Below are 71,501 nucleotides of genomic sequence, written 5' to 3'. Positions count from 1 at the left end.
GCCCTGCCAGTTTTCTGCTTAAAAGCTTCCATTTGGAATAAAAGCCATATTCCTGGGAGGCTCTGCCTAACCTCTCAGCAGCTCCTGGGCCCTGGGTTCCAGCCCCCCAGCACCCTCTCTTAGGGTCAGAGTCCAGCTCTTCCCCACCTGGGACTCCCCGCCTTGGTTCCTGGCCTGCACCTTCCACCTGACCGCCTCTGGGAAATGACCCTGCACCACTGCCTTCTGCTCTGCATGTGAATAGACACACAAGGTGTATCCCCTTGTTGGGAATACACTGATTCCCTAGTTGGGTGTCAGTCTTTCCTCCCTCCCGCCCCTCCCCCTCCTCAGGGCCGAGCCTGTCTCCATCACCTCTCCATCTCCAGCTCCTGACACAACACCATAGCTGTGAGCGCCCAATAAAAGCCTGTGGGCTGATAGATCAGAGGCAGAAGGGCCCCAGCTTCAGTGCCAGGCAGCCCGGTCACCCTGGAGCCCAGCAGGGCAGTCGGCTGCCTCCAGAGCGTGCCCTGGGGGGAACAGCCCAGGTCAGGTAGGGCCAGGTAGGCCAGTGACTCCGCCCAGCAGTCAATTCCCAGCCTCCGTGGCCTCCGGAGCCAGACTTCCGCACAGGAGGCGATCGTTTCAAACCCTGATGAGCACAGTTTTGCTTGTTAACACTGCAGGGCTGCAGAGGCGGAGACTGTGATGCAAGACGAGAGGACAAGTTGCCTTTGTCAGACATCTGCTGCTGGAAAGTCCACAGCCGGGGGAACACGGCGCGGGGCAGATGGCCCCGCTCTCCCAGTAATGTCCTCTCTGCGGGACCCCAAGGATGCTTCCTGGAATTAAGCAATCTCCCTCAACCTCTGAAGTCTAAAGACATTCATCGCTGTCACACAAGAGTGTGTTGTCAGAGGCATGGATCCAGGGTCATGTTGATTTCCCTTTGGAAGCCTTTTGACCCTCCGTATCCATCTTCCTTCTGTCCCTCCTGACATCAGAGTCAGCTCCCTTATTTCCGAGGCTCTGAGGGCCACCCCCAGCCTCTTGCCATCCTGAGCATCTATGCACTCTCATCTTTATGACCCCAGAACACGGCCCTTCTTACCAACCCAGCTTCCTCTTTAACCCCCAATGCACTTCCTGTTTAAACTGTCTTCCGCCCCATGCGGGCTCTCCTCCTGCCTGTCTCCCCCCCTCCTCCTCTTCCCCAAGCCCCGCAGCCCCTTTCCTTTAAAACACAGCTGGAGGCAGTCTTCCTGAGACTGGTGAGATGAACTGTGGTTGTGTGTCTCCCATTTTACTTGAGGACAGGGCCTCTGGATTTCTCTGCAGCAACCCAGATAATGCTTGTCATATTTTAAGGGCTCAGCAGATGCCAATTAACGTTAAGATGTTGAGGCCAGAAATGGTCTCTAGAAGAAGAAGCAAAAAAGGCAAACTTGGGTCTGTAGAGAGAAATGAGCTTGCGTTTAAACATCGACCAGAAGCATGAAAGTAAAATCACCCAGCTTTCAGAGATTAAAGCAGAAAGCCTTGGTGACTGTTGACTGCAGAGCAGGGGCAGGAAGGAGGGCTGGTTTCAGGACAGAAGCAGTTCAGGTTGGCTACTCCAATCTCTAGAATGTGCCAGAATGAGTAACCCTAGGGGATCCAGAATCTTCCATTTTCACATTGCCCATCTATCCTTATTCCTCTTCTTTTCCCAAATTATACCCAAGTATTAACACTGACTAACCAGTGAACTCACAAGGCCAGGCCCTTTGCTGGAAGTTTCCTCTATTATCCCAGAAAAACCAATAATTCTCTCCTCTAGGTCCTTACAGCATTCTAACCACATTTTCCCACCTTGGATTACTTTTTGTTGGTGAATAATATATCGTGTATTATAGAGATCACTCAACATTCAGAAAACTAAAATTATGGCATCTGGTCCCATTGTTGTCATTCAGTTGCTAATCCATATCTGACTGTGACCTCGTGGACTGCAGCACGCCAGGCTTCCCTGTCCTTCACTATCTCCCGGAGTTTGCTCAAACTTGTGTCCATCAAGTCTGTGATGCCATCCACCCATTTCATCCTCTGTCGTTCCCTCTCTTCCTGCCTTCAATCCTTCCCAGCTTCAGGGTCTTTTCATCTTTGCATCAGGTGGCCAAAGTATCATAGCTTCAATTCAAGGCAAATAGCTGGGGGAAAAGTGGAAAAGGTGACAAATTTTATTTTGTTGAGTTCCAAAATCACTGTGGATGATGACTACAGCCACAAAATTAAAAGACATTGCTCCTTGTAAGGAAAGCTATGACGGACCTAGACAGCATATTAAAAAGCATCACTTTTCCAACAAAGGTCTGAAAAGTAACAGCTATGGTTTTTCCAGTAGTCATCTACAGATGTGAGAGTTGGACCATAAAGAAGGCTGAGTGCTGAAGAATTGATGCCTTCAAATTGTGCTGGAGAAGACTCTTAAGAGTCCCTTGGACCGCAGGGAGATCAAACCAGTCGATCCTAAAGGAAATCAACTTTTGAATATTCATTGAAAGGACTGATGCTGAAGCTGAAGCTCCGGTACTTTGGCCACCCGATGCAAGGAGTCAATTTGTTGGAAAAACCCTGATGAACAACAACAACAAATGTACAATTTAATGAATGAAGACAAACTCATCTATCAAGATACTGAACATATCATTCTAGAAACTTCTCTCTTGCCTTTTCCCTGAAAATTCTCCACTTCTGCTAAAGGTAGCTCCTGTTTTGATGTCTGTTACCATAAATAGCTTAGTATGATCTGGATCTTCATATAAATGGAATCATAGAGTATATACGCTTCCATTTCTAGCTTCTTTCACCCAGTAAAATCTCTTCCAAGTTTCATGGTATATTACCTATATTGCCTATAATTTAGGCAATATATATTTTTTCCCTCTCTCTAAAGATTTTCTCATTGTGATTTTTTTAGAAGTTTGATTAAATTACATCTTAGTGCAGTTTTCTTTGTCTCTTTCACCCTTGGGATTAGTCCTGCTTCTTGGCTCATAAAGTATATCTTACAGGTTCTAATATCAGTTTACAGTCTTCATCAAATTTGGAAACTTTTCAGCCATTGTTTCTTCAAAAATGTTTTCTGCATGCCCCCTTTTGGGGGATTTCATTTATATGTACATAATATCTCCTAACATTGTCCCATAGGTCCCTGAAGGTCTTTAAATTTTAAGACTTTTTTCTTCTGTTTCAATTTGTCCAGTTTTTACTGCTATGTATTTAAGCCTGACAGTCATTTCTTTTACAGTGCTTAATCTTCTCTTAAATCCTTCCGGAGAAATTTTCATTTCAGATATTCTGTCTTTAGGTTTTAGAATTTTTATTTGATTATTTTTAAACTAATTTTTATTTCTTTGCTAAGGTTCTTCATATTGTTTTCAGCTTTTCCTTTAAACCCTTTAATATATTCATTATAGCACTTCTAAATTCTTGGCTAATTTTAGCATCTGTATCTTTGAGTGTGCATCTATTGAGTTTTTTGGTCCTTATTGATTTTCCTGTTTCTTTGCAGGTCTATTTTTTTTTTTTTTAATGATTTGCTGGATGCAACACTGGTTAAACCTTTTGTTAGAACAGGTCTGTAGACATCCTTACTGTAGGGCTAGAATACATGCGTGCATGGTAAGTCGCCTTAGTCATGTCTCTTTGCAACCCTATGGACTGTAGCTCGCCAGGCTCCTGTGTCCATGGGATTCTCCAGGCAAGAATACTGGAGTGCATCACCATTCCCTTCTCCAGGGAATCTTCCTGACCCAGAGATCGAACCTGTCTGTCTTATGTCTTGCATCGGCATGCAGGTTCTTTACCACTAGCATCGCCTGGGAAGCCCAGGGCCCTGGGAAGCCTAGGAAGACTGGCCTTCTTTCCTTTATTTTAAAATTGTATTGCATTGTTTTGTAATTATCTGTATGGATCCCTTCCCCCAAGGCTGAGTCTAAGTCATTTTTGCATCTTTAACACCTATCAATCACCATAAATGGTCAGAGTGTCAGAGTGAATGCTTTTTGAATGAATGAACAAATACTGGTGACTCAGACGGTGAAGAATCTGCCTGCAGTAGGAGACTCGGTTCGATTCCTGGGTCAGGAAGAGCCTCTGGAGAAGGAAATGGCAACCCACTCCAGTATTCTTGCCCGGGAAATCCCATGGACAGAGGAGCCTGGCAGGCTATAGGGTCCATGGGGTCGCAGAAAATCAGACATAGCTTAGCAACAAATACACACAGATATATGGCAATTCAAATTTTATGTTATATGCTGTTCAGAACTGCAGTTAGTTTAGTAAAGTTAAGTGGTTCTATTATTTGAATAGCAATTGAAAGTGAAAGTGAAGTTGTTCAGTCAGGTCCGACTCTTTGCAACCCCATGGACTGCAGCCTACCAGGCTCCTCCATCCTTGGAATTTTCCAGGCAAGAGTACTGGAGTGTGTTGCCATTTCCTTCTCCAGGGGATCTTCCCAACCCAGAGATGGAATCTCGGTCTCCCGAATTGCAGGCAGACGCTTTACTGTCTGAGCCACCAGGGAAGCCCTTATATATAAGGGCAGTTAACTTTATACTTAAAAAATCAGGAACACACATGCATGACTCAAAATGAAAAAGGTTCAACAAGTATAAAAATGAAGAATCTAAGTCTCCTTGCTTCCTTATTCCCCAGACAACCAGTTCGCCTTTTTTGAGACAAACTTAGTTACCAGTTCCTCGTCTGTCCTTCCAGAGTAAACATATATGCATATGGATTTTCTGTTACTTAAGTCGCATGATATGGATATTTTTCCACACGGGTACTTCTAGACTTGCTTTGTTCATTTAGCCACTGGAGCAAGATGCGGTGCCCCAGAATGTGTTTAACTCTGCTTCTGTTGTAGACCACACAGGTTATTCCCAGTCATTTTCTAATGCATTGTGGAATATATGTGTTTATATGTCATTTCAGGGTATATGAGAGTATGTATGAATATAGAATTCTTGGTCACCATATAGGTTTTTTTTTTATTGGCGTATAGTTGATTTACAATGTTGTGTTAGTTTCTGCTGAACAACCAAGTGACTCAGCTCCATGCAGACATAGACCCCCTCCCTCCTGAACCTTCCTCCCACTTCCCCACCCCACCCATCTAGCTTATCACAGAGCACTATGCAGAGGTTATCTCTCTTGTGCACTATACAGGTTGTTTTTTAAAAACAGATGAGCAGTATGTCTCTCTCTCTCTCTCTCTGTGAGTCTTTGGAGATAAGTTTTCACATATGTGAGTATGAGTGCAGTGGCCAGTCCACCTGTAATGACAAATTGCTTTATTACTTCTTATATGATTAAAAAAGTTGGAATCAATCCCTTAAGTAAATGGACATCTAGAAATTGGAGTAACTACCACTGGAAGGCCAAACAATAAAACAATTCAACACCTTCCATGACCCGCTTCAAGTGATGCGTGGAACTCCCACCTAGACCTCATTCAAACAATCATAGCGCTTTATGCTTTGAAAAAAGTGTACTTCCCCCTCAACTTCTTTGTGAAACTTGAAGACTTTCGACAGCTTCCTAGCAGAAAGAAATGAGTTAGTTTTTTTTCACCATGAAGTTAATATCTGTAATCCACAGGAGCTTTTCACTCATGGAATGATTTAGTATTCACCTCAGTTCAGCTCAGTTCAGTCACTCAGTCATGTCCGACTCTCCGCAACCCCATGAACTGCAGCACGCCAGGCCTCCCTGTCCATCACCAACTCCCGGAGTTCACTCAGACTCACGTCCATCGAGTCCGTGATGCCATCCAGCCATCTCATCCTCGGTCATCCCCTTCTCCTCCTGCCCCCAATCCCTCCCAGCATCAGAGTCTATTCCAATGAGTCAACTCTTCGCATGAGGTGGCCAAAGTACTGGAGTTTCAGCTTCAGCATCATTCCCTCCAAAGAAATCCCAGGACTGATTTCCTTCAGAATGGACTGGTTGGATCTTCTTGCAGTCCAAGGGACTCTCAAGAGTCTTCTCCAACACCACAGTTCAAAAGCATCAATTCTTTGGCGCTCAGCTTTCTTCACAGTCCAACTCTCACATCCATACATGACCACTGGAAAAACCATAGTCTTGACTAGACGGACGTTTGTTGGCAAGATAATGTCTTTGCTTTTGAACATGCTATCTAGGTTGATCATAGCTTTGCTTCCAAGGAGTAAGCGTCTTTTAATTTCATGGCTGCAGTCACCATCTGCAGTGATTTTGGAGCCTAGAAAAATAAAGTCTGACACTATTTCCACTGTTTCCCCATCTATTTCCCATGAAGTGATGGGACCAGATGCCATGATCTTTGTTTTCTGAATGTTGAGCTTTAAGCCAACTTTTTCACTCTCCTCTCTCACTTTCATCAAGAGGCTCTTTAGTTCTTCTTCACTTTCTGCCATAAGGGTGGTGTCATCTGCATATCTGAGGTTATTGATATTTCTCCCGGCAATCTTGATTACAGCTTGTGCTTCTTCCAGCCCAATGTTTCTCATGATGTACTCTGCATATAAGTTAAATAAGCGGGGTGACAACATACAGCCTTGACGTACTCCTTTTCCTATTTGGAACCAGTCTGTTGTTCCATGTCCAGTTCTAACTGTTGCTTCCTGATCTGCATATAGGTTTCTCAAGAGGCAGGTCAGGTGGTCTGGTATTCCCATCTCTTTCAGAATTTTCCACAGTTTATTGTGATCCACACAGTCAAAGGCTTTGGCATAGTCAATAAAGCAGAAATCGATGATTTTCTGGAACTCTCTTGCTTAGTTTTTGCCTTACTTTTGGTTTGCTTCAGGAACCAAGGAAAATGTTGGTAATGTAATATAATACAGAATTGAGATACCAAGTAAAGTTTCTCAAAAAACAGGAGATAGAGGAACATTTCTTAACAGCTATTAAAGCAGGATAGAAATTTGGTTTTAAATATTTAGATATATGAAACATCGCAATGTTAAGAAAGACTTTTATCTATTAAAAAATAACTCTTTGAAAAACCAATGCCATATGATATCACTTACTTGTGGAATCTAAAATATAACACAAGTGAACTTATCTAAGAAATAGAAACAGACAGACATGCAGATTAGACCTGCGATTGCCAAGGGAGAAGGGGGAGAAGGTGAAGTGGGAGTTTGGGGTGAGCAGATGCCAAGTATTACATACATACATATATATATATATATATGTATAGAGAGAGAGAGAGAGAGAGAGACTGGATAAACAAGGTCCTACTGTAAGATGGACGGGTCATGGTGGAGAGTTCTGACAGAATGTGGTCCGTTGGAGAAGGGAATGGCAAACCACTTCAGTATTCTTGTCTTGAGAACCCCATGAACAGTATGAAAAGGCAAAAAGATAGGACACTGAAAGATGAACTCTGCACGTCAGTAGGTGCCCAATATGCTACTGGAGATCAGTGGAGAAATAACTCCAGAAAGAATGAAGAGATAGAGCCAAAGCAAAAACAACATCCAGTTGTGGATGAGACTGGTGATGGAAGCAAGATTCAATGCTATAAAGAGCAATATTGCAAAGGAACCTGGAATGTTAGGTCCATGAATCAAGGCAAATTGGAAGTGGTCAAACAAGAGATGGCAAGAGTGAACATCGACATTCTAGGAATCAGTGAACTAAGATGGACTGGAATGGGTGAATTTAACTCAGAGGACCATTATATCTACTCCTGTGGGCAGGAATCCCTTAGAAGAAATGGAGTAGCCATCATAGTCAACAAAAGAGTTTGAAATGCAGTACTTGGATGCAATCTCAAAAATGACAGAATGATCTCTGTTCGTTTCCAAGGCAAACCATTCAATAACAGTAATCCAAGTCTATGCCCCGACCAGTAATGCTGAAGAATCTGAAGTTTAACAGTTCTATGAAGACCTACAAGACCTGCTAGAACTAACACCCAAAAAAGATGTCCTTTTCATTATAGGGGACTGGAATGCAAAAGTAGGAAGTCAAGAAACACCTGGAGTAACAGGCAAATTTGGCCTTGGAGTACAGAATGAAGCAGGGCAAAGGCTAATAGAGTTTTTCCAAGAGAACACACTGGTCATAGCAAACATCCTCTTCCAACAACACAGACGAAGACTCTAAACATGGACATCACCAGATGGTCAACACTAAAATCAGATTGATTATATCCTTTGCAGCCAAAGATGGAGAAGCTCTATACAGTCAGCAAAAACAAGACCGGGAGCTGACTGTGGCTCAGATCATGAGCTCCTTATTGCCAAATTCAGACTTAAATTGAAGAAAGTGGGGAAAACCACTAGACCATTCAGGTATGACCTAAATCAAATCCCTTATGACTATACAGTGGAAGTGAGAAATAGATTTATGGAATTAGATCTGATAGACAGAGTATGTGATGAACTATGGATGGAGGTTCATGACATTGTACAGGAGACAGGAAACAAGACCATCCCCAAGAAAAAGAAATGCAAAAAAGCAAAATGGCTGTCTGGGGAGGCCTTACAAATAACTGTGAAAAGAAGAGAAGTGAAAAGCAAAGGAGAAAAGGAAAGATATACCCATTTGAATGCAGAATTCCAAAGAATAGCAAGGAGAGATAAGAAAGCCTTCCTCAGCGATCAATGCAAAGAAACAGAGGAAAACAATAGAATGGGAAAGACTAGAGATCTCTTCAAGATAATTAGAGATACCAAGGGACCTTTTCATGCAAAGATGGGCTCGATAAAGGACAGAAATGGTATGGACCTAATAGAAGCAGAAGATATTAAGAAGAGGTGGCAAGAATACACAGAAGAACTGTACAAAAAAGATCTTCATGACTCAGATAATCACAAAGGTGTGATCACTCCTACTCATCTAGAGCTGGACAGCCTGGAATGTAAAGTCAAGTGGGCCTTAGGAAGCATCACTACAAACAAAACTAGTGGAGGTGATGGAATTCCAGTTGAGTTATTTCAAATTCTAAAAGATGATGCTGTGAAAGTGCTGCACTCAATACGTTAGCAAATTTGGAAAACTCAGCAGTGGCCACAGGACTGGAAAAGGTCAGTTTTCATTTCAATCCCAAAGAAAGGTAATGCCAAAGAATGCTCAAACTATCTCACAATTACACTCATCTCACACGCTAGTAAAGTAATGCTCAAAATTCTCCAAGCCAGGCTTCAGTAATACATGAACTGTGAACTTCCAGATGTTCAAGCTGGTTTTAGGAAACGCAGAGGAACCAGAGATCAAATTGCCAACATCTGCTGGATCATGGAAAAAGCAAGAGAGTTCCAGAAAAACATCAATTTCTGCTTTCTTGACTATGCCAAAGCCTTTGACTGTGTGGGTCACAGTAAACTGCGGAAAATTCTGAAAGAGATGGGAATACCAGACCACCTGACCTCCCTCTTGAGAAACCTATATGCAGATTAGGAAGCAACAGTTAGAACTGGACATGGAACAACAGACTGGTTCCAAATAGGAAAAGGAGTACATCAAGGCTGTATATTGTCACCCTGCTTATTTAACTTATATGCAGAGTACATGATGAGAAACACTGGGCTGGAGGAAGCACAAGCTGGAATCAAGATTGCCGGGAGAAACATCAGTAACCTCAGATATGCAGATGACACCACCCTTATGGCAGAAAGTGAAGAAGAACTAAAGAGCCTCTTGAAGAAAGTGAAAGAAGAGAGTGAAAAAATTGACTAAAGCTCAACATTTAGAAAACTAAGATCATGGCATCTGGTTCCATCACTTCCTGGCAAATAGATAGGGAAATAGTGGCTGACTTTATTTTTCCGGGCTCCAAAATCACTGCAGATGGAGATCGCAGCCATGAAGGAAAGTTATGACCAACCTAGACAGCATATTAAAAAGCAGAGACATTACTTTGCCAACAAAGTATGGTTTTTCCAGTAGTCATGTATGGATGTGAGAGTTGGACCATAAAGAAAGCTGAGCGCCGAAGAATTGATGCTTTTGAACTCTGGTGTTGGAGAAGATTCTTGAGAGTCCCTTGGACTGCAAGGAGATCCAACCAGTCCATCCTAAAGGATGTTCATTGGAAGGACTGATGTTGAAGCTGATTGGAAGGACTGATGTTGAAGCTGAAACTCCAATACTTTGGCCACCTCATGCAAAGAGCTGACTCATTTGAAAAGATCCTGATGCTGGGAGGGATTGGGGGCAGGAGGAGAAGCGGATGACAGAGGATGAGATGGCTGTATGTCATCACCGACTCAATGGACATGGGTTTGGGTGGACTCCAGGAGTTGGTGATGGACAGGGAGGCCTGGCACGCTGCAGTCCACGGGGTCACAAACAACCAGATACAACTGAGTGACTGAACTGAACTGAACTGAAATTCACAATGAACCTAAAGCAATTCCTGTAACAAGACCCCCCTCCCCCCAACTCTAGGATGTAGGTGTGCAACAACATTAGAGCTAATAAAATGCAAAGAGACTTCTGGGACAGAGGCATTTATTTTACTTCTGTTTTTGCAATAGCTTAAAGCTGAGAGGATGAAAGTTCTGGACAGGGAGGAAAGTTCATGAACTCGAGCAGAGCCAAAAGAAACCTAGCCAGGAAAGAGAACAAGACAGGTGCCCTGGTCTCTGGCCCTGCTGCGGATCTGCCTGGACTTCCATCACCCACGGTGTGTGTGAGCTTATGTCAACTTGATTGACGTATTTTGTGAAAGCTCTGTTCTTTCTTTCTTCCTGGATGCATTTAGTGAGAACAAAAATGCAAGAAAGTCATCCAGCCAAAAGCTGAAGCTTGGGGAAGATGAGGCAAAGTGACCCCAGATAAGGTAAGAAAAATATCAAGGGAATGATTTGCAACATACTAGAGCGCAGCAATGGTTGGACAGAACTGCCCAGGTTAAAAATAAGCAAGATTTTTTTTAAAAAGTGCCAAGGCAACTATGCAGATATACAGCAAAAGGAAACAAAGACGGAACGAACTGCCTGTAGCTGGGAAAGCACACAGTTCACTGAGTTGTTCTTTCTGCATGTATTATGCTAATATAGGGCTTCCCTGGTGGCTCAGATGGTAAAGAATTCTTTCTGTAGCTCGAACAGTAAGGAATCTGCCTGCAGTGCAGGAGACCCAGGTTCGATCCCTGGGTCTGGAAGATCCCCTGGAGGAGGGCATGGCTCGCCACTCCAGTCTTCTTGCCTGGAGAATCCATGGACATAGGAGCCTGGTGGGCCACAGTCCATGGGGTCACAATGAGTTGGACACGACTGACTAACTAACAGTACTGGTACACTATGTAAGGATTTATAATAAGAGTTTATTAAAGTAAGAAATGAATGATGAGGTGGCAAAAGAAGAAAACCCAAATGGAAAGAAAGCTTTAGAGCGAGGGAGACAAACTGAAACTCCAAACTGCACGATTTGGGATTAAATACATAAACTGGAATAAGACTTGACTGAAAGATGAGCTAGCCTCAGAGAAGAAAGGAACAGCGAGGCAGGGGAAGAAGACAAAGACCAAAGCTATTAGGAGAGATGGTGGATGTGGAGGTCAAAGATAACCCAATGCGTGAGTGACTGGTGTGCCTCAAGGTAGGATTTCAATGAATACAGAAATAGGATACAAAAAAATACCCCACAAAACTGTATCTGCAATGAACCAAATGAGATATTGAAAAGACAATCCCAGAATAAGAAGCAAAAAGAGATACAGAGCAATCTATACAAAATACATTCAGGCCAAGCAACTGCATTTCATGAATAAAGACTTTTGCAACTATGCTATGAGAATAAGTCATAATCAGAGAGAAGAAACAAAGCTGACCCCAGACTCTTGTGTGGTATCATTCAATGTTAAAAGATAACAGAGTAATACGTACAAAATTTTGAAGGGAAGAAAATGGGGCAACAATGCTGACATTCAAGAATAAACGCTGACTGCCTGTTCTGACCCTGATGGAAGAATAGGGAGCAGATTGGCCCTCGGCAGTAAAGCAGAAAATTACACGTAGAAGGATGGTTTCTAGACACTGGACATCTGGCCACATACGGGCTTTCGTTCCTGAGAGAAAAGAAAGGAATGAGGTGCGACTGACCCGTGCATCAGGAAGTTTCCAAGGAGGAATCCGCAGGGCATGGTGCAGGAGAGGAAGCTGTGGAGAACCAATAGTCACCTGGAGGTGCAGAAATCAGAGTCTGGGGAAGCAAAACTGGCGAAAATTGGTGTAAGACCCTGGAGAGAGAAAGAAGCAAAAGCAAGCTCTCAAGATCTGCAGAGGGCATCCCTCGAATCTTTGGTTGAGGGTTGGCCCATACAGGTGGGAGGAAGGTATCTGAGGTCACAGATAAAAGCCTCTGGAAAGCAGCGTGACCAACAGTGCTTGGAGTTGACACAGAGCTGGGAAGATAGACTTAATAATGGAGAATCCAGAAAGAGACCCACACAAATGTGGTCATCTGATTTCTAATAAGGATGCCAAGACAATCCACCAGGGAAAGGATACTTTTTTCAAGAAATCAATTGCATACCCACATGTATAAGAATGAACCTCAGTCCTTACTTCATACTATTTTGAAAAAAACCTCAAAATAAGAAAATAATCTTAAGTGTATGAACTAAATTCATGAATATCCTAGAACAAAACAGGGGGGAAATACCTTTGCGATCTTGGGTTAGGCAAAGCCCGCATTGCAGGCGGATTCTTTACCAGCTGAGCCACAGGGGAAGCCCAGACATTTAAAGCACAATCCATAAAATGAAAACAGTCAGTACTTACAGTGTGTGTTTGTCTGTGTGCTCAGTCACCCAGTCGTGTTCAACGTTTTGCAACCCCATGGTCTGTAGCCCAGCAGGCTCCTCTGTCCTACTGGTACTTAGACTTCACCCAGATTAGAAAATGTTTCTCTTTGAAGGATACTATAAAGAAAATAAAAATGCAAGCCAGAGATTGCGAGAAAATGTTTGCAAAACATAAACCTAATAAAGAACTTTTACGTAAAATATACATATAAAAAACTCTTACAACTGAACAAAAAGGAGTCAAACCAATTTAAGAAAAGAGCAAAAGATTCAAACAGATAATTTTCCAAAGGAAGGATATAGGTTAAAAATAAGCTCATAAAAAGATGTCCTACACCGTTAATATTTGTGAAACCATCAAAACCATAGTGAGATACCACTAAGCACTCGTTGCAACGGCATTTTTTAAAAACACTGGTGATAGCAAATGTTGGTGAGGACACGGAGCAACTGGAGACGCCATGCATTGCTTGTGGGAATGCGTATGGGGACAGACACTTAGGAAAACACTCAGTTTCTTTAGCAGTTAAGCTCATTTATTGGATGTCTGGATCGGGAAGATCCTCTGGAGAAGGCAATGGCACCCCACTCCAGTACTCTTGCCTGGAAAATCCCATGGACAGAGGAGCCTGGTAGGCTATAGTCCATGGGGTCACAAAGAGTCGGACACGACTGGGCGACTTCACTTTCGCTGTATGTCCCAGCAATTTATCTCCTGTACATTTAAATAAAAGAAAGGAAAGCGTATATTCACAGAAAGACTAGTACTTTAACGTTCAGAACAACTTTATTCAAAATAGCCAATAACTTTCAGTTGAGTTCAGTTCAGTAGCTCAGTCATGTCCATCTCTTTGCGACCCCGTGGACTGCGGCACACCAGGCCTCCCTGTCCATCACCAACTCCCAGAGTTTACTCAAACTCATGTCCATTGAGTTGGTGATGCCATCCAACCATCTCATCCTCTGTCATCCCCTTTTCCTCTTGCCTTCAATCTTTCCCAGCATTAGGGTCTTTCCAAATGAGTCAGTTCTTTGCATCAGGTGGCCAAAGTATTAGAGTTTTCAGCCAATAACTTGAATCTACCCAAATATCCATCAATTGCTGAACAGATAAACAAATTTAGAGGTAGTCGGGTGAATCTCAAACTGGGAAAGGAAGACTACATACTGTAAGGAACCATTTCTATGAAATTCTAGAAAAGGCAAAACTGTAGGGACAGAAAAATCATAGAATTCCAACATAATGCAATATTCCCTATAAAAATTGCCACAATTTATGAACTTAATAGCCAGCATTTTCTAGTCCTGCAGGAAAGAGCACTCTCTTCCATTGCTGGCGGGCTTATCAGTGAGAGGCCAATTTGGCTTTGGTATTGAAATGTCTGTTTGAACCAACAACTCTTAATCTGTTCTCAAGCAAGTTTATATGAACAAAAAAAAACTAATAATACACAAAATAGCCAGAAGAGAACATTGTTAAATGAGTGATGGCCTGGTTATTCTAGTGGGAAAAACAGAGTATCAACTCGTTCCACAAACAAGTTAGGTGCTATCCAAGAAAAGCACAGGATGAAGATGTACATGTACAATATGACTTTAACTTTAGAGCCAGAGAAAGTGTTAGTCACTCAGTTGTGGCCGACTCCTTGTGACCTCGTGGACTGTAGCCTGCCAGGCTCTTCTGTCCATGGGGATTCTTCAGGTAAGAATACTGGAGTGGATTGCCATTCCCTTCTCTAGGGGATCGTCCGACCCAGGGATTGAACCTGGGTCTCCTGCACCGCAGACAGATTCTTTAGTCCCTGGGCCACCAGGGAAGTCCAATATAAAGAGTATAATAAAAAGAAGTATAACTAATATGCTGTGAACAACTATTTATTAACTCAAGAAATGATCTTCTTGACAAATGGAGGACTTCCTTTAAGGCCAGAAACGATCGTTTACAAACTATTCATCACCCAACAGAGAGAACGGGGTTGCAAAGACAAAGCAGGATTGTTCAAATCAGTTCCATCAGAGAACTAACGAGGGAAATGAAACCTCTCGAGTTACCATTTAAATAACGGATGAGTGTGATCCAGTTTGAAAGAGGAAATTTGAAAGGTGCACTTCTTTTTCAAAGTCTAAAACTAAGGTGTCAGCTCTCCTCTTTCCAATCCCTAGGACTTGGAGCAAGAGCTTCATCTCTTTAGGATTTCCTTTGGAACCCTTGTTAGGGTCACATCGTTAACCCTTGGCTGGTGGGACTCTGTGTTGTTGGCTGCTAGAATCAGTAACATTTGAGGGGTACAGGGCATATTATTTAGGAATTCCAGTTCTGTCCCGATGTGGTAGGCTGATTTTGTTTTCAAGGCACTTGAAAAAAAAAGAGTTATAAGTTAGTTGTGTGATTGGCGATGTCTCAGGAAGACCGTGTTTATCCCTTGTTCCTCCCGGTTGGCTATAACCATAGCAACCTGTCACTCCAGACCAAAGTTCAGCTACCATAAATCTTTATGACCCTAGTCACAGTCCAATGTTCATCAGTGGAACCCTTCCTCTTGAAGAATGAGGTTTTATATTTCACAAGACAGTGTGAGACTTCATTTCTAAACACTGGACTCCAAAAGAGAAGGCCCAAAAATAGTACAAAAAGATCTCTGCTTTTTTACCCGAGGACCCTTATCATCCTGAGAAAATGCCCACGGCAAAGAAAACACTGACCTTCTTACTCAGCTTCGTCACCAGCTTGGGGGCTTTCATTGTCCTTTGCTTTGTTCTGGCGACCCAAGAATGGATCCGCAGTACGATCGCCATCAGTGACTCTTCTTCGAATGGTAGTGTGATCATCACCTATGGACTCCTTCGCGGGAAGAGTGTTCAAGAATTGAATCATGGACTTGCAGAACCGGACAAAAATTTTGAAGGTAATTATAGCTCATTTTGGAGAAGGAAATGGCAACCCACTCCAGTGTTCTTGCCTGGAGAATCCCAGGGACGGCGGAGCCTGGTGGGCTGCCATCTATGGGGTCGCACGGAGTCGGACACGACTGAAGCGACTTAGCAGCAGCAGCAGCATAGCTTATTTGAATGCACACAATGAGGCTGAATTAACTGGGTAAGATTGATGTCATCCTGTATTCTGGTCAAATAGCCCTTCAGAAATAATTTTCTGGTAAATTTTAATTGGGCTGTAGATACGATCTCATATTTTTAATCTTGAAAATTCACCAAATTTTTTCAGCTTCCTCAGGTCTGGTTGGGTCTATTAGCAAAACAGTCGAAATCCTTCTAGTACAGCTGTGTTTAAACAGTGTGTGTGTGTGTGTGTGTGTGTGTGTGTGTGTGTGTTAGTCGCTCAGTCATCTCCGACTCTTTGAGACTCCATGGGTCTTAGCCCACCAGGCTCCTCTGTCTTTGGGATTTCCCAGACAAGAATACTGGAGTGGGTTGCTGTTCCCTTCTCCAGGAGAATCTTCCGGACCCAAGGATTGAACCTGAGTCTCCTGCATCACAGGCAGATTCTTTACCATCTGAGCCACTAGGGAAGCCTTAAACAGTACCGGAGTTTATTGACAAGAAAAAATGAAGTAGAAAATATGGGCAATTTCTTACCCCTGTATCTCAGGCTCATTAGTTTCACTGATTTGAATTTGCATTCTTACTTCCAAACAATCTCATTGCTGTTGGAATTGATATTAAATTTCCATCACTTATATTAATTGAATATTTTATAGAAATTCCTATTTTTTTCTGATTTCGTACACACTACTGCTCTACTCTCAATGCGCAGAAAACAAAAATTCATTGAGAATAAGCACAATTTAGCTACTTACTTGGCATTCAAAGTTTAAATACATACCACTGCTTTCTAAATTTAGAAACATAATTTATAAACTATTTAGCACCTTAAATAGATTTTGTTCTGAATGGTGTTTCATGAAACTTACTATACAGGCTTTATCAGGTATTATGCAGTCATCACCTTTTTCTTTGTAAACATATGTCATTTTTTTTTTAAACTAGTGTTTCCTGAGGCCATAAGATGGTAGCTTTATCACACAGAAAAAGCTCTCAGCTATCTTACAGAAGTCTAATTCTGTTCAAGTGCTGACTTGCCTTTTTTTAGTGTTTATTTTTATTCCTTTGTTTATTTTCAGCACCAGATCAGAGCTGTGGGCCTGAGCTGTGGGCCTCCCACTTGGTTGTGGGACCTTTTATTTACAGCATGTGACTCTTTAGTTGCTGCATGTGAGATCCAGTTTCCTGACCAGGGACCGAACTTGGGCCCCTGCATTGGGAGCTTGGAGTCTTAGCCCATAGACCACCAGGGAAGCTCTGAACTAACATCATTTTCTCTTACACAAACGCAGTATTTAGTCCTCATGCCATGTATAAAGTTGGGAGTTTGAGCCTTTGACCTTAACTCCAAGTTCTAGCTCTAATTTGTGAATTTATTAATGAAATGACTTCCTGAATTCCAGAGTAGCATAATTATATTTCCAAATTATGAATCTGCCTTTTAGACCTTAGCAAAAGCAAAGTCTCTGCCAGTATTTTAGCAGTATTACGCATCTTCTCTGGTACTGACCTCAGCTCCTCGGGAAAAGGAGAATTCACTTTTCGTGTCAACGAGAGACGAAGGCTTTCAGAGATTCAGTCCCACTTTCAGTTCTGTGAATACAATTTGTGAAACCAAAACTCCCTCCGGCTCCTGAATTTCCAGATACATGTTCAATTTTTAAAATACGAGTTTACAGTCTCGGAATTTTTACATTTTCATACAGTGTCTGTTTACAACCAATTGGTTCCCATTTGAGGTAAAGGGCTTCAGCGAGCTCCCTGACTGCCTGCCCCCTGTGGAGCTCAGAGGAGATCTGGGTGGGCCAGCCTGTCTCTAGAGCCCTGAGGGGGTGACGTGAGCACCTTGACTGTCGGAGGGTGGGGACAGCCGTGGGCAAGGATAACCCTGAAGGCGGCGGGGCCCGGTGGACACTGCAGGGCAGTGTGTGCCCACAAAGGAGGCGGAGTATTTGCATTTGCTTTGCCTGGCTCTCTTTTTTTATTCTTGGTCTCCAGAGACCCACATTCCAGCTTCAGGTCCCTGCCAGCAGCCACACAGGTGTTTAGACGGCACTCTACTTCCCAGACGCTGAGGTGCTGCTCAAGTTCAGGGGTTAACAATCGGCCAGGGACCGCTCAGAACCCAGGGGGCCTTCAGTGCTGGCAGCTTTAGCAGTTGTTGAAGCGGGAACACTTGCCAACTGTCCTTGCAGAGATGGGAAAAGCCGTGTAGCCACAAGGTAGATGGTGCCTTGGCTGGTGTAGGTGTGTGGACGCAGTCCCCAGGGAGCAGGATTACAAGCCTGCAGTGAGATGGTTTCCTCAGGACCACACAGGCTCTTTTCCAATCAGAAACCAGCCATTGGCAGCCCAGTAAAATCATTGATATGTATGCCACTTTTATGCCCTGCAGTGACGGATTGCCTTTTCAAATAAGAAGTTAACCAGGTCAGTTTCTTAGCCAGGAAGAAGTCTGACTGAAACCTCCAAAGCGTGATAAATATTGCTAAAACCCTGTTCTGTTCCAGCCTAGGATTTATCACATGGTGCCAATCTGGGGCTGTCGATTTCTGAAATGAAAGAGCAGCGTGAAGCGACAGTGGCTGAGCTCAACGTGCAAAAATAATTCAGCCAACAGTGTGTCACCCGGGGAAAATGATCAGTCCAACCTGGGGAGGAACCTCTCCATGGCATAACTAGACTGTTTGGGCAGCTCAGGTTCACCGGGAGCTCCACCAGCCTCGTCCCGAGGATCCCAGCTTGTCCAGCACCCAGATGAAAAGGGCCATGTGTCCACGAGTGAGCACATTGCCTGGCTACGCCAAAAGTTCTAGTTATTTAATTTCAGTTAAAAAAAAAGTCCTCCCTGGGCAGCTGTTACATAAGTGAGCGGCTTGGATCCTGAGTGGAAATGCACAGAGCCCCTGCCTGGGAGGATTCACCGCTCAGTCTTTCTAGAGAAAGACACCCTTATTGGTTAAATCCAGGAGCCTGCCCTACTTGTAGGTTAAAGGTGTGTGCAGGTCACTATGAGATCACAGGGGTGTTTCACCACAAATGTGCCTCTCCTCCTCCAAGTCTCTTTCCCATCCCTTTCTGTTCTCAGGGAAATTAGAGCTGTACTATTGGCTCACATTTAAAATGATGAAGAAAGTGAATGTGGCAGAGAAAAATCAAGTAACTGCAAGAACAAAGAAAGGAGGTTTATATCTGCAGAATGTACAAAAAGCCCCTTCTTACCATTCCTACCCGCCCAGTCTACCCCACATACATCCCACACTTTCCCTCAGGTAGGAGTGACTTCTTATTTGCCACTAGAGACGTGGCCCCGCTGGGAGGTAGAGCATAAAGGGGCAGAAGACGCTTTCCCCTACTCTTCTCACAGAGATGTGTGTGCATGCCTGCTCCGTCGCTCAGTTGTGTGTGACTCTTTGTGACCCCATGGACTGTAGCCCACCAGGCTCCTCTGTCCATGGACTTTCCCAGGCAAGATAACTGGAGCTCTCCACTTCAGCCCACTGGAGTGGGTTGCCATTTCCTCCTCCAAGGGATCTTCCCGGCCCAGGGATCAAACCTTCATCTCTTGCCTTGGCAGGTGGATTCTAAACCACTGTGTCGAGCCACCTTGGAAGCCACCTGCCCCCTCTCCCCCGACTGAGATAACCCTGGTCAATTTCCCAGGCCAGCAGCTGGGACGTGCCAGAAGAGCTCTCAGGCCACACTCTGGTGTCTGTGGAGTCAACAAGCCCTTCCAGGGGTACACTGGGTCCCAGAGATTCAGGAGTTCCCTTGAGTCAGGCCCCCTGGTGTCCAGATGGTTGAGTGGGGCATGGAGGCTGCTCCTCCCCACATAAAAGCCAGCGGCTCTGCCTCAATTTCCCGGGACTTCCTGAAAAGCAGACTAGAAGGGCCAGGTGGCCAGTGGGGCTTGAATATAAATCTTTAGGCCCAGGAAACCCGGATGTTCAGATGATCCCTCATTTCCACACTGCCCACCTCCCAGTGCATTCTGGCCTCTTTGCCGGAGCTGCCAGAATCTAGACAATTGGTTCCAATTGTGAGACAGCTTTCTCAATTCTGACGCTTGGGCCCCTCAAAACAAGAAAAAAAGAACTGAATGTATTTGCTAATTTTGTAGGCAGAGAGCAGCTGTCAGATGCTGTGGAGGTTGATTGTGATATCATTCTTGCTCAACTTTCACTGAGTTTCTAGCTTTCACTGTCTGAGTTCTAAGCGGGGTTGGGGGGAAGGTTGGGTGGCTGGAAGGGGCAGGAGATACAACTGTCATACCTGTGGGGCAACTCAGAGGCTGAAATACAATTTTGAAATGTGGCAGTTAAACTTAACCTAAATTGTCACATTAATTCATAGAAAAGCATGAGTCAAATTGACTCCGCTTTGAGAACTGATGTCTGGGTGTCTGCTCAGTCGCTCGGTCATGTCTGACTCTTTGTGGCCCCATGGACTGTAGCCTGCCAGGCCTCTCTGTCCGAGGGATTCTCCAGGCAAGAATAGTGGAGTGAGATTCCTGCTCCAGAGGATCCTCCCGACCCAGGGATCGAACCCAGAACACCTGCCTCTCCTGCCCCGGCAAGTGGATTCTTTACCGCTGAGCTTCCCCAGATTGTTCCTTTCTAATTTACTCTAAAATGTGGAAAAGTAGCCATTCGCAAATGACCCTCCATTTAATACGGTTTCCCTAGGGGACTTCAGGCACTTGGACACGTGACATTTGTCCCATGCTGAAATTTTTATTTTCTAGTTGTGCTAGGTTGCTCAGTGGAATCCGGCTCATTGCAACCCCTTAGACTGTTGCCCGCCAGGTGGCTGTGTCCATGGAGTCTTCCAGGCGAGGATCCTGGAGTGGGTTGCCAGTTCCTCCTCCAGGGGACCTAGGGATTGAATCTGCAGTTTTTGTGTCTCCTGCGTTCACAGACGGGTTCTTTACCACGAGTGCCATCTGGGGAGCTCTATTTTCTAGTTAAGCATCCAAATTATGTCTCATTGGCTAAGGACAGAGTTCCCTTAGTCCCCAGGAAACTTCCGATCTGGTGCTGGAGCTTCCTCCTTGGTGCTCAGGCAGAGCCAGGGGGTCGTGGAACGTAGGAGAAGCAGTTCTTCCTGGCGGCGACTAAGTTTGGAAGGATCCACAGCGTTTGACCGTGTGCCTTGAAACAGGTGTGTCCTGCTTCTTGTTTTTTACTCTGGCGTCATCTTCTACAAGTCACTAAATAGTAGTGTGCTGCCTCACAGCCTGGCAAAGCTCCTCACTCGTCTCTGGAGTGAGACAGACCAAGAAGCCAGAGCCTCAGGCTTGAGGGCCAGACCTTGGAACAGTCTCAGTGCAGATGGTCCCTCCCCCGAGGAGGACAGGGCTCCTCGCCTGGGCAACAGCAGGTGACAGAGAGGACCATGTCCTCAGCTGAGCCAAGGCCTATCAGACTTCTTACCAAGTCCATCACCAAGAGGACATATCCAGAGTGGGTAAACGAGCGAGCTGTGCGGAGCACTTAGCCCCGCCCATGGGTCACTAACAGAAATCCCTGCCCATGGGTCACCAACAGAAATCTCTGCCCATGGGTCACTAACAGAAATCCCTGCCCATGGGTCACTAACAGAAATGGTGATAGGGCCAGACAGTACCAGAGAAGAGCGGACCGGCTGTGTGTGTGCTGGACTCTGCCCCCAGGGCCCGGCTCCCTGGGCAGTGAGCTCATGGCCTGCATGTTGCTGAGCTGGTATTTCCCTTTCCCGTCCTCCCTAGTCTCCTGTGGGGTTGGCAGGGCTGTGGCTGCTGACTGGAGACCACACCTGTGTCTCCCTCCTGGCTGTTTCCTTTCCTACCTCTGTCCTCTTCTGCAGGCTTTGGCTGCCACGCTCGCCTGCCTTCTGCTCAGCCCTGCACGCCTGGCATTGTGTCCCCGCTCTGTCCAGCCAGGGATGGTTCCAGCCCAGGCCGGGCCACATGACCTGGCCTTCAGGATGAACTCTCTCAAGCACGAGGGCCTTTACAACCGTATCCCCACTGCCGGGATGTCTGAAGGCTGACTTGCTGGCTCAAATCTCTCATATCTACCCTCTGTCCGTTGATGACAAATTTAGCTCCTTCACAGAATACTGCTGGTTTAAAATAAAAATGTCTGAGAGACTAACATGTAGGTGTTAGAGATAGACAGAGGATAGCACAGGGAGCTGAGCCCATCTGGCCATCACGAATGGGAAGGACGGTCAGACTAGAGTCAGGGCCAGGATGGCAGGAGCTGTGGAATCACATCTTATGAATAACTCACTGGGTTTACATCCTCTTTTCAAATATTGGGAGAAGTTCCAGGCAGGAGAGGATGGAGTGGATTCTGCATTGGTCCCAAAGGAGCATTAGGACCCAGGGTTAATATCATAGAAATGCAGGTTGAAGAACCTTTGAATGGCTAAGGTACCACAGGGATGGAAAGGGCCACCTTGCAGATGGAGGGCTCCTTGTTCCCAGGACGCGGTCTGGCATGACACTCTGCAGCGCCCGCCTGCATGACATCCAGGGTCCCCTCTGGGTTCCCGGGCCCTGTTCCTTAAAACTCACCACCCACAGCAGAACAAGAAAGCTTCTGTGGCTATTTTGGTTTCTGTTCTTTTAAGCTGCTCTGGGTGAAGATGTGAGAAACTCCGGCTGTCTCCTAGGGGCCCTGAGAAACAGGAATGAAAAGAAGGAAGCTCTGACTCTTTCTCTCCCGCCCCCACCCTAGTTCCTCAGTTCAGTTCAGTTACTCAATTGTGTCTGACTCTTTGGGAAACCATGGGCTGCAGGCCTCCCTGTCCATCACCAACTCCCGGAGTTTGCTCAAACTCATGTCCATTGAGTCGGTGATGCCATCCAACCATCTCATCCTCTGTTGTCCCCTTTTCCTCCCGCCTTCAATCTTTCCCAGCATCAGGGGCTTTTCCAATGAGTCAGTTCTTCACATCAGGTGGCCAAAGTATTGGAGTTTCAGCTTCAGCATCAGTCCTTACAATGTATATTCAAGGTTGATCTCCTTTAGGATGGACTGGTTGGATCTCCTTACAGTCCAAGGGACTCTCAAGAGTCTTCTCCAACACCACAGTTCAAAACCATCAATTCTTCAGCTCTCAGCTTTCTTTATAGTCCAACTCTCGCATCCATACATGACCACTAGAAAAACCATAGCTTTGACTAGACAGACCTTTGTTGGCAAAGTAATGTCTCTGCTTTTTAATATGCTGTCTAAGTTGTCATAGCTTTTCTTCCAAGGAGCAAGCATCTTTTAATTTCATGGCTGCAGTCACCATCTGCAGTGATTCTGGAGCCCCAGAAAATAAAGTCTCTCACTGTTTCCATTGTTTCCCTATTTGTCATGAAGTGATGGGACTGGATGTCATGATCTTAGTTTTTTGAACATTGAGTTTTAAGCCAGCTTTTTCACTCTCTTCTTTCACTTTCATCAAGAGACTCTTTAGTTCTTCTTCACTTTCTGCTGTAAGGGTGGTGTCATCTGCATATCTGAGGTTATTGATACTTCTCCTGGCAACCTTGACTCCAGCTTATGCTTCATCTTGCTTGACATTTCTCATGATATACTCAGCATATAAGTTAAATAAGCAGGGTGACAGTATACAGCCTTGACATACTCCTTTCCCAGTTTGGAACCAGTCTGTTGTTCCATGTCTGGTTCTAACTGTTGTTTCTTACCTGCATTCAGATTTCTCAGGAGGCAGGTAAGGTGATCTGTTATTCCCTTTTCTTTCAGAATTTTCCATAGTTTGCTGTGATCCACACAGTCAAAGGCTTTAGCATAGTCAATGATGCATAAGTAGATGTTTGTCTGGAACTCTCTTGTTTTTTCGATGATCCAACGGATGTTGGCAATTGATTTCCAGTTCCTCTGCCTTTTCTAAATCCAGCATGAACATCTGGAAGTTCTCGGTTCACTTACTAGGATTCTGAGCATTACTTTGCTGGCATGTGAGATGATGATAGTTCTTCTGTATTCTTGCCACCTCTTCTTAATATCTTCTGCTTCTGTTAGGTCCCTACCATTTCTGTCCTTTATTGAGCCCATCTTTCCAAGAAATGTTCCCTTGGTATCTCTAATTTTCTTGAAGAGATCTCTAGTCTTTCCCATTCTAGTGTTTTCCTCTATTTCTTTGCATTGATCTCTGAGGAAGGCTTTCCATCTGAACTCTGCATTCAGATGGATATATCTTTCCTTTTCTCCTTTACCTTTTGCTTCTCTTTTTTTCTCAGCTATTCGTAAGGCCTCACAGACAACCCTTTTGCCTTTTCCATTTCTTTTTCTTGGGGCTGGTTGATCACTGAGGAAGGCTTTCTTATCTCTCCTACCATGGTTCCCACACCTTGCCATTCCAGTGATTTGTTAGTGTATTACTGAGGACTCTGAAATCTTACTCCCAGCTTAGTTTTACCTTCTTTCACTGAACGTCCTGGTAAACACTTTACTGAATGTAGTGGCAGTCTCCTAAGGGGCTCAATGCGCAGACAGCTCTTGGAGATATTCTATAAACACGTGGCTGGGCTCCCAGATGAGTGGGGCCAATGCACCTCTGGTGTCTGACCATCTTGTATCGTAAACAGCGGAGGGAGCGGGGAAAGCAGACACCAGGGGAGGCTGGCTGGTGGTCAGAGAGAGGAGGGTGACAAAAGCAGGAACTGATGGCAGAGGGCACAGGGCATCCGTGTTTCATTTCACACGTGTGGAGATCCATGTCTGGCGCTCCCCTGCACTCCAGAAATATGGAACTGTTATGGAAAGGCTGAGGGTGTCTAGCCCCAGTGCCTAAGCAGGTGGAATGGGAAGGGGCCCCGGGAGGGTGGACCAGCCCTTGGGCCCAAAGCTGGTCTTTGCGTCGGGGGCACCATGTACTTACCAGACCTTGTTTCAGTTTTAGGGACACTGACCAATTCTTCCCCGAAGACTCTGCACTCGGTGGTCATCGTGTTCCTGGCCCTTGGTTTGTTCAGTTCGCTGCTGAGCGCCGGGTTCACCTTCTACAACAGCGTCAGCAACCCCTACCAGACGTTCCTGGGGCCGACGGGCGTGTATACCTGGAGCGGGCTCAGCGGTCAGTACCGGCCAGCCCCGGCCTCTGTCCCCCTGGTTCCCTCTCACACGAGGATGCACACGCTCACTGTCAGACCCTAGGCGTTAAGAATGTGCTGAGTCGAGTGTGGGGGGGCTGAGGCTTATTTTCGCAAGCCTTCAACTTTTATTCAGCATCTTCAGATGTGCTTCGGGTGCCCTGGGAAGGGGCGGACTGTGGGTAAGGAGGGCGTGTTAGGTGTTAAAATGTATGATATACCCAGTCTTTGCCTTCAAGTATCTAGGGTAAGGCGTTAAACAGAGACACGCACGTCAGTAAAGCATTCCCTGGGCTCCTGCTGCGTGCTTGACTGCCAAGTAAGCTCCATGTGAGGTGGAGAGGCACACACGTGCACACACACACACGTGCACATTTACTTAGTCCCCTTCTTGCCCCCAGAGAACAGCAGTCGACTTGGCCTAACACCTAAACACGAAGGTGGCACAGAGCCACCGAGAACTGCCCTGCGGAGCATCTGGGCCGACGCCCTCGCTGTGGGCGAGCTGTAAACCCCGGGTGTCGGCTGGGTGGTGCTGCGAGGTTGTGTTGTCTGTGTGGGGGGAAAGGTGTTGGGGTGGGGAATGGGAAGTGGGGTCCAGTTGGGGTCATAGTGTTTTGAACTCTCTGAAGGTCTCACGGGTTCTGGGGCCACTGTGTTTGCCCAAGGGCTTGGTCCAGTGGGAGCCTTGTTGCCCCTGCCTGACAGTGGGGTTTCTCCTGCTCTGTCCCTCTCTCCACCATGAGAACCTGATCTTGAGAGGGGATCAAAAATGGCCCATCCTGCTAATGGGATGCCGGCCTGGATGAGGCACAAGCTGAAATCAAGATTGCCAGGAAAAATATCAACAACCTCAGATATGCAGATGACACCACCCTTATGGCAGAAAGCAAAGAGGAACTAAAGAGCCTCTTGATGAAAGTGAAAGAGGAGAGTGAAAAAATTGGCTTAAACCTCAACATTCACAAAACTAAGATCATGGCATCCGGTCCCATCACTTCATGGCAAATAGATGGGGAAACAGTGAAAACAGTGAGGGACTTTATTTTCTGGGGCTCCAAAATCACTGCAGATAATGACTGCAGCCATGAAATTAAAAGACGCTGGTTCTTTGGAAGAAAAGTTATGTCCAACCTAGACAGCATATTAAAAAGCAGAGACATTACTTTGCCAACAAAGGTCTGTCTAGTCAAAGCTATGGTTTTTCCAGTGGTCATGTACGGATGTGAGAGTTGGACTATAAAGAAAGCTGAGTGCCGAAGAATTGATGGTTTTGAACTGTGGTGTTGGAGAAGACTCTTGAGAGTCCCTTGGACTGTAAGGAGATCCAACCAGTTAATCCTAAAGGAAATCAGTCCTGAATATTCATTGAAAGGACTGATGCTGAAGCTGAAACTCCAATACTTTGGCCACCTGATGTGAAGAACTGACTCATTGGAAAAGCCCCTGATGCTGGGAAAGATTGAAGGCAGGAAGAGAAGGGGATGACAGAGGATGAGATGGTTGCATGGCATCACCGACTCAATGGACATGAGTTTGATTAAGCTCCAGGAGTTGGTGATGGACAGGGAGGCCTGGCGTGCTGCAGTCTATGGGGTCGCAGAGAGCTGGACACACCTGAGTGACTGAACTGAACTGAACTAATGGGCTGGCCCTGGCAGTGGTTGTGTGTGTATTCCACGTGGTATATTTAAACACAGACCAGGAACTTTCAGGGAGAAGATAGGTGCTCTGGATATTGGGGTATCAAGAAGCCTCGGATGGTGGGCTCTGGGCAGCTTCCTGTCCTTCTGTGAGGCCATTGTCACACTGGCCAGTGTAGGTGGCTGGAGGCGCCGCTGTGCTGTGGATCCCAGCAGTGCTGTGCTGAGACCATGATCACCTGGCTTTCCAGGGAGGGAAGCCCTGAGCACAGCCCTGTGTGGTGTGAGTGCACACACGCTTCCACTGTGGCCTCTTTCAAGCTCATATTTAAGAAGCCAGCCCCATTCTGGCGTGGATACAAGGGAGAGCCTCTCAACACTCAGACCAAACAAGCTGGGATTCCTAAACACCATGCAGGACAACAGGTGGAAATCCGGGCTGCCCCGGGCAAGCCTGCACACCCACCTCTCAGCTCTGAGCATCTGGGATCAGGCTGGTGTAGCCACATCCGCACATGACCAGCCCTTTCCTTTCTTTCTGTGCATTTGTGATCAAAACAAGCAGATGCTCAAACTTAAAGGCATCAGCTGCCGGCCAGGAATGAGCGTTTGGGCTTCCCATCACAGTGAACCTGGAGGGGTTGGTTCCAAACTCAAAGGCCCTTATCCGGACACCAGGGTTCTGTGCCCCAAGCTGCTTCTATGACTGTAGTTCCTGTCTGTCAACCAAACCAAAGGCAAGACTCATTGGCACTCATTGCCAGGGTGAAAAAAATAGATTCTTTTAATTTTTGCTAATGTGATGAAGAAGCTAAGAGAAGTAGTGGCTTCAGGTACAGCTGGATCCAGGATCTCAGCCTGAGCCGTCAGACCTCTCCTCCCTCCAGTGTGCCCTCCGTCAGTAAGTAGCTAGCTGGTCCTCCTAAAGGCAAGACATCTGCCAGTTCTTTCTGGCCCATCACAGATGCAGCAACCGCAGGAGAAAAAATGACTTTTTTCCCCCAAAATACCTGACTCTTGCTGGAGTTGGCCTCCTCTGTTTCTGAAGCCATCTCCATAGCTGGCAGGGTTGAATTCACTGACTGACCCACTTTGGCTGAGGACACTAACCCCCTGGAGCTGGGGCTGAGGGGGTGGATCTGAGAGCAATGTTGATCACTAGGACCAGAGGGATGGGTTGTGTGTGGGGCCAGCTGGACAAAATCCACCCTCGTTGCTCAGTCTACACCCGCAGGGTCCAGAACCCATCCCCTCCTCTCTGCAGGAGGAAGCCCCTGGCTTCGGTGTCTTCCTCCACTGTTGAGTATGAGCTGGCTTTGCCCAGCGCAGAGGCCTGATGCATGTTTGTGGAGGAAGACACGGGAAGCAAGGCCAGCAGCCTCCCCACCCCCAGTCCACACCTGGTTCTAACAACAAAGAATTTTTTGATGGGCAGCAAGCTCCCGCCACATTCCTCCCCAGGCTTGGGGCAAGTTCTGACACACAGAGAGGCTGTGAGGTGGGCAGAAGCACAATCGGAGACTTTGATGTGTGAGGCGGAGGTGAGCAGCCTCCAACTCTCAAAGGGCAGACTTGGGCCCCATTTGGTTGAAGAACTTGCTGAAAACTCGGGTCCCCCCGAGGCTCAGCCTGCAGCGGGCTTTGTGCACAAATACACCATCTCCGGGTCCCTACCTTGGGTCACTCTGGCACGGGGGGCGGGGTCAGGCTGCCCTGAGGTGCCCTGGAGGCCAAGGGAAGGGCCGCACATGCCTCTCCAGGCTGCTTGGACACAGGCTCCTTGGCTACAGGAAGAAGGGGAGCAGTTTGCTGGCTTGTCTCTGAAACAACAGGAGGAGATGCTGCTTTGAGGACAAAAGCATGATGCGCAGCCTCCCTCCTGGGCCCCTGTGCCCTCTGAGCCCAGCCTGGCATGGTGACCCTGGCCACAGGGGACAGAACTGTCGTCTGAGAGGTGCTGGAGATGACAGTGGAGCCAGGGAGAGCACTGCAGATGGTCTGCTCCGACACACTCGGTCCTCAGCCCGGGAACCGAGAGCAGGGAGGAATTTGCGTGCCGAACTGTTTCCTGTGCTTCTTCCTCACACCTTCGTCTCATGTCTGTCAGTTGCTCTGCAGGCTGGAGCCCTTGGTCTGGAGGAAGTTCATAGAAGTACTGTTGAACTTTATGCAAAACTTTGTTTAGGTCCTTGTTCAGTTGTTCAAGCTCTAAAACAAATCGTTGCATATCTCCGTTGAAATTCAATGCCAGTGGGCATGGAATATGATTTCACTTGAATGAGGAACTCTATTGGAAAACCACCTAACGTTTCAGTGTCAGAGCCAGGAATTTTAAGGGCTTCCCTGGTGGCTCAGATGGTACGTCTGTCTGCAATGCGGGAGACCTGTGTTCGATCCCTGGGTCGGGAAGATCCCCTGGAGAAGGAATTGGCAACCCACTCCAGTACTCTTGCCTGGAATATTCCAAGGGCAGAGGAGCCTGGTAGGCTACAGTCCATGGGGTTGCAAAGAGTCAGACACGACTGAGCAACTTCACTTTCACTTTCAAGGTGACTGCCCGAATAAGGGATCATTATCTGTAATCGGCAGGTCCCACGCCCACGGGGACAGGCCAGGGGGGTAGAGGGCCAGCGCCCTGAGCCCCTGGGAGCTCCTCCGTCTACCATGGGGCTCCCTCCAGGCCCCGTAAACCTTCTGTCCCAGGAACCACAGAAACAGGCAGTGAGCAGTGTCCCCTTCTGCCCAGGGCTCAGCTCAGCATCCGTGTCCATTGGCGGGTGCCCTCGTGGTTTAAGTTAAAGCCGTGAGCATCCACTTCAGAGAACAGCGTGTAGCCCATTTCTGGGTTTTGCTTCTTTCTGACTAAAGCTTTTAGAAGAAACTTCCCAAGAGCAGAATGAGGGATAATTACGGGGTGTGAGACACACGGCGCAGAGGGGAGGGGCTTCGTGCACTCCCACTCCTGTTATTATTAAGAAATAAATGCATTAGGTTGACGATGAAAGACTGTCATCACGGGGAATGAAAACGCCTCACCCAGAAGCCCTCTAATTAGGGCCTCTGGAGGGCTGGTCCCTGGGTGTGGGTTATGAGCAGGGCACGTTGGGTGCCAAATGTCCTCCTAGTTTTGGGTAAACGTCAGCAGAGGAAGAGTCAGAGAGTGTGTGTCGGTCTGGACCTCAGTCCTGGGGACTCCTGGATGGCCGCCCGGCACGGTCAGCCTGACTCCACTGGATGGCTCATCACAAATCCAGCACAGCCGCCTTCTGACCCTCCTTCCTCTGCCTTTTTGAACAATCTATTGAGATGTGACTCACATACCGTACAGTCTACCCATTTAAGGGTGCCATTCAGTGATTTCCAGTGTATTCGCAGAATACGCAGTTGATTTTAGGATATTCTCCTGACCGCGAAAGGAAACTCCTCCCCCAGCACCCCCCATAGCCCCATGCAGCCTCGAAGCTCCTTGGGGTTTGTAGCTCCCCACCTTTGGAAGATGAAGATCGAGGTTCAGAGCAGCTGAGCACATCTCCCAAGACCTGCGGCTGGAGGCCTTGACCCTGCTCTCTCTGACTCCAGAACCACGGTTGAAGCCAAGGGGGCTTTCCAAAGCCAAGACTGAGGAAGGTTCTCTAGTGCAGGACATCATGAATAATAAAGGATGAGTTTACTAAAGAAGGTTTCCCTCATAGCTCAGTTGGTAAAGAATCCGCCTGCAATGTGGGATACCCTGGTTCGGTCCCTGGGTTGGGAAGATCCGCTGGAGAAGGGAAAGGCTACCCACTCCAGGATTCTGGCCTGGAGAATTCCATGGACTGTATAGTCCATAGGGTCACAAAGAGTCAGACACGACTGAATGACTTTCAGTCACTTACTAAAGAGAGCCTTCCTGGTTAAATGCTGCCCCCTGTTATGGGTTGAATGAGACCCCAGTTGCCAGGCTGGTGGGTCCCCAGAGCTTCCCAGGTGGGCTTGGCCTCTGTATCTTGTGCTCAGGACCCTCCAGACCCCTCCCCATCAGCTGGACTTGTGTCTCCCAGACCAGGATGCTCACCATGCATCCGTGCAGACCAGGAGCTCACCGTGCATCACGATGGATAGATGTTGGGGCTGGCTGTTTTTCTCGTCTTGCCTCGGCCTCCCCACCACACTGGTCCTCTCTAGACAGTTGTCCTGTCGACCCCCGTGATCAGTCACTTGTCCCGTCGCTCATGCTGCACACAGGCTCAGTTCATCACTCTGGGAAGCGGGCAGGGTTCAACTAGTTCTGAAAGGGCTTGAGCTAAATGTTTGCTCCTGGTCACAGCTGCCCTGTGTTATTGTTAGCTTTTGTGGTCTAGAGTCTAGCGTGCGTCTTTTATTTCTTTTACCTTCTCCCTAATGCAGAGAAGAGAGTAAATCCCAGTGTAGATGTTCAGTGAAAGCCCACAGTGTACATGTTTGATAAAGGGAAAAAAAGTGACCTTAAAAATGTACATTAACGCCTATATATGGAATCCAGGAAAATGGTACAGATGAAAGTATTTCCAAGGCAGAAATAGAGACGTAGACATAGGCAACAGACTTGGAGACGCGGCGGGGGAGGGGAAGGTGAGAGGAATGGGGAGACTAGGATGGACACACGCGCCACCGTGTGTAAAACAGACAGCTTGGTGGGAGCCTGCTCTGCAGCACAGGGAGCCGGCTCAAGGCGCTGTGGTGACCTAGAGGGGTGGAGCTGGGGTAGGGGGGCGGGAGGTCCAAGAGGGAGGGGACATATGTCCACACGGGGCCGACTCACTTCATCCTACAGCAGAAACTAACGCAACATTGTAACGCAACTACCCTCCAATAAAAAAGTCTTAAAAATAAAAATATTCGTTGACATACACCACCATGTTATTTACAAACTCTTCCTTCCCTTCAGCATCCTTCACATTCATAACCATGGTGCTCTTTGTGGGGAACACGCAGTCCAATCGTCTCTCAGAAGAGCTGGCCCAGAGGCTGTACCCGCTCTATCCAGCTGCCACTCAACAAGGGACGTCCCACGCTTACGGATACTCATTCTGGCTCACCCTGCTGGTCATCTTCCTAAATGTGGTCACTGCGGTCATCATCATCTTCTACCAGAAGGCCAGATACCAGCGGAAGCAGGAGCAGAGAAAGCCCATGGAGTCTGCGCCAAGGGATGGAATTCTATTCTGAAGTCTGTGTCCTTGTTTGGTGGCTAGGTCTCCTCCGTCGTACGCCAGCTCTCAGAGCAGTAACTGGCTGGTGTGGCTGAGTCGTCAGCAGGTAAAAGTGTGGCCCTGTCTGACTGTCACTCGGGGACAGTTTTCACATCTCACAACATTACGTTCTTCATAAATGATGCACCCTTGACAAAAGACGCTTCCCGTGAGGGTGGGGAAGGTGAAGAAGAAAGCTTGGCCGTCCGTGTCGTGTTCAAAGCAGGGCCATGATTGTGAGCCTGTCGACCTTCTGACCTGGCCTCACTCTTAAGTAATAAAGGCTTGTGTTACACACCTCGCCTTTGAGTTGCTCAAAGCACTTTGCTACCTGTGACCTTATTCCCCACAGGAGGGACCACTCATTTTGCTTCCACCCTGTGAATGGAGACTTGCAGACAAAGAGCGATCCAGAAATTGTTTTTCCTAGACCGGGTGTTAGAAGGGAAAGGAGAGACTTAGGGGTGTGTGACCTGGACTTCTGGACCCTCCGCCTCTGATTTAACTTAAATCCAGTGCTGGGTAGAGAGGCTGACATTCAGTTTTGAGTTTCCAAGGTGGACTTTTGGCAGGGAAAAGACGAGGAAGGAAGAAGATCAAGGAAAAATGGAAATTATAGCTCCATAACCTCATGCTAAGAAGGTTAAATATATTTTTGTTCAAAAGACTGTGGTTAGTTCAGTCAAAATAGAAATGTCATATTTTGGCGAGTTCTGAAACCCCCGTCAGCCGACGCTCTGCTCGGCTGCTGCAGTGTCCCCGACACAGGTGAGAGAGCATCACCCATCGCAGACTCCTGGTGGCTGGAGGCTCAGTAAGCAGTGGGGTCTGGCTCTGTGACTTGCAGGTATATCCTGAGTCAGGGCCAGGGCAGGGGCACAGTGCAGTGATGGATTGCCTTCCAAGCACAGGTGGGTGGAACTAGTTCATGGCTCACGAGAGGACAGTGGGTGACCTGGAATATTTTTTAAAAAACACCAAATGGATTTGGCCTACTTTACCTGTAGGATATTCTCTCAGAAAATCACTTTGAGAATCTTTTAGGCTTGCATATCCTACACTTTAGCCGGGTCAATGATGTCAGGATTCTGAAATATTCACCTTTCACATTGTGATAGAACCAGAGCCTAAGGGAACAGAATTCCCGTAGTGTAATTTACAAAGCAGCAGTTCTCTGGACAGGTTACATCCTTTAGGAAACTAGCAGAGATGAACAATCTGCCCTGGAAATAACATTGTTTTCCTTCGAGAAGCACTGCGTACCTGCAATGTGGTTAACACCTTGCTAAGCCAGGTACCTGTCCCTAGGGAGATCACTGTTGAACAGTCAAGACAGATATTCAAAAAGCAGTCAAAATTCCCTGTGAAATGTGTACTTAGTCACAAAATTATGTTCACTCTTTGAAAAGTCAGTTCTCCATAACCTCCCACCCCCAAGTTCTACAAAGTCAAAATTATAACTCTAATAAATTATCCTAATAATTCTAATAAGTTAACCTATTGTGAAACTGAATGTATTAAAAATATTAACCTCAGTGAAAATGTTCTAAGTTCTTTGAAGCTAAAACATCTATGTTCTTTGGTGGTGTGAACTTTATATCAGATTTTAATAATGGGGACAAGTAACAAGGAAGCTAAGGGTAATAATTGCTTCTCATTTCATGTATAACATTCGTGCAAAGGACATGGCAAGAGGTGAAGCCTGCATTTACTCATCTCAGCGTTTGAAAAGAGTTTGGTGTCTTTAGAGGACAAACTATCTCACTCCCTAGATCATACATGGATTTGAGGAAATATTTAAGACATAGGAAAATCAGGTAAGTGGAACTACAGCTCACGGTTAGGGCGATGAAGAGATAGGCTCCCTTATTACCTCTGAAGGTAGAAGGTAAAGAAGCCGAGTGTGTATTCAGTGAAAACCTTGGGCTTGCCCTGTGGCTCAGCTGGTAAAGAATCCGCCTGCAATGCAGGAGACCTGGGTTCGATCCCTGGGTTGGGAAGATCCCCTGGAGAAGGGAAAGGCTTCCCACTCCAGTATTCTGGCCTGGAGGATTCCATGGGCTATACAGTCCATGGGGTCACAGAGAGTCAAACACGACTGAGCGACTTTCACTTCACTCACTTCTTAAGGAACAACCAGGCCAGCTGCCTCTTCACAGTCTCAGCCACTCTTGTAAGGCCCAATCCTGGCCTCTTGCCCCGGCCTCCTGTCCGTGGAGCAGTGAGGGGCTTTATTTTCAGGGAGAAGGTGCCACTGAGTATTGCTCTGCTGCTCTTCTGTTGATAAGTTGCTCAGTCGTGTCTGACTCTTTTGCGACCCCATGGACTGCACCCCACCAGGCTCCTCTGCTTATGGAACTCCCCACTCCATAAGGAGTGGGTTGCCATTTCCTTCTCCATCTTCCCAACCTGGGGATCACACCTTCGTCTCCTGCACTGCAGGTGGATTCTTTACCCCTGAGCCACCTGGAAAGCCTTGCTGTTCTAAACCTGCTTAACAAACATGCATTCTCTTACTTTCGTGTTAACGGAACCAGCTGAAACATTATTTGGCAGGGGTCCAAACAGTTCTATGAAACTTGAATGTTTCAGGGATTGTCATTGGACCTCCAATCAACACATATGGTCCTGTTATGATGAGCTAGGTTACTATATAGAATATGGTGCTCTTCCATTTTATAAGAACATAGAGGCTATGATAACAATACTAGAGAAAGTTGCTAATGAATGTTAAAGGGATGGGATTTCTCTAATGAGCTGATGCTTACAAAGCATGCTGGGAGAAACAAGGTAATCCAGGTTAGCTTGACCATCAGCATTACAATTTCATTTGATCATCTCACCAAAGCCTGTGGATTGGAGTTGTCTCCTTGGATCTGACACTTCTCTGGGTCTAAACAACATCCTGCAGCCAGCCCCAGGTGCTGTATTGGTGCCCCTGTGTGTGGTTTGTAGCCACACAGGTAGACGTTGGCAGCCTCCTGCTTTCTGGTTGGCCTCTTGGAAGTCCTGGAAACTGGCTATTCTGCAAAGTGCAGGCAGACACCTACCAATTTCCAGAACAGGCTCTCCTTCCTGCCCTCATCCACTCTGAGACCATCTTCTTCGTCCCAGAAAGCAGCCACTGAGTGCAGATCTGAAGCCAGGTTCTTAGTGATCTAATCTGTTGGCTTTCTACAGCCTGGACCAGCATGCAGGCCTGGTGTGTGTGGGAGAGGATGTGTGGGGGAGGATGTCTAGAGTCAGTTTGGAATTGGAAACTCTAGCTTGGAGAGGAGCCAGGCTCCTTGGTCCCTGAGCCCCTCCAGGCTCTCCCAACCATGGCACCCAGGTCCCCCACCCCAGAAGGCACCATATGCATAGGTCCCCTGGCCAAGCGTGCCACCTGGAAAGCCTTGCTGTTCTAAACCTGCTTAACAAACGTGCATTCTCTTACTTTCATGTTAACGGAACCAGCTGAAACATTATTTGGCAGGGGTCCAAACGGTTCTATGAAACTTGAATGTTTCAGGGATCGTCGTAGTACCTCCAATCAACACACGTAGTCCTGTTATGATGAGCTAGGTTACCTTATAGAATACTGTGCTCTTCCACTTTATAAGAACATAGAGGCTATGATAACAATACTAGAGAAAGTTCCTAATGAATGTGCTGATGCCTCCCTAGCAGCTGGGGCTGCTGTCTGTGGTCTGGTCCTCAGCCTCTGTCCTCACCCCAAACCCCTCCTCCCCCAGGACCCAGGGACACAACTGGGGACTCCACTTGTAGACTGCTCTGACATCTCATCTTTCCTCTTCTCCTTTGCCTTTTGCATCTCTTCTTTTCACAGCAATTTGCAAGGCCTCCTCAGACAGCCATTTTCCCTTTCCGTGTTTCTTTTTCTTGGGGATGGTCTTGATCCTGGCCTCTTGTACAATGTCACGAACCTCCGTCCATAGTTCATCAGGCACTCTGTCTATCAGATCTAGTCCCTTAAACCTATTTCTCACTTCCACTGTATAATCATAAGGGATTTAATTTAGGTCATGCCTGAATGTTCTAGTGGTTTTCCCTACTTTCTTCAATTTAAGTCTGAATTTGGCAATAGGGAGTTCATGATCTGAGCCACAGTCAGCTCCCGGTCTTGTTTTTACTGACTGTATAGAGCTTCGTCATCTTTGGCTGCAAAGAATATAATCAATCTGATTTTGGTATTGACCATCTTGTGATATCCATGTGTAGAATCTTCTCTTGTGTTGTTGGAAGAGGGTGTTTGCTATGACCAGTGCGTTCTCTTGGCAAAAACTCTGTTAGACAAGGAGGCCTTCCATGGGGTCACAAAGGGTTGAATACGACTGAACTGAACTGATATCTCATAGCTAGCCACGAGAAGCCAGCAAAGCCATCCACTTCTTTGAGCTTCTGTTTTCTCAGGATGAAAAAACAATAAGTAATTAATAATAGAAATGGCAACCAGTGTGGGATTGAGCAGAAGAAGTCTGCAGTCAGGGTGCCTGGACTCAGGCCTCATTCTAATTATCTGTGAAATGGGATCACAGTAGTAGCAGCTTTGCTCTCAGAGATGTGAGAATGAACTGCGATGAGGGATGTAAAGAGGTCTTGATAACTGACAGCCAGGCCCCTCCCCACGGAACTGGGAGCAGGCAGAGAGTGGTGGCGATTGCAAAAGCTAGAGCCTGTTGTCCCTTTAGCAACCATGTTAATAATTCTTTCGTTCTGTCAACGAGCAACAGACAACTTAAACCCAAGGAGGTTAGTAAACTTACCCAGGCATCCAAAGCCGGCAAGTGGCAGAGAGACAGGAAGCACAGGTCTCCAGGGACTTGTTCGTTTTTTTTTTTTTCTTAACCAGTATTTGATTCTGTTCCACAAACATGTGTCTGCGTCTGAGTGAGGGTAGAGGCTGAGGGTGGAGGCTGAGGGTGGAGGCTGGGTTGGAGGCTGAGGGTGGAGGCTGGGGGTGGAGGCTGGGGGTGGAGTGCAGGGACTAAGGAAGGGGTCCCTGCCCCTGAGCCCTGCCCAGCAGGACACATGGCCTTCCTGGCGTTGCCCATGGGGCTCAGCCCCTCATTTCCACATCTGTGTGCCTCACAGGGGACCCAGATCTGGTTCATTCAGAACAAAAAGCTTGCTCAGGTGAAACAGATCCAGCTTGCTTCAAGTACATCCTCTGCCTGACCGGAGAGGGTGGGGTCCCCCGACATGACCCTCCCAGGCACACCCAGATCAAGCAGCAGCCAGTGACCTCAGGACTTTGTGCTTTCTTAAAATAGAAAGCAAGGCCCGGTTAGTCATGCTGACCTGGGTCACTGGATTATTAAAGCTGAACCCAAGGAGGAACCGAGACCTGGGAAGTCTGTGGAGCATTCAATGCCCTGAACGCGATTTTGCACGGAAGGAATGTCAGCCCAGCCCAGGCTGCTCCCTGCCCTTCCTGCACCAAGGGCTCACACCACCCACAAACTGATCATCCTTAGAGCATCACTGAGAATTCCAGACCATGTCCTAGTTACCAAAAAGATAAATGAATTTGTCCTTGTGACAGGCTTCACACCATGGAAGTTTCATTTTCAAAATGCTTAAATGTTTAGCAGAGACATTACTTTGCCAACAAAGGTCTGTATAGTCAAAGCTATGGCTTTTCCAGTAGTCATGTACAGATGTGAGAGTTGGACCATAAAGAAGGCTGAGTAAGTAAGTGTCAGTCGCTCAGTCGTGTCCGACTCTCTGCGATGCTATGGACTGTAGCCTGCCAGGCTCCTCTGTCCATGGGATTCTCCAGGCAAGAATACTGGAGTGGGTTGCCTTTCCCTTCTCCAGGGGATCTTTCCACCCAAGGAATCGAACCCAGGTCTCCCACATTACGGGAAGATTCTTTACCATCTGAGCTACAGGAAGGAACCAGAAGGTTGAGCGCCAAAGAATTGATGGTTTCTAATTATGGTGCTGGAGAAGACTCTTGAGAATCCCTTGGACAGTAAGGAGAGCAAACCAGTCAGTCCTAAAGGAAATCAACCCTGAATATTCATTGGAAGGACTGATGCTGAAGCTGAAGCTCCAATACTTAGGCCACCTGATGTGAAGAACTGACCTCATCAGAAAAGACCCTGATGCTGGGGAAGACTGAGGGCAGGAGGAAAGGGGGTGATAGAGGATGAGATGGTTGGATGGCATCACCGACTCAATGGGCATGAGTCTGAGAAAGGATAATGAAGGACAGAGAAGCCTGGCGTGCTGCAGTCCACGCGGTTGCAAAGAGTCAGACACGATCGAGCAACTGAACAACAACAACACAAAGATGCAGCTAGAAATGCGTTGTCTTTTCTGACTGCTCACTTAGAGGAACTACTTTAAAAACAGACATCTCTCACGCCTCCACCTCCCACTGCTCACCACGAGGGGTAGACAGAATTTTTCACCTTGACTCTTTCCTCTGCCCCGCTGGCTGGCCTGAAGCAGAACACTTCCCCAAAACGGTCAGCTCGGGCATGTTTCTTCTGGAAGGGAGGGTTCTGCTTTTCTAATTCAGTGCACAGATGGAGGGGCTTCCAGGAAAATGTAACCCCGCAGACATCAGTGCCTGTCCGTGTGTGCTTCCCCAAACGCCCTGCAGGAGAGAGTTCAGTGAATCCGGCTGAAACCAGATACCTCAGATTGAGATGCTAACCCATGTGGCTGGGACTCGAACCCAGCCAAAAGCCAGGGTCTTCCAAGATCACAGACCTGCTTTCAGTATCTAATGAAGCTCAGGTTCTTGATGTCTCATTGCAGAAAGAATTCAGTGAGAAAATGTGATAGCTAAGAAGTGGATTTATTCAGACAGAAATACACTCCACAGCAGAGTGTGGGCCATCGCAGAGGGCAAGTGAGGCCTCGAAATGTGTCGTGGCTAGCTTTTACGAGCTGGGTAATTTCATAGGCTAGTGAGCAGGAGGATTATTCCAACTATTTTGGAGGGGTGGAGATTTCCAGGAATTGGGCCACGGCCCACTTTTTGGAAACCCAGTGAAACTGGGTACTTGTTTAGAATTAACCCATTTCACAGATGAGGACTGAGGCTTACATTAGTGAAATGCTGTGTCCACCATCCCAAAGCAAGGGAGAGACTGAGCAGAGAGAGATTCCAGCGCAGACCATCCACCATGTCTCAGGTGAGACATGCAGCCTGGGGCTGATCACCTCCGGGTGGCCTCTTGTGTGTGTATCAAAGCATTGCACAAAGTCCCAGGTGTGCATTCAAGCACTGGGCCCTGACCACCATCAGGCGTCCTCCTGGTATGTGAGCCTTAGGGTCAACTGAGTGGGCTGGATTCTTTACGTGCTAAATCATCTTCCTGAGACTTAAAAAGCTGACTGTTTTCACCAGTGTTATCTTTATGATCTTTATCTTGAGACAGACAAGCCTCTTGATGGCTCCATCACTGTGCTAAGCAGGGGTTACGTGTTCGGTTGACGGCAGGTGGTGAAGTGCAGAAAGCACACACTTTTTGTGTTGAGACTTGAGTCTTAGTGAGGACTTGGTGAACAAATAGTTACTGAGCGCTTGGTCAATTTAGGGCTTCCCAGGTGGCGCAGTGGTAAAGAACCCACCTGCCAGTGCAGAAGACACAAGAGACACAGGTTCAACCCCCCGGTCAGGAAGACCCCTTGAAGAAGGAAATGGCAATCCACTCCAGTGTTCTTGCCAAGGAGGGTCCCACGGACAGAGAAGCCCGGTGAGCTGCAGTCCATAGGGTTGTAAAGAGTCGGACATGACTGAGCATGCACGCACTTAGTCCATTTAAGACAGGAGACAGGATCTGGGAACCCAGCTGGATGGACGTGGAGTCAGACCTGATGAGGCTTTCAAGCAGAAACTCTGGGAGCATCTTGAAGGGGAACCTGAACTAATTGAGAATGTTCCCCTGAGAAAGACCTGGCCTTCATTCCACCCCACCCCGAATTCTGGACCTTAGAGAAGATCTAATCTAATCCGCCGGTCACAGGGAAAGCCAAGGAAGCTCAGATCTAGCAACTCAAGAGATTCATGTTTCTGTTTCCTCATTTGAAAAGAAATAGAAGGGTAGAAGGAGATTTAAGATCCTTTAAGTTTTTTTCTTTTTTCTTAATTTCATTAAGCTTATTGTTTAAAGAAACATTTGCATAAGAAAATGTGAACAGGTCAAGGTTCCAAGTACAGGATGCATGGTAAGTGTTTCTGAGAGGACGCTTCTATCAGTATTTTCTGTGAATTCTGCTGCTGTTATATTCCATGAGGACATGATCAGCCTTTTATGCGGGGGTCTTACTTTGCTGTATGGTGTTGTTGAAACGTTCCCTTCAGCATTTGCCTAAGAAAAGTCAAATAATGCCATCTGCAGCAACATGGGTGGACCCAGAGATTATCCTACTAAGTAAGACAGGCGGAGACAAATATCACATGACATCACTTACACGTGGAATCTAAAATATGACACAAATTAACCTATCCATGACCGAAACAGACTCACAGACGTAGAGAACAGACTTGTGTTTGCCAAGGGGGAGGAGAGCAGGGGAGGGGTGATGGGAGATTGAGATTAGCTGATGCAGATTAGTATAAACAGAATGGGTATACTACAAGGTCCTACTGTAGAGCCAAGGAAATGTATTCAGTATCCTGGGATAAACCCTAATGGAAAAGAATATTAAAAAGAATATATAAATATATATATATATGAATCACTAGCAGCAAAAGTGATACGTAGTGTACAGCAGAAATTAACACAGCATTGTAAATCAACTACACTTCAATAAAATACATTTAAAAAAGGAAAAGCATGCCCAAGAACCTCGAAAAAGGGACAATGAGTGAATGATGATGACAATCATGTATACTTTACAGAATATGAAAAAGTTATTCTTTTGAAAAAAATGAGGGTTCTTTGAAATAGATTCCTAATTTCCAGAGTCCTCTATTTTTTATTGACAAATAAGTGCCCTGGAGCTGATGGTATACTGTTGAGGCAATTCCAAGGTCATGTGTCTGGGAGCTCTGGCTTTTTACTGAGTGTACCAACCCATGTGTGTCTCAGGCCCTGCTGTGAGTGCAATGCCTATGGAAGGTTTCTTTGGCTATAATATGACCCAAGTCAGTTAACTGGTAAACTGCTACTCCCAACACTGCCCAATGAATGTAAACATCTAGCTTAATACCTTTATGAAAATTTGGCCACCCTGGATGTCTTCAGTTAAATAAAATCTTGTAGAGAATTTTGATAACCAGAGAGATGATGCATCCCTTTTTCAGAGAACAGTAAAGATCAGTGGCATTCAAGATGCTCATGGCTGAACAGCAAACCATCTGGGCTCAGGAGGACCCCTTTGAAAGTATCCACAGATTGCTTGAGAACCCTAGAGAGCTTTTCTTCATGTGGGCCGATGCTGTCGATAGCATATTAGAAATTAAAACTGCTAAATGTTCGTCTTTTATTTATTGAAAAATAAATCCATTACATGTTAATATAAACAACACGTTTTAAAGAAAAATAGCTATTTCTAAAAACCAAAAGTAATTTAGAGAGAAGAGTGGCGTTCTTTTGTATTTTTGTGGATCTCTACAACGTCTGACTTAACAGAAAACGGCCTGATCCTTCTGTCTGCTCTGTCTACCATCTGCCATCAGCTGTCATGGTTGAAGAAAATTTAGCCTTGCATGGAGATACAGACAGAGTGGGGTGTTTTATGGGCCTTTATGTGTCTTTGCTTTAAGTTCAGTTGCAATGTGGAATCTAAAACCATGTGAGTGAATTTTCCCTTCTCTGTTACGTTAACACGTTGCATTCTTTGCACTGGTCTCTTGTCTACTGTGCCTGGATCATTTAACCATGCATGCTTTTCTAACATCACATATTGATAACTTAAAAAATACTGGTTCACTGACTTACACAGATCTTCCAAATGTTGACACGTTCATTATAAATACTGAAAACTCACATTTGTTAATTTTACCATCTATCTCATCAGAAAGGTCTTTAAAGATTGGGAAGCTGGTAAGCTCAGGATGGCAGATACAAGTTTTCCAGGATTCGAATCTTTGCTTGAAAGCTCAGATTGTATCATTGGCAACAAATACTGTCAGTTGTTTTCCCTAAAGTGACAGACTCACTTTATTCATTTTTGAGAAAATGTTGCCAAATACTCCACACTGAATAACCATAGTTTGTCAGTCATTCTTTCGAATTGAATGGAGTTACATGAAAAAGGCAATAAGTTTAGTTCACAATTCAACTGAGTTCACAAGTGCTTTTCCTGGAGACAATCACCATGCTTCGATACGTAGCAAACACACTGTGTGCAGATGTCCGTTTTGATCAAAGGTGTTCCTAACTAGAACTGACCCCCTCAACCTCCCACCATCTGGTGGTTTGATGAGTATGTCTTGATTTGTGCCAAAGTGAAAGTGTTAGTCATTCAGTCATGCCCAGCTCTTTTCTACCCTGTGGACCATAGCACGGCTCCTCTGTCCATGGAATTTTCCAGGCAGGAATACTTCTCCAGGAGATCTTCCCTACCCAGGGAACGAACCCCGGTCTCCCGCATTGCAGGCAGATTCTTTACCATCTGAGCCACCAGGGAAGCCCTTGATTTGTGACAAGGTGCAAGCAATTTTACCCACCAGGGCAAGTTATCAACCTAGTTCAAAGGGCAGATAACATTTTTCTTTGATGTTGTTCAGTCCCTCAGTCGTGTCTGACTCTTTGCAACCGCATGGACTGCAGCACTCCAGGCTTTCCTGTCCTTCACTATCTCCCAGAGTTTGCTCAAACCCATGTCCACTGAGTAGGTGATGCCATTCAACCATCTCATCCTCTGCCATCCCCTTCTCCTCCTGCCTTCAATCTTTCCTGGCATCAGGGTCTTTTCTAATGAGTCAGTTCTTTGCATCAGGTGGCCAAAGTATTGGGGCTTTAGCTCCAGCATCAGTCCTTCCAATGAATATTTGAAGTTGATTTCCTTTAGGATGGACTGGTTTGATCTCCTTGCTGGCCAAGGGACTCTCAAGAATTTTCTCCAACACCACAGTTCAAAAGCATCAGTTCTTCAGCACTCAGCTTTCTTTAGAGTCCAGCTCTCACATCCATACATGACTACTGGGAAAACCATAGCTTTGATGAGACGGACTTTTGTCCACAAAGTAATGTCTCTGTAACATCTTACTACTGTGATGAAAATAGTTTTGACCAGAACAAGGAACTCTATGGGAACAATATTTGAAAAGGAAGGTTAGACAGTTTCCAAGATGTAAGTGGGAATCTATGTCTTTAAAAAGCCTCAGAAATGGATGGCCATGTCTTTCTCTGTTTTTCCAGACACTGACAATTCTGGGGGTTGGAAACATGTAAAATGTAATTATATCCACATCATGGGATGTAATGAAGCCACTGAAAGTGATGATTGAGAAGAAAATATGTACAAATAATGTGTGAAGGAGGCAAGAGTTCTCCTATTGATCAGGGTATCCCTCCAGATGGGGGGAAGCACTGGGTTTTATTTTTTCTTACATTCTCCTGTGGTTCCCACAGTCGGCATGCGTTACTTTCATATTTGGAAATGACGACCAACATTCTTTCATTCTTTTTAAAAAGGCAGAGGACTCCTCAGGTAGTCCAGTGGTTTAGAATCCACCTGCCAAGGCAGGGGACACAGGTTTGAGCCCTGTTCCGGGAAAATTCCGCATGCCACAGGGCAGCTAAGTCTGTGCCCCATGACTTCTGAGCCTGCATTCCAGAACCTGTGAGCCACAACTACCGAGGCCTGAGGGCCTGACGCCCATGCTCTGAACCAAGGGAAACCATCGCAATGAGAGGCTTGCTTGCTGCAGCTAGAGAAATGTGTGGATAGCAATAAAGATCCAGCGCAGCCAAAAATAAATAAATGTTTAAAAATGAAATAAATAAATAAAATAAAAAAGGCAGAGAACAGGAAATGAGGAAAATCGGTTCACTGATCACAGGGTCTATATGTCTAAGTGTCATAACCAGAATCATAGAAAAAAGGTAAAAACAGAAAGATGAAGGCCACCCCCACTGTGGAGGGGCTTCACCAGGATGAGAGATGGTCTGGCCTCGTCACTGTCAGCTGGTGCCAGCAGTGGCTGCTCTGGATGTTTATCAGTAGTATTTGTATCTGTAAACAGCCTCATGTGTTTATGTGCTACAATCCCCAGTGGCAAGAGGTATCTCCAGGATGACCTTGAAAGCTTCCCACATTCTTTTGGTAAAGTCCTGTTGGGGGCTAAGTGCTTACATCTCTCCAAGTTCTTATGTCGAATCCCTAAACCCAACAGGATGGTACTTGGAGGTGGGCTTTGAGGTGAAGCAGACTCAATGGATATAAACTTGAGCCAACTCCGGGAGATAGTGGAAGACAGAGGAGCCTGGAGCGCAGCGGTCCACAGGGACACAAAACAGGAGACAAGAGTACATGTTGGCAAAGACGGAGGAGAGCAAGTAGAACGCTCTGCCACTGCTCGCAGGAAAGCAAACAGTACATCACTACGGAGAACAAAGTGGCTTTTTAAAAATATTACCCACGTGATTCAGCAATTCCATTCTGCTTACTTATCCGAGTGATTTAGATGAGGTCCCGAGGCCAGGCCCTCCCGACGGATCAGGATCCTTAAGGAACGTGATGAGGACCCAGCTCTGTCTGTCCCTCTGTGAGCATGCACTGGGGAAAGGCCAGGATGTCAGCAAGCTGCTGTCTGGAAACCAGGATGTGAGTCCCCACCAGGGGCTGAGTCTGCAGGGACCTTGACCTTGGACTCCAGCCTCCCAACCTGGGAGAACGACACGTCTGCTGTTTGAGCCCCCAGAATGTGGTACTTTGTTAGCAGCCTAAGCTGACGAACATGGGCTCTTCCGACCCATTCATTAGTGGAGGGCATGGCGAACTTGAGCAGACTGGAGACGCAAAGGTAGCTGTGTTTTCTGAAAAGCCCCGGAAACTGGGGCTTACTAAACAAAATGCGTACCTATGCAACGGAATAGTATTCATCTACAGAAAGGACTGAAGTACTGACATCTGTTGCAACGTGAACAGGCCTTGAAAGCATGAGGCTCAGTGAAGACTGCAGACATAAGAATCCACGTGCTGTCGAATTCCATCCATATGTGATGTTCACGCCACAGAGAGATCAGGAAAAACAGAAAGAAGGCCAGTGTCCCTTAGAGCTGGGAGTGGGGACAGGAGGATCAAGGAGTGCTCCATCAAGGGTACAAGGTTTCTTTGTGAGATTGTGAAAATTTTCTAAAATTGCAGTGATAGTTTCACCTCTGTGTGAATATACTAAAAACCATTGAACTGTACATTTTCAGTGGGTGAGTTGTATGGTATGTTAATTATATCTCCATAAAGTACCTCTTCCAACAACACAAGAGAAGACTCTACATGTGGACATCACCAGATGGCCAATACCGAAATCAGATTGATTATATTCTTTGCAGCCAAAGATGGAAAAGCTCTATACAGTCAGCAAACACAAGACTGGGAACTGACTGGCTTAGATCATGAACTCAGATCATGAACTTACTGCCAAGTTCAGACTTAAATTGAAGAAAGTAGGGAAAATCACTAGATCATTCAGGTATGACCTAAATCAAATCCCTTACAACTATACAGTGGAAGTGAGAAACAGATTCGAGGGTTTAGATCTGATAGACAGAGTGCCTGAAGAACTATGGACAGAGGTTCGTGACATTGTACAGGAAGGAGGCAGGGATCAAGACCATCCCCAAGAAAAAGAAATGCAAAAAAGGCAAAAAGGTTGTCTGAGGAGGTCTTACAAATAGCTGAGCAAAGAAGCGAAAGGCAAAGGAGAAAAGGAAAGATACAGCCATTTGAATGCAGAGTTCCAAAGAAGAGCAAGGAGAGATAAGAAAGCCTTCCTCAGTGATCAATGCAAAGAAATAGAGGAAAACAATAGAATGGGAAAGACTGGACATATCTTCAAGAAAATTAGAGATACCAAGGTAATGTTTCATGCAAAGATGGGCACAATAAACGACAGAAATGGTATGGACCTAACAGAAGCAGAAGATATTAATAAAAGGTTGCAAGAATACACAGAAGAACTGTACAAAACAGATCTTCACGACCCAGATAACCATGATGGTGTGATCTCTCACCTAGAGCCAGACATCCTGGAATGTGAAGTCAAGTGGGCCTTAGGAAGCATCACTACGGACAAAGCTAGTGGAGGTGATGGAATTCCAGATGAGCTGATTATATCAAATCCTTAAAAATGATGCTGTGAAAGTGCTGCACTCAATATGCCAGCAAATTTGGAAAACTCAGTGGCCACAGGACTGGAAAAGGTCAGTTTTCATTCCAACCCCAAAGAAAGACAACGCCAAAGAATGTTCAAACTACCGCACAATTGCACTCATCTCATATGCTAGCAAAGTAATGCTCAAATTCTCCAAGCCAGGCTTCAACAGTACATGAACCATGAACTTCCAGATGTTCAAGCTGGATTTAGAAAATGTAGAGGAACTAGAGATCAAATTTCCAACATCTGCTGGATCATTGAAAATGCAAGAGAGTTCCAGAAAAACATCTACTTCTGCTTTATTGATTATGCCAAAGCCTTTGACCATGGGGATCACAACAAACTGTGGAAGATTCTTAAAAAGATGGGAATACCAGACCACCTGACCTGCCTTCTGAGAAAGCTGTATGCAGGTCAGGAAGCAACGTTTAGAATGGACATGGAACAACAGACTGGTTCCAAATAGGGAAAGAAGTATGTCAAGACTGTATATTGTCACCCTGCTTATTTAACTTATACACGGAGTACATCATGCAACATGCCAGGCTGGATGAAGCACAAGCTGGAGTCAAGATTGCCAGGAGAAATATCAATAACCTCAGATGTGCAGATGACTCCACCCTTATGGAAGAAAGTAAAGAACTAAAGAATCTCTTGATGAAAGTGAAAGAAGAGAGTGAAAAAGTTGGCTTAAAACTCAACATTCAGAAAACGAAGATCATGGCATCTGGTCCATCACTTCATGGGAAATAGGTGGGGAAACAATGGAAACAGTGAAAGACTTTATTTTGGGGGGCTCAAAAATCACTGCAGATGATAACTACAGGCATGAAATTAAAAGACACTTGCTCCTTGGAAGAAAAGCTATGACCAGCCTAACAGCATATTAAAAAGCAGAGACATTACTTTGCCAACAAAGGTCTGTCTAGTCAAATCTATGGTTTATCCTGTGGTCATGTATGGATGTGAGAGTTGGACTGTGAAGAAGGCTGAGTGCCAAAGAATTGATGCTTTTGAACCGTGGTGTTGGAGAAGACTCTTGAGAGTCCCTTGGACTGCAAGGAGACCCAACCAGTGCATCCTAAAGGAGATCAGTCCTGAATATTCATTGTAAGGACTGATGCTAAAGCTGAAACTCCAATACTTTGGCCACCTGATGTGAAGAACTGACTCACTGGAAAAGCCCCTGATGCTGGGAAATATTGAAGGTGGGAGGAGAAGGGGACAACAGAGGATGAGATGGTTGGATGGCATCACCGACTGGATGGACATGAGTTTGAGCAAGCTCTGGGAGTTGGTGATGGACAGGGAGGCCTGGCATGCTGTAGTCCATGGGGTCACAAAGAGTTGGACATGACTGAGCAACTAAACTGACATGAACTGAAAGTTATTTTAAGTCTCTTACATTCTCTTCTAATATTTTTACATAAAGTTAACAAAAAATTGCTAAGAATGTGGGTAGAAGCCTCCTTTCTTCCAAGTTCCTGGATCTGTTCCCCTTCCTTCTTCACCAAGGCAGCCATGGTCATGGATTCTGTCCTTCTGTCTGTGGTTGAGGTCATGGTTCCATAGCTTCAAAGCATCTTTTATTTCCACTACAAAAGTTCTGGGAGACAGAATCATTATTTGCTCATTTCCATTTGACAGATGAGCAAACTGAGGTCCAAAAGGACAAAATTGAGCTGCCCAAGGTCAAAACTCCAAGTCAACTCCCACAAGACACAATTGTGCTGTGTTACCAACCTGTTTTTTGTTCCCTATTTTTCCAAGCCTCTTTGGCAAAATCTCACAAGTGGTCCCTTTAATCTGTTTCCATGAAAAGAACGTTATGCATAACATTAGCAGTGAATATGTTACATGCAGAAATCTCAAAACATCTCTGGTATTTTTCAGGAAACATTTTTACAGTCTTAAGGTGATTTTACAAATCCTTCTCTAAAAGGTGAAAATTGCTATTCTGAACAGCTCGAGCAGACAATCCAGTTTTCTTAAGTAGAACTCGATTAATTCACACCTGCCGGACCTGCAAATGTCACAAATCTCCCAACAAGCCTTGAACATTTTACAGCTTTTGTCTGCCAAGGGCGAGAAACAGGAGGAGCTGAGAGCCTTTGCATTTCACATATTTCATCACAGAGGCAATGGACGTGCTATGAGCCATGAAATATATGCTCGGAAAGGGATGAATAAAACCCATAAACTCTGCTAGAATCCCAATTCGGGCAGCCCCTGACCACTTCCACCCCAGCACCCCTCTGTGACTCACCCTAAAACCAGCCACTGTGCCTCAGACAAGCCACTATGCCCGCTGACTTTCAGGGGGCCCCGAGGATCTACAAGGCATCCTGGGTAGACACAGAGATGGACAAGACTTGGCCCTTGCCTTCAGTGTAGTTTTACTCGTTAATTGATGCTGATTTGCTTCTTATTAAACTGTGGCCCATAATAGTGAGAAATAACATTTTTTAAAGGTGCCCTTTATATCCAGGAATAGAGACGCACACATTGGCTGGGGCCTCAGTGCATGGTGCCTGGCAGATGAGCCAGAGGCCCCGGAACCCCAGCTCCACATGGACAATCCAGGTGCCTGCGACCTTATATGACCTCATATGGAAACAAGATCCTTGCAGATGGAATTAGTGAAGAGGAGGTCCTCCTGGATTGGGCCCTTAATCCAGCTTCCCTGGTGGCTCAGTGGGTAAAGCATCCACCTGCAGTGCGGCAGAGCTGTGTTTGATCCCTGGCTTGAGAAGATCCCCTGGAGAAGGAAATGGCAACCCACTCCAGTACTCTTGCCTGGAAAATCCCCTGGACAGAGGAGCCTGGCGGGCTACCGTCCATGGAGTCAGAAAGACTCGGACACGACTGAGCGACTAACACTTTCACTTTCACACTTAATTCAGCAGAGTGTCCTTATAAGACCTGGGGAATTTGGACAGAGAGTCACACACACGGGGGAGACGGAGACGCTGGGATGAGACAGCTACGTGGGAATGAGGCAGAGATGGGAGAGATGCAGCCACAGCCAGGGGATGCCTGGGAAGATTCCACTGGGACCTGGAAGAGGCAGGAAGATCGCCCGGGTCTCAGAGGGAACGTGGCCCTTCGGTCACCTGGATTTTGGATCCCTGGCGTCCAGGACTGTGAGACTAGAGGGCCCCCAGCATGTGGCACCATGCATGGCAGCTCTGGCAAAGCAGCACTCATCCGTCTGAAATCAAGGTCCCCTCCCCTGGGACTGTGCTCCTCACTTTGCTGAGCACGGCGTCCGGGACTTGGTTTTTTCCCTGCTCCCCGCTGTGCTAGGTGGTCACCCCCACTCCTGAACCCTGGACCCTAACCCGCCTGCCTGCCCTCGATGACCGGGGGGTCCTAGCCTGGCCTCCTCCATCCCAGGGCTCCCCAGGAGTCATGGAGCCACGCTTGTGGGTTTCAGGCCCACAGACCTTGCCGTCCCTCCCTGAGAGGCTGTGACAGAGACAGGACACAGAGCTGAATCGGCCAAGCCTCTTGACTAGGCAAAGGTCTCAATCGGGGGTCCAGACAAGCTCCCCCAGGGCTGGAGATGCTGGTCTGCTATTCCCAGGAACCCAGGGGTCCAGGCCTTGCAGGACCATGTCAGGTTTCCAGGCCCCTGCAGCCTTCTCTCTCTGGTTATGCAGCTTCCGGCCTCCCCGCCCCTCCCAGAGGTGTGGCTCTCCTCCGCAACAGGCGCCCATCTGGTAGGAGGCCCCCTATCCTGGACCTGGGTCTTTGCGCCCCCCAGTGGTGCACCTGTGGCTGTGCTGAGCGCTCCAGCTGGACAGGGGTCCCGGTGACCCAGGGCCACTCCCGAGGGGACACTCCTCGCCGGGGCAGCAGCCGCCAGTGACAGTGATCGCAGCGACAGGCACGGCCACAGCACTTCAACCAGAGCACCAGGCCCCGGGTTCCAAGGTGCCTCTTGAGAATGAAGATCCCCAGACCTCAGGAGCCCCACCCCGGCCATTCCCAGCAAACTCGGCTGACCCGAGCTAAGGATGCAGACAGCTTTGCAAAAGAGCCAGAGGGCCCTTTCCAGACTTGGGGCCACAGGCCTTTTGCTTTCTGCCCATCGGGAGGCAAGGAGAGGGACTGATAGCTTAGAAAGTTTAACAGACATGCAGCAAAATGAATTGATGGCCATTTAATCTAATTATACATCTGATAGGATTTTTTTAAAACATTTTCTAGCTTTCATATTTAATGATTTTTTTTTCAGAAGTATCAGTCCAAGAGGAACTGAACAAAAGAAACAAAACCTATCTGGGATGCACTGGTCTACATCCTGGCCCAGAAGCAAGTAGATCCTGGGTGTGGGGGGAACCCTGGTGGTGTGGTTTGGGGGGGTTGGCCCCACCAGGCTGTATGGCCAGGTCACGATGCTGAGCACCTGCTTGGGGACCAGATGCCCTGGGAGACGTGGAGGCAAACAGGAAAACCCCAGAGCTGCCCGCGTGGCTGCTGGGGAAGCTGGGGCTGTGGGGCGTCTCTAAGACAATGGCTGTGCCCTGAGGGGGCTGGCTCGGCGGGAGGGCAGGCCTGAGGCAGGAGTGAGCAGGTTCACCGAAGGCCTGAGTGAAAGGATGAATGGCTGGGTGTTGGAGCGGGTCAGAGGGCAACTGCAGGGACCCCCCGGGGTTGGAGCTGAGCCCACTCCTCATCACCCCTCACCCCCCTGACCCCCACCACACCCAGCTGAGTGACACACTGGGGGCTCCAGGCAAGCAGGGGTGGGGTCAAGGAACTTGGCTTTGCTCTCACTGGGTCAGAACCTCATTTCTCAGCCTTGGGCACTCTCTGCCTGCCCGCCCCAGCCTGCACCCAGGGACACCCCCCAAACCCAAGTGTTCCTTACCTGTAACTTGAAGCTCTAGACCAGGGGTCATGGGTCAAATCCAGCCAGGCCCCTGCTTTTGCAGACATTTTACTGGCATACAGCAAAGCTGGGTGGGGGCCCTGAAGGGTGAGGGCTCGTGATGACAACCCACAGACCCACAAAGCCCTTGTCTACAAGCGAAAGGCGCTCATAGTCATGTCCGACTCTTTGTGACCCTATTGGTTATACAGTCCATGGAATTCTCCAGAATACTGGAGTGGGTAGCCGTTCCCTTCTCCAGGGGAGCTTCCCAACCCAGGGATCGAACCCAGGTCTCCCACACTGCAGGCAGATTCTTTATCAGCTGATCCACCAGGGAAGCCCAAGAATACTGGAGTGGGTAGCCTATCCCTTCTCCAGGGGAATCTCCCTGACCCAGGAATCGAACCGGGGTCTCCTGCATTGCAGGCGGATTCTTAACTGAGCTGTCAGGGAAAGGGAAAGAGAAAGTGAAGTCACTCAGTCGTCTCTGACTCTTTGCCACCCGGTGGACTGTAGCCCGCCAGGCTTCTCCGTCCATCGGATTCTCCAGGCAAGAATATTGGAGTGGGTTGCCATTTCCTTCTCCAGGGGATCTTCCCGACCCAGGGATCGAACCCGGGTCTTGTGCAATGCAGGCAGACGCTTTAACCCCTGAGCCACCAGGGAAGCCCCTCTCAAAATAGTCTGAGGCAGAGTAGTTACGGCAAAGCCCTTAACTATTAATATTTGCATATTTACTCTGAGTCTCCCGCGCTAGAGGCACCTTTCTCAGTCGGAGCAGCACTGTCTCCTAGCAAGCAATCTGGAAACTGTTTCTGGTGAGTCACGGAAATATTCTTTCTAGTATATTTAACTTATTTTCCTTTCTGTTCTTGTACCTCCGCTGCCTAGTGGAGTCAAGGAAATATTTTTATCTTTTTGAAATTCGGCGCATAAGCAGGTGAGAGTCTATGCGTTCACGGCGGAAGCCTCAGAGACGATTTTTCACAACAGCGGGACCACCGCATCCGCACAGCCCCCGGCATCCGCATCCCGCTGCCCTTCCGAGGCGCAGCCACGAGAGGGCGGTACAAGCCCGCGAGAGCGCGGCGGGAGCCTGGCCCGCGGCCCCGCGGATGTGCACGCGCCCGGGACTGGCAGGGCGCCCGGGACTGGCAGGCCTTCTGGAGTTCTCAGCGGGAGTCGCTGAAAAGTCTGCGTCCGAACCACTGAAGGGACCGGTCTAGCATGTGAGACACACGCCGAGCACATGTCCATCTGGATGCTCCCGCCCCCAGTGACTCGAGATGGCTTGTCCTCAGGGAGTCCCTTGGCCTGCAAGGAGATCCAACCAGTCCATCCTAAAGGAAATCAGTCCTGGGTGTTCATTGGAAGGACTGATGCTGAAGCTGAAACTCCAATACTTTGGCTGCCTGATGTGAAGAACTGACACCTTGGAAAAGACCCTGATGCTGGGAAAGACTGAAGGCGGGAGGAGAAGGGGACGACAGAGGATGAGATGGTGGGATGGCATTACTGACTCACTGGACTTGAGTTTGAGTGAACTCCAGGGGTTGGTGATGGACAGGGAGGCCTGGCGTGCTGCAGTCCATGGGATCGCAGAGAGTCGGACACAACTGAGCGACTGACCTGACCTGCCCTATCCTCAGAGATACTCCTCCTGGGAGGGTTCTGTCTGGCCCTCCCCTGGGGAGTCACATTTACACTCTCACGCTCCCAGAGGTCAGGCAGCGAAGGCATCCGCCCCTTCAGCTAAGCTGAGTCTTCCTCTGGTGTATGTGATGTAAGGGTCTTGAGTGTGTGTGTGTGTGTGTGAGAGAGAGAGAGAGAGAGAGAGAGAGAGAGAGAGAGAGAGACCCACACCATGAAACATACATTGGCAAATGCTAACTGGCCATTTTGGAGACCACTTGGCTTTGGGTTTTGCTTGTTTTAAGTTGGGTTTCTTGTTCATTTTCCAGCCGTCTTTGCCAGTAACCCACGGCTGGGGGTGGGCAGTGGAGCCCGCTCAGTGCTGGTTGGCAGGGCCTGTCCCAGCAGCACCGGAGGGAGCAGAGCCCGGCTTGCTGGGTGAAGGAGCACATGCCAGCAGGGGGAACGGGGCTGGTGGAGTCCACGGGCTCTGGGGCCACGTCCGTCACCACCGGGGGTCAGTCCGTCTCTCCGGATTTCTGTGTCTCCCTTCAGCCCCCTCTTGTCTGGGGAAGAGGGGGATGACTGGTAAAAGCAGCGGGTGACTAACAAGAGAAAGTTATGCAGGAAATGAGCAAGGACAGCCCCTCCCGGCATCGTGGTCCTGCTCTTCCCCTCGGCCTGAGGACGGTGAGCCCCTGGATCCCTTCCTCGGACCACGGCTCCTGGGATGGTCGACGGGAGGGCTGGGGGCCGTGTGGTCCTCCTCTCCACCTCCCCAGCCTGGGAACACAGACGGGGCCGTGGATGAGGTCACTGGGTGATGCGCCAGAGGACACGCAGACCTCTGCATCCCAAGGCTGATGGCCTCAGGCTGGCGGCAGCCCCTGAGCAGCTGGACTAACATCCCTCCTCCAGGAAGTGGAGGGTTGCCTGCCAGACAGCTGCCCGGGGATGTCGCCATCACCCTTAACGGGTGTCTCAGTGTGGCTGATTTTTGCTGAGATCGTTTTGAAATTCCATGCCTGTTACATCTTTGTAGATTGGAAGTGTTGGAAACCCCCCTTCTCCCCCTGACCTCATCACCCCACAGGGGGCCTTCTCAGCTCCACCTCCCATGACCATGAGAACCTAAGCTTCTCCCTTCTTCCAGTGGGTTGTTCAAGGCCGTGAGAGTATGCCACTTCCTCCAATAAGTCCTCGATGACGTCCTTTGCGTTGTGCACCCCCAGTGTTTCATTTGCATCTCCTGGGGGCCTACTATGACAGACTGGGGGTGGGGGGTCCTTCCTGCCTGGAGCATGCTAATTGGATTAAACAAGCAGCAATGAAATAATTTGCTTCTCCTGAAAGTGTCACTTCTGAACAGAGACGTGTTCCTCACAGCTGCTCCAATGAGCAGGAATATTGGTCCTTAACAAGTGTTGTTAGATGGACTGTGAGCAAGCAGGTCTGCAGCTCTATCAGGACTTAGCAGCGAGGCTGTGGGCTCTGTTTGGGGGGTTTTGTCCCCTTCCTATTGACCAGTCCCCCTTGGTAGTCTCTCCCCCCATGGGCCGGTGTCCCCCCTACTGGATCCAGAGGGGTAGCTCCCTGGGCCCCGCCTCCCTTGGGCCCCCCTGCCCTCTCCTTGTGGCGGGTGCTGCCTTTTCCCAACTGGGGTCCGTCTTCTCCCAGCAGAAGAGAGGGGAGAGTGACCGGGGGGGTCCTGCCTCCCTCTGGAGGCTCAGTCCTTCCACTGTGGCCTGTCCTGCTAGACACCACTTCCTCCTGCTCCCGGGATGCTCTCAGACATCCCCACGAAGGTGGGGCCTCGTCACCTCCCATCCCTCTGGGAAAGCTCTCAGCTTGGAGTGGAGACTACGGAAAGCTCTGCAGAAAGCCGGAGAAGTCTTTGCACCCCAGACAGAGCCCTCTCTCTGATCTGCCTCCTCCTTCCTGAACCCCTACCTCCCCATCTGCAGCTCCACACAGCACCTGTGAGCATCCTCTGGGCCCTGTGTTCAAGGCAGGCCTCTCAGGGAGCCTCACGCCTGCCCTTGCCTCCCCATCCTTCTTGCAGGGCCCCTGCCGCCGCCCAGCCTTCCCCTGCCTGCCCACTGTCCTGCCTGCCCACTGCCCTGCCCCTGCCAGTGGCCCCAGGCGGCCTCATCACCCCATGCTGTGCTCTCCCAGCTCTACCTCCTGTGACCTCAGCCCCTGCTTCCTCCGGGAAATCTGGGCTCCCCTGGCACCACATCTCGGCCAGGACCCTGTACCCCCAGCCCTCTGCACCCCACTGCTGGCTGCAGCCCTCAGGGTGCTCCTGGGGTTGGGAGGAGCTCTGGAGGTGACGTCTGATCCCCGCTTGCCTTTGACATGGGCTGGTGGGACCTGCCCAGAACTCTGTGCCCCCCTAAAGCTCGGATGTTCACCCCTACACCCAGCCCAGCTGAGGTGCATCCTCTGCCTGACCAAGGCCCCTGGCGCCTGCGGACAGAAGGTGACAGGGGCCGCCCCAGAGCAGTGGTCAGGGGTTGATAGACCCCACTCAGAGTTTACATGATATGCGCGTGCTCTGACCACTTGATGGCATATGCTCGCTCAGATTTGAGAGCTCACTTCGTCCTTCTCAGAGAGTGACTTTTATGAGAACCTCTTTCTTCTCTGCCTGCGAGATGGACGGCGGCCACCGCTGGCCCCTGACCATCTGTCCTCCCGTGAAGAGCAGTCACCACCAGCAAAGCCCCAGGAGTCCCCGATGCAGAAAGCGAATCCCCACAGCCTGCGCCCCTGGGCCCCTGACCACCACCTCCCCACCTCCACGCAGGCCTCCTTTCTTTCCCGCAGAGGCTTCCACCAGCCAGGGCGCTGCTTGGAGAGACCAGCTCTCCAGTGTAGAAACTGAGCTGTAAAAGTTAATTGTTTTATTGGGCTTTAAAGAGCAGAAGAAGAACAACCACACAGCAGAAGTGCTTGGGAGTTGTTTTCTAATTTATTTTTGTAATGAATTTTCACTTGTTATTGATTTTCGTGGACTCTCGGGGGGGGAGGGGGAACATGTGCCTTGGCCCCTCTGGAGGGCTCACGGAGTGAAAGGGCAACGTGGCTTCTGGTTTATAATTAATTCCTTTCTTTTTTAAGGAAAATAATCAGGAGGGCTCTCATGAAGTTGAGTATTATCCCTGAGTGAAATAGTCTCAGAGGCATCATCCCAGGCCTTCTGGAACAGATCAGAGCAACTCCTGGGGGCCAGCGGAGCAGAACAGCAGCTGGGGGGCAGTGATCGGGAGCTTTGGGTTCCTGTGAGTCTTGCTAATCCTTCCTGGAGTGGAAACCTGCTTGCTTTTGGAGCAAAGGACTTCCTTCCCGGCCTGGGGTAGGGTGACCACACCAGCTCCCCCCAACCCTCTCTCTCCGCTTTGATGGGATTAAGCGGCTGGGGAGATTCATTTCAGCTAACAGGCTCTGACTGACGGCCTCTGGCGGGGTCAGCTCTGAAACATCCCCCGGCCCCAGGGAGAAACTCACGTTTCCTCTTCTTGAAAAATTACTCCTCTCAGGCTCCATTTAAATTCTTTCTCAATAGAAATTTCCCATAAATTTACCGCTCTTAGAGAGTCTCATTTTCTCCAACGGAATCTGAGGAAGGAAAATAGATTCTCCTTTTTTGTGGGGGTGGGGGGACGAGGGAGATGTCTTTCCTTTCAGGTGTTAAATGTCCATGTGTGATTTATTTGAATGAACCCGGGTGGGTTAATTCTATAAGCATGGACCCCAGAGGGGCCAGCATTGCTATAAATGCAGCGGAACTGTTTTGAGAGAAAGGTTGTGGAACCGCGTTGACGGGCTCAGAGGATGTGTAGATATCGCCTCCACCAGCTGCCAGCCCAGAGGCTGCTGAGCAGGACCTGGGAAGGCTGAGGACCCAGTGACCCTCAAGGGCTGCGGCTGGCTCTTCACTGCGCTGGTCAGTGTTCCACCGTCGGGGCTTCTCACCTGCCAGGCCTCTGAGCAGGGGCCACCCCTCACCCCTGACTCACTCTCTGCATGGTACCCCCTCATCCCATCGCCAGCACTTTATCTTCCACTTGGTTTGATGTTCCGTCTCCACCTTCCTGCTCTAAAACCCAAGTTCCTTGAGGGCAGGCTCAGGGCTAGCTGTGCCAGAAACGACTCCGGACCACAGTCAAGCCCCGGACGGGGCTGATGGGTGAGTGGAGGACGTGGACGACCTGGGTTGGGGGCGTCTGGTTAAGGCAGCCCTGTCTGGCTCTCGGGGGGCCCTTTGGAGTCCAGACATCAGAGCCCCACCTGCGCTCTGTAGCTGCTCGGGAGGGCTGGAAGGGGGCTCTGGAGCTGACCTCCTGGCCCCGAGGACTGAAGGGAGAAGGGCGGACCCCTTCTCTCCAGGTCCTCATCGTGGGACGGGGCAGGGAGGAACAAGGTGAGCAGAGAAGCCTGAGCACGTTCCCTGATGGGAAGCGTAAGGGGGAGGACGCGTCCAGGGCGATTGGGTGGAAGACACGGACACAGGGGCCAGGCTGGGGGCACGGTCTCCCGAGGAGCGCCGGCGGGGATGCGGTGTCGTCTCCCGGGAGCCGCTCTCCGTGGACTCCCAGGGCGCCAGGCACCTCTGGGCGCTTTGTCACACAACAGCGGCCTCGGTCAGTTGCCTGTGGCTCCTGCCTCCCGCCCCAACCTGCCAGCTTGTGAGAAGGATGCGTCCGGTTGATGTTGGCATCCTGGTGTCCCCCAGAGCAGGTGCCACGCAGGAGGACCCCCTCAGCCAGTGGCTATTCAGTACAGGTCTGAGATGCCCCGTGGCGGCAGGGGGGGCCTGTGTGTCCCCATGCACCAGGCCTCTGCTGGGTAGGGCGACGGGTGAGGACGGAGCCGGAAAAGGGGCCCAAGGCAGGGGTCGAGCATCCTTTCAAAACTGCTGAGCGGCCTGGGGCCACTTGCCGAGTCCTGTCTTCTCAGGATCTGCCCTGCCGGGCCGCTGGCTGCCCCAGCCCGCCACTGGCTCCAGGTGACAGGCAGCCCGACCTACACGATTCAGCTCGGACAGGACACCCCGGTTTTCCTCTTCCAGGTAGATTCTAACTGAAAACTATTGGAGAAAAGAAAAACAGGCAGAGTCCCCCTTGTGGAGTAATTCAGTCCTACAACTGCTGACGGATTGCTGTCCAAACACCTGGCACTTCGGGGTTTGAGGAGAGCGCGTGGAAATGTAAAAAGGTGAATCCACACAGCATATCGCTGAAGACCTCGGGGAGGAGATGCTCGGCAGAGGACACGGGTGTTCAGTTAAGCAAAACAAAGCCAGAGAGCCGTGACTTCCCAAGCCAGAGCTTCTGGACCCCTGTCTTACTACGGGCATTATATAACTTCATAGATGTAATATGAATATGAACATAACTTCCTAGATGTAAAGTCTTATGTTCTATATGTGTGTGTACATGTAATAAAGATGGGCTATAAAATTTGTTATTTTGTATACATGTAAAGGTGAGAGGAGAAGGGGACGACAGAGGGTGAGATGGTTGGATGGCATCACCAACTCAATGGACATGAGTTTGAATAAACTCTGGGAGTTGGCGATGGACAGGGAGGCCTGGAGTGCTGTAGTCCATGGGGTCGCAGAGTCAAACATGACTGAGCGACTGAACTGAACTGAACTGAATACATGTAAATATAATCAAATATATAACAAACATATGCACATATGCACATATACACTACACCAGTGTGCCTGCTAAGTCACTTCAGTCGTGCCTGATGCTTTATGACCCTATGGACTGTAGCCTGCCAGGCTCCTCCGTCCATGGGGTTCTCCAGGCAAGAATACTGGAGTGGGTTGCCATGCCCTCCTCCAGGGGATCTTCCTGACAAGGAGGCCCTCGTGGCTTCTGGGGGTGTGGCAGGGTGTAGGGGGTGGGCCTTCCCCTCAGGAAGGGTGGCTGAAGGAGGAGCAGGTCCCGGCTGATGGGGCAGACTTCACTGTTGGAGATGCTGAATTCAGGTGCAGGGGAGACGTGGGAGGGAGGCAGGCTGTCCAGGAGGCAGATAGGTGGTCACACCAGCCCGCAGCCCGAGGATGATCGGCAAATGCTTCTGGAGTCATTGTTCTGGGGACGGTGGTGGCGGAAGACGTACGGGAAGACATTCCTCGGCCAGAACACGAGGCTGGGAGCTGAGCCCGGGAGGTGTGAGGTCTTTGTCCCAGAGCACACTCTCCAAGGCCCCAGGAGGCAGTCCCCCTGATACTGAAGCCCTGAGTGGGGGGCGGAGAGTGGGAGGCCTCCTGCCACCCCCCAGGACCCTCTTTCCAGCGCTGGGAGCTGCTCTCAGTCCAGTAGACTATGCCCGAGGAAAAGGTGAACCTGCAGAGGCTCTGACCAGTTTCAGAGCCATGGGCTGCTGCAGAAGGGGCGGCTGACAGCCCACCCTAGAGATCTCTCCCTGTTTACCTGAAAGCAGAAACCTGCTAATCTCTTCCTCTCCTGCCCTTTCATTAAGCAGAAGGTGACGGGGATGAAAAGGTCCCCAGAGAGGGGAGAAGTGTTGGGCTTTGTCCTTTTCTGAGGGAGATAGGGGCCTGGAACCCCCCCAACCCCGTCCAGGGACTTGTTTCCCTTTTCTGTCCACGCAGTCCCAGCCCAGGTTTCATGCCGAGCTGGTTGTGAACAAACTGAGCACATGGACTGGCGAATAATAAAGGGAATGGGAGTCAGGTTTCTGCAGGAAAACTTGCTTCTGAACTGTGGTGCTGGAGAAGCCTCTTGAGAGTCCCTTGGACAGCAAGGAGATCCAACCAGTCCATCCACAAGGAAATCAGTCCTGAATATTCATTGGAAGGACTGATGCTGAAGCTGAAACTCCAATCCTTTGGCCACCTGATGCAAACAACTGACTCATTGAAAAAGACCCTGATGCTGGGAAAGATTGAAGGCAGGAGGAGAAGGGGATGATAGAGGATGAGATAGTTGGATGGCATCACTGACTCAATGGACATGAGTTTGAGCAAGCTTCAGGAGTTGGTGATGGACAGGGAGGCCTGGCGTGCTGTGGTCCATGGGGATGCAAAGAGTCGGACATGACTGAGTGACTGAACTGACCTGAACTGAGTAGGGTTTCTGCAGGAAAACTGATGAACTTGGAGATGCTACCACTGGGGGCGCTGAGGGGAGGGGAAGCTGACTGCCACACAAGTTGTTGGCAAAATGCCTTGCAGGTGTTCTCCGGGTGAAGGGGCTCCCTCTGCCCTGGCAGGATCTCCCCAGGTTGACCTCTCACCTCTACCACACAGGATGGCCCTGGAACCCCAGTTCCTTTCTTCGTCTACAGGGAAGAGAAAGCATCTTGTGCAGAGTTTGCAGGAGGGTCTCTGCTGGGCTTCTGCATTTTCTCATTTACCTCTCATTGCTATTGATTGCATTTATTCTTTGGCTAAGATTCTGAAGACGAGATGCAGGAGGAGGGCATGGGGCCGGGGTCTTTTATGGGAAGGCCCCAGAGGGTCCTGCTCAGGTCCATCTGGAACATCTCTCATCATCTTTTTTTTTTTTTTTAATATTTATTTAGGTACTGGCTGTGTTGGGTCTTCCTTGCTGCACAGGGCTCTTCTCTAGTTTCGGTGACTGGGGGCTCCTCTGTGGGCTTCTCATTGCGGTGGCTTCTCTGCTCGTGGAGCATGGGCTCTAGGGTGCACATGGGCTCATTAGTTGCTCTTCCAGGCTCTAGAGCACAGGCTCAGTAGCTGTGCCTTATGGGCTAAGTTGCTCCATGGCATGTGGGATCTTCCTGGACCAGGGATGGAACCCATGTCTCCTGCACTGGCAGGTAGATTGTTTACCACTGAGCCAGCAGGGAAGCCCCCTTTGCTCATCTTGTGTTGTCTGGTGTGGCCAGATCGGCTGTGATGTCCGTCAGCGGGAAGCTTCACAGTGATCGCTCAGCACATGAACCTTCATTCACCATTTGTTTACACACCCTTTGCTGAGTGCTGTCTCCTGGGTAACACGGTACTAGGAAGGACGCAAACCAAAGACAGGACTCTGTCCTGCAACCCTGCCGGCATCTCATAAGTCTCCCTTAAACCCCTGCACACTCACCTGCTTTCCAGGTTTATGGAGGAAACAGCTGTAGGATAAACCCTTCCCTGAGAAGCACTCTTTCAAAACTAGGCATACACACACACACACACACACACATACACACATATACACACACACACATACAGGCATACTGTCTCTCTCTGTTACACAGACATGCATTTTGTTTAGCAAGTCACTTCAGGGTGCCCTAGAAAACCTCAATCATAAATTCTGCACTTATGTGATGGAAGATTTCCAAATACCACCTTTATTTTAATCTTGGGATATAGGTCTGTGGTTTTCTCCTTCTTTCAAAGCACATATTCATAAAACAGAACAAAAAACCCCGTCTCTTTCAGAGACAGAAGCATCACTCGAGGGAACAGCTGAAGTCAGCTTCCCACTTCCGGGTGCATCACGCTGCCCTACGGGCTGACCCTGGGGACAGCGCTGAGCACGCACGGCGTCCTCAAGGGGCGACCGCGGCCACCACAGCCCTGCTTCCAAGGCTGGCCTCCCCACATCAGGTCAGTTCCGTTCAGCTCAGTTCAGTCACTCAGTCGTGTCTGACTCTTTCTGACCCCATGGACTGCAGCACGCCAGGCCTCCCTGTCCATCACCAACTCCCTGAGCTTGCTCAAACTCACGTCCATCAAGTCGGTGATGCCGTCCAACCATCTCATCCTCTGTCGTCTCCTTCTCCTTCTCCTCCCGCATTCAATGTTTCCCAGCATCAGGGGCTTTTCCAGTGAGGCAGTTCTTCGAATCAGGTGGCCGAAGTATTGGAGTTTCAGCTTGAGCATCAGTCCTTCCAATGAATATTCAGGACTGATTTCCTTGAGGATGGACTGGTTGGATCTCCTTGCAGTCCAAGTTACTCTCAAGAGTCTCCTCCAACACCACAGTTCAAAGACATCAATTCTTCTGCGCTCAGCCTTCTTTATGGTCCAGCTCTCGCATCCATACATGACCACTGGATCAGGTCGCCCAGCTTTTGGCAACCGTGGTGGAGGAGGAGGCCACACTGGGGGGGTCCAGGCCTGTGACTGGCTTGAGTCTGGCCTTGCTTTGCTGCTCATCAGCCCTGGAACCTTGACACGTCGCTCCTGTGGCTCCCGCCTGTTTCTCCCTGGATCTGAAGGGTCAGTTTCCTGCAGTTCAGAGACAAATGACTCCAGGATGCAGAGCCTGGGGACCCATCCTGTTTCCTTACTGACCTGTGCTTTTGGATTCACCTGGCCCCCTGGTGAAAGCCACATCGAGGTCCCATAAATCACACTGACAGGGCACCTGCCAAGCCTGCCCCATCTATCTTCATTCATCTTTCACCAGCTCAGGAAGAGGGCGCAGCCAGTGGGGCCTCCAGCCCACGCTGACCTCGTAGGAGGGGATTTTAGAAGCCCCCAAAACAAACAGAATGAGCCTGCTGATGGCGATTCCTCACGGAATCTCTGAGCTTGTCTTCTCTTGCTGAGAAGAAACGTATCTACCTGAACACATTTACCGGGCTTTGGTGACTGAGGGAGATGAACACTCTCCCTCTTGCCCCAGGAACTAAAGGAACAGTCGTTCCTATTACAAATTAAGTGACTAGAGAAATTTTAAAAGCACTGTAATTTATATTTAAGAATACCGTGGCTTATATGCCCCATGAGGAAGGGATGGGCAGCACACAGTGAAAATTCCATTCTCTCCAGAGTAAAGGCTTTGCTTGGATATTGTGTTTAATAAACCTGTTTAGTAAAATGCAGGGACAGCCTTCTCTTTTCAGAACGAGGTTGGGTTTTCAGCTTTATATGAGTGCATGCATTCTTAGCCACACCTTCATGTCTGATTCTTTGTGACCCCATGGCCCACAACGCCCCTCTGTCCATGGGACTTTCCAGGCAAGAATACTGGAGTGGGTTGCCATTTCCCCCTCCAGGGGATCTTCCTGACCCAGGGATCAAACCCAGGTCTCCTGCACTGCAAGTGGGTTCTTTACCATCTGAGCCACCAGGGAAGCCCCTTCAGCATTATGGAAGGGTGATTTTTGGCCACACTTGGTCTTCATTGCAGAGAGTGGGCTTTCTCTAGTTTGGGCCCACTGACTTATTTGCCCTGTGGCATATGGGATCTTAGCTCCTTGACCAGGGAGTGTTCCCATGTCTCCTGCATTGGAAGGTGGACTCTTCATTGCTGGACCACCAGGGAGTCCCAGCTTTATGAAATTGATGCAAATACCTGAGAGCTAAGGATCTGTGGGATGAGTGATGCTTTGAAACTGAAGCCAGAAGCCAGCATCTGACTGGAAGGAGGCAGTCTGGGAAGCAGGTGTTGGGAGTGGTCCAGAGGGAGCCCCAGGAGGTGATGGTCTCCTGCAGACCCCCTCTAACTGGACTGAGGGCTTCTTTTCCTCCTGAATGTCAACTTTCGGCAAGTCCTGTGGACTCCTTGAGTCCTTGTAGCTGTTCAGTCGCTTAGTCGTGTCTGACTCTTTGCGATCCCATGGACTGCAGCACGCTGGGCTTCCCTGTCCCTCACCATCTCCCAGAGTCTGCCCAAGTTCATGTCTACTGAATCATGTCCATTGCATCCTTGAGTCCTGTATTTCCCTAGACTGAGGTCTAGGCAGCTCTGTCCCATGGGGCTGCAGTTCTGGGACTGGAGTCCGGGTCTCCCCTGGAGCTGAATCCCTTCCTCTTCTCCACGGATCCCACTTGTCCCAGTCTTGGCTGCTTCACCCCTTGCCATCACAGAAGGTACCAGAAGAAGCATTTCTGCAGAGCTCGCGCCTGTTCTCCAAGAAGAGTATCTAGTGAAGGAGCGCGTTTCTTCCCTAAAGAAACTATTTCAGGCCAGTGTCCAAGGATCTATCTGTTGTATACTTTCAGTAGTAAAAATTCATCAGGATTTCTTAAACTGGTGTTCTGAGAATTTGGAAAGCTTATCAGCACACACACAAAAGAAAAAAGAAAAGAGAAGTGAGAATGTTTGGAGGTTCCTTTTTGCTGTATCCCTTTAAACAGAAAACCAGCTGAAACCTCCCCAGAGAAGTTCAAGCATCCTGTCCTCAGTGCAGTCAGTTCCCTGCTCTGCTGAGTCGCTTCAGTCGTGTCCGACTCTGTGCGACCCCATAGACGGCAGCCCACCAGGCTCCCCCGTCCCTGGGATTCTACTTTCAAAGATACGAGCGAGCCTTCCGGCGGCGTCCGGTGTGAGTGAGCTGGCAGCTGGCCCTCCGCCTCCTGTTGCTGGCGATGCTTCAGCTCCACCATCTCCCACCTCCTCTCCTTCCTCCAGTCACTGAGTCTTCCTGCCTGTTTACTCGATGCCAGTCCCTGCATGCCAGCTTTTGTCCTGCATCACTGTACTTTTCAAGGTACTATACTGTAAGATCAAAAGTGTTTTCTGTATTCTTTGTGCTTGTTTTTATATATCATTTGTGTGAAAAGTATGATAAACCTATTAGAGTACGACACTACTATATAGCCGATTGTGTTAGTTGGGTACATAGGCTAACTTTGTTGAGCTTGAGAACAAACTGGACTTACAAACACGCTCAGGGATGGAATTTGTTTGTATGTGGGGGACTGGCAGTGATTCACACCACCAAGCAGGAGAAATGAAGGAGAACTGAATTTCTCCTCCAAACTCTTCCAAATTGAATGAAGAGTTTCTAGGATTTTTAAAGCATGAGGGTCACAGCCATGAGAAAACTGGACACTCCCTCTATCTGGCTTTTCCTTAGGCTTTCAGATGAAGATGAGGAAACAAAGTCCCTGAAAGAAGAAGGCAGAATGTTTTTCTCTGCACGAAATTTGCTTGGTGGCTTTCATTTGTACTGAAAGCAAGGCGACCCCATTGAGAATCTCCATGGCACTGGAGTGTAATTGCAGTGAAAAATGAGTCTAAATTAGTGAAAAGACAAATGCTGCCATCTGTCGAGTGACATTTCAATTGTCTTTATATCATCATCCATCTTTTAAAGTTTGAGCCTTTCAACCCAAAGAAGCTTTTGAACACTGAACAGAGAGAAGATGTACTCTCAATTCGTATTTCTGCTCTGCATATGAGGGGGCGAGGAATTATACCCTCACATGGATTACACCATCCTGAGAATTTTTTCTAGCTTCCTTAGTGACTGGCAATCTTTAAGGGCTCTGAGTGTGTCTCTGTGATCACTCTCAGCACTGCCAAAAGGACTGGACTTAGGGTTTCCACTAGGAGAAAGAAATAGGCTGTGTGTTCTCAAGGGAATGTGTTTGGTGTATGTGTGTATATGTGTGTGTGTGTGTGTGTGTGTGCACCTACAGAATCTTACAAAGTGGTTGAGAAGGAGGGCTGACTTTATCAAAGGCAGACATCTGCATAGACTGATGTCAACAGCACAGGTATGTGTCTACATACACTGATGCCAACAGGGCCTGTATGTATGACTGGTAGAGCCTTGGCATGGTCCCTTCAGGGAAACTGACCAGAAATCCCAAGGTCTTTTTAGCACAAACTCGTAGGCAGCTTCGTCATTTTAGAGCAGGGATTCTCACCCCCAGCACAACTGAAGTGTTGGGCCCGATGATTCTCTGTCTCAAGGACTGTCCACTGCATAATAGGATGTTTAGCAGCACCCCTGACCGCTACTCAGCGGGTGCCCATAGCACCCTTCCCCACCCTAAGCAGTGACAAGCAAAGATGTGTCCAGACATGGCTGTGTGTCCCTGGGGGCAAGAGGTCCACCAGTGTACAGACGGGTGTGTGTTGCAGTGGGAGAGTGTGTGTGTTTCTGGTGATAGGATGTTAAAAGGCCCCGCATACTCCAGAAAGCCCTCCACGGGGCTGTCTGTGTACAAGCCATCTGACACGTCTCTAAAGGACAGTGACCTCTTTCGTCCTGTTTACCTTACTGGCAGGTGGCTGGCTGGGGTCTTTGGAAAGATCAATCAGATGCCTCTTGGAGAAGCTGCCCTGACTTTGCCTTCGGGCTCTGCCTTCTGCCCCACCAAGCCCCTCTCCTCCACCCCCACCTGGTCCTTGGGATTCTTTGGGACGATGGTGACAGGGAGTGTTGATTTCAGAAGATGCATGAGCTTAGGGAGCACCTGGCGGTCCCCAGGAGCCGTGTCTCTGGCGTCAGCCCTGCCCTCACCTGCCCGGCCAGTCTCCATGGCCCCTGACACCACTCTCCTGATCGGTGAGGGACAGCTCGCCCCAGGACATGGCTCCTCCTTCACGTTCTCAGAGGCCTGCAGACTGTCCTATGTCCCCGCAGATGTGACCGCCTGGCCTTTGTGCAGCCACATTCTGCCATCCCGTGGCCCTGGGAACCACCTGTGCTCTGGCTCCTGGCGGTGATGCTGTTGATTACAAAGCTGTAAAAGGTTAGCGCCAAACAGACCATCCTGGAAGATGAGGGAAACCAAGTCAGCTAGTGTGGACTGAGCTCCCACTCGGGCTGCCTGATCTGAGTATTTCTGGGCCTCCACGAAGCCAGAAAGGGGTACCATCTACACGTAAGAAAAGCCACACAGAGCAGCTCCATCAGCTGTCCCTTTGGGACACGTTGCCACTCCGAGGACCAGACCCCAGGGATTCAGAGAGGAAGGACCCACCCGTCCCGGCCTTGAGGATAGAACGTCATGGTGCACAGATTGGGGTGGGGTGAGAGGGGGTGATGAGGGACCCATATTGATCTCCAAAGACTTTTCTCAGTGATCTGCCCCCCAGCCAGCCACTGATCACAGACCACCCGCCCTTCCAAGCATTGTGTGTGTGTGCTAAGTCTCTTCAGTCATGCCTGACTCTTTGTGACCCCATAGACTGTAGCCCACCAGCCTCCTCTGCCCATGGGCTTCTGCAGGTAAGAATACTGGAGTAGGTTGCCATGCCCTTCTGCTGGAGCTCTTCCCCACCCAGGGACTGAACCTGCATCTCTAACGTCTCCTGCATTGGTAGGCGGGTCTCTTTACCCCCAGCGCCATCTGGGAAGCACGCCAAGCTTTGTGCTAGGACTCAAAGATGCAAAAGAGATGGCTCCTTCTCTCCAGGGGCTCAAGGTCAAGTGGACCATCAATGCTGCTGTGGTCAGACATGGGGCCTGCAGATGTGGGCAGGCAGCTGGCACCCGCCTCCTCTCCCTAAGGAGGGCCCCCACCCAGTCCCTAGAAGGTGACCTGGGGCCATGACCCCTGAGAGGTCAGCCCCCTGTCCTTGCCAGGATGGGCTTGGCAGAGATTTGAGCCTGGTGGGCAGAGACGCGGCCCGTTCTGCACCCTTGGGGGAGCTTCCTTCAGAGGACCTTGGGTATTGCTGAGGAAACTAAGTGGTTGTTTAGAGAAAGAATTTAAGGACCACCTTTGTGTAAGGGGGGCTTCCCTCATAGCTCAGTTGGTAAAGAATCTGCCTGTAATCCAGGAGACCCTGGTTCAATCCTTGGGTAGGGAAGATCCGCTGGAGAAGGGAAAGTCTACCCACCCCAGTATTCTTGGGCTTCCCTGGTGGCTCAGCTGGTAAAGAATCTGCCTACAATGCAGGGAAACCTGGGTTTGATCCCTGGGTTGGGAAGATCCCCTGGAGAAGGGAAAGGCTACCCACTCCAGTATTCTGGCCTGGAGAATTCCATGGACTGTCCATGGGGTTGCAGAGTTGGACACAACTGAGCAACTTTCACTTTTCAATTCTTTTGTTTAAAGACAAATATCATATGACATCACCTATATGCAGAATTTTTTTAAATGATACAAATAAACTTATTTACAAAGCAGAAACAGACTCACAGATGTAGAAAATAAACATATGGTTACCAAATGGGAAAGAAGAGGAGGGATAAATTAGAAGTTTGGGATTAACATATATACATCATTATATATAAAACAGATAACCAATAAGGACCTGCAGTATAGCACAGAGAACTATACTCAATATTCTGTAAGAACCTATAATGGAACAGAACCTAAAAAAGAATAGATGTATATAAATGTATAACTGAATCACTTTGCTGTATTCCTGAAACTAACACAACTTTGTAAATCAACTAAATTTCAGTAAATTTCTTTTTGTTCTTTAGAAAACAAAGTATTACTTGGCTGAGGACCAGAGGGAGCGGGCTTGAGGACAGAGGCTACGAATCTTCTTAAGCAGTGTTATGCAGACGCTTGTCCGTGTCTCTGCCCCCTGGGGCCCGATGTCTGGTTCTTGTCTGGCCTCGTTCAGGGGACAGAGGACGGTGGAAAGCTGACAACACAAGCAGCTCCACTGGGGAGTCATTTGCCCCCGGAGGCCTCGGCTAGCCTGGGGCCCGGGCAGTAGAGTTGCCCCGCTGAGCAAATAAAAATACAGGAAAAACAAATTAAATTTGAGTGTTGGATAAATAACAAATGGGACACATTTATACTAAAATTATTTGCTGTTTCTCAAAAATTCAAACTTAACCTGGCACTCCCACCCGGTGCATTGGGTCAGCAGACTCCTAGGAAACCCCCACCCCCTGGGTCTTACCCCAGGGGCGCCCAAGAGGTGAGTGTCCATCTCAGCCCCAGGCTAACTGCCATCAGGTGACCTGAAGTGAGTCATTCACGTCTCAGCTTCCCCTTTTGGACAAGATAAGCTTACCCAAGCCATCTCCAAATTATCAGTTCACAGCTTCATCTCCCTTTGCTTTTAAAGGGTACCATCCATTACACTGGGCCACCTCAGTGGCTCAGTTGGTGAAGAATTTATCTGCAGTGCAGGATATATTAGAGATGTGGGTTCAGTCCCTGAGTCAGGAAGATCCCCTGGAGAAGGGAATGGTAACCACTCCAGTATTTACGCCTGGAGAATCCCATGGACAGAGGAGCCAAGCCGGCTATATGGTCCATAGTGTCACAGAGAGTCAGACATGACTGAAGCGACTGAGCAAGCATGCACCCATTACGTTAAAGCCTGTACAAGTTGGTTAAAGAAAACACCTTCCACGAAGCTGCCTGGCTTCCAATGCCATTATTTTCCAAACCGTATTCTTTAGGACCGCCATAGTTTAGACAAAAATGAAATGTATTTTCTCTACCCAAAAGTACATTAGTATTAGTCGCTCAGTCGTGCCCAACTCTTTGCGACCCCAGGGACTGCAGCTCTCAAGGCCCCTCTGTCCATGACATTTTCCAGGCAAGGATACTAGAGTGGGTTGCCATTTCCTTCTCCAGGGGATCTTCCCAACCCAGGGATCGAACCCAGGTCTCCTGCACTGCAGGTAGGAGACCAACTGAGCTACAAGGGAAGCCCCAGAAAGTACATTAAGAATGGCCAAAAGGAAACTGAAACCATTCTACAACTCTCTTTTCAAAGAAAAGCTACCTGTCAACATGAAGTAAGGCATGCAAATTGGCAAGCCCAGTATTCAATGAAGTTGAAAATACATTTAAAAATGAAATTCGAGTAATCTCTAGCAAGTCCTTAATTTATGCAACTTACATGGGCTCAGTCAGAAGACATTCTAAAAGAGAAACAGCATGAGATTACTGTGCATCCTGTTCTTCCCAAGTGCGTGCTCCAGGGTGGGTGTGGGCACTGGCACCCCCCGAGGGCCTGCAGGTCTCTGCTGGAGGCGGGGGAGTGGGATTCTAGCCCCTACGGCTGTGGATGCAAAGTTGGCCCATATGGCACCTTGAGATACAAGATGACTATTTCAACGGCACTCAGAATGGACCAGCCCCCCAACTGCCATACCAATCTCCAGCAGGACCTTGGTAATCCCAGCTGAGTTACCTAAGGGAATGTCATGTTAGTTTCCACTGAGGCATCCCCTTAAAGAATGTTCAAAGTAATGTTCTAGGCTAATTTTGATCAAACTCTCTCTCTCTTTCAAAAATATTTATTCATTAGTTTGGCTGTGCCAGGTCTTACTTGAGGCATGCAGAATCTTTAGTTGGAGCACTCGAACTCTTAGTTATCATCTGTGGGATCTAGTTCCCTGACCAGGGATCAAACCTGGGTCCCCTGCAGTAAGAGTGAGAAGTCTTAGCCACTGGACCACCAGGCAAGTCCTGATGGTCTCTTTAAACTTAGCAGTCAATTATTGACCTCCAACTAAGCACCTCAAAACTTCAAAAAATCAGTTTTTACCTCATATTCTCTATTATTATTATTCTCTCATGTTGTCTCATGTTGCTGCTGTGGGTCAGGAATTTGGCCATTGCTTGCTGGATGATTCTATCCTGGGATATCTTTTGAAGTTGCAGCCAGGATTTCAGGAGGCTATGCAAGGATTCACAGAGATTTCAGGAACTGGCAGGGGGCTGAAATCAGCTATCTGCAGGCTGGACTGGGGCTGGAGGAACCATGTCTGAGATGATACTTTCATGTAGCCACTGTCAGAAAGCCTCAGCTCCTGGCCATGTGGAACTCTCCAAAAGACTGCTTGAGCATCCTTACAACATGGCAGCTGGCCTTCCCCATAGCAAAGGAACCAAAACAGAAAACAGAATGTTCTAGCCAGGGACCATGCTAACCTTCTCTGTATTTTTCCCATTCTAGTATATGTACTGCTCTACGCCTGAAGCCCTGGTGGCTCAGATGGTGAAGAATCGGCCTGCAATGCAGGAAACCTGGGTTCTATCCCTGGGTCAGGAAGATCTCCTGCAGAAGGAAATGGCAACCCACTCTAGTATTCTTGCCTGGAGAACTCCATGGACAGAGGAGCCTGGCGGGCTACAGTCCATGGGGTCACAGAGTCGGACACAACTGAGTGACTCATACTGAACTACTGGACACCTGAAATGAATACACTGTTAATCAACTATACTCCAATATAAAGGAAAAAAGTTCCTGAAGCCTTTTATAACTTAGTCATACCCACCACGGTCTATTCATTGGCATTGAACGGAAAGGAATTGGGCTCCACGTGTTGAAGAGAACAGTGTTGGCAAATGTGTGTAAGTAGTTTAGAACTACCGAGAGGATGACAAATTCTAAAGCTGCATGCCTGAACCTCCGACAGGCGGGGTTTCAGGCTTTAGCTGGAGGGAAGGCAAGGGTTGGATCTGGGCTCCTGGGTCCTCAGCTCCAGAGGCTCTGCCTCTGCTTGGTGACTGAGAGGTTGCCTCTCAGAGTCCCTTGGGGGGCATCCCTGGAAGCCCTGGGCGGGGGGAGTCTCCCCTGTGGCCAGGGAATCTGGAATGTGAACAAATCTCCCCCAGGGCAGTCCCCTCAGTGCCCGCAGGGCTGGGGGAGGACTGATGGGGAAGGACAGGCCACATGGGCTCAGGGGCTCCCCTCTCTTCTAGAATCTGAATAGACCGTGCTGAGTGGGAGTTCCCCAGAACCCCTGATGAGTCTGGGAAAGGACATTTTGAGACCAGCTAGGGCTTGAGAGAAAGGAAAAAGAAGCAAGAAATGACAACACAGAGGCTGGGCCCGAGGGACCCGTTTCTGGAGAGGCTGTCGTGGACAGGGACAGATGGAGGCAGGCTCAGCTCTAAGGTCTCAGTGATTCTGTCTCCGGGGGACAGGAGGTCGTCTGGCTGATCTACTGTTCAAGACTAGGGCTCACTCTGGAAGCCCAAGAGCCTCTTCTGGGCCATGGAGCCTGGGCCTCTGTGATGCCCAGGGTTTGTATGTTGTACTGAGCGATTCTGGGATGGTCCCGTGACAGTATGCAACAGCTGTCATAACTGTCCCCCTCAAGCAGTGTCTCAGGATGAGCCCTCGGGTCTGAGGAGCATCACAGCCCCCTGTGCCCCTGCCCCATCTGCTCAGACCCCTTCTTCCAGCCCACCCCCACCCCCGCCCCGAAGCTGGTGAGCAGGGGTCTCTCCTGGTCGCTGTAGCCCTCAGCTCTCCTCATCACAGGCTGCATCTTCTCTGGGCTTGTTTCCCCCTCAAGCTGGTGTTC

The 71,501-nt window shown here is 48.5% G+C and overlaps 1 protein-coding gene across 1 annotated transcript; it reads left to right on the top strand.

The window, feature by feature from the left end:
* The first annotated feature begins 15,307 nt into the window (after positions 1 to 15,307).
* Positions 15,308 to 33,311, top strand: CLRN3 (clarin 3). The gene is made up of 3 exons (XM_040254774.1): positions 15,308 to 15,678; positions 24,728 to 24,907; positions 31,473 to 33,311. Exons 1-3 carry the CDS (start codon positions 15,450 to 15,452, stop codon positions 31,751 to 31,753), a joined length of 690 nt encoding a protein of 229 aa, XP_040110708.1. The 5' UTR covers positions 15,308 to 15,449; the 3' UTR covers positions 31,754 to 33,311.
* The last annotated feature ends 38,190 nt before the right edge of the window (positions 33,312 to 71,501 follow it).

This window comes from Oryx dammah, unplaced genomic scaffold (genome assembly GCF_014754425.2).
Source record: "Oryx dammah isolate SB20612 unplaced genomic scaffold, SCBI_Odam_1.1 HiC_scaffold_14, whole genome shotgun sequence".
NCBI lineage: Eukaryota > Metazoa > Chordata > Mammalia > Artiodactyla > Bovidae > Oryx > Oryx dammah.
This window is presented reverse-complemented; position numbering and strand designations above follow the sequence as displayed.

Excerpts from the sequence above, each read along its gene's own strand:
- CLRN3 (XM_040254774.1), top strand. The coding sequence starts at position 15,450 with ATGCCCACGGCAAAGAAAACACTGACCTTCTTACTCAGCTTCGTCACC. Across the intron at positions 15,679-24,727 it reads ACCGGACAAAAATTTTGAAG|TTTTAGGGACACTGACCAAT; the intron begins GTAATTATAGCT and ends ACCTTGTTTCAG. Across the intron at positions 24,908-31,472 it reads TACCTGGAGCGGGCTCAGCG|CATCCTTCACATTCATAACC; the intron begins GTCAGTACCGGC and ends CCTTCCCTTCAG.